The sequence below is a fragment of the Clinocottus analis genome, unplaced genomic scaffold, assembly GCF_023055335.1.
Source record: "Clinocottus analis isolate CAN_PGR_092001 unplaced genomic scaffold, fCliAna1.0.p SCAF_4, whole genome shotgun sequence".
Classification (NCBI taxonomy): domain Eukaryota; kingdom Metazoa; phylum Chordata; class Actinopteri; order Perciformes; family Cottidae; genus Clinocottus; species Clinocottus analis.
The window spans coordinates 19,184,333-19,239,775 of NW_027176153.1; the positions used below are offsets into that span (position 1 = coordinate 19,184,333).

At 42.7% G+C, this 55,443-nt stretch overlaps 3 protein-coding genes across 5 annotated transcripts; 2 read left to right on the forward strand and 1 right to left on the reverse strand.

The window, feature by feature from the left end:
- Positions 1-193: 193 nt before the first annotated feature.
- Positions 194-9,707, forward strand: rnd1a (Rho family GTPase 1a). Its single transcript, XM_068597690.1, has 5 exons — positions 194-466; positions 1,381-1,468; positions 6,225-6,334; positions 6,726-6,860; positions 6,957-9,707. Exons 1-5 carry the CDS (start codon positions 347-349, stop codon positions 7,200-7,202), a joined length of 699 nt encoding a protein of 232 aa, XP_068453791.1. The 5' UTR covers positions 194-346; the 3' UTR covers positions 7,203-9,707.
- An 8,571-nt stretch (positions 9,708-18,278) lies between these two features.
- ddx23 (DEAD (Asp-Glu-Ala-Asp) box polypeptide 23) lies at positions 18,279-26,129 on the forward strand. Of its 2 annotated transcripts, none has more exons than XM_068597840.1 (17): positions 18,279-18,362; positions 19,195-19,337; positions 19,446-19,571; positions 19,795-19,885; positions 19,979-20,044; positions 20,134-20,272; positions 20,365-20,498; positions 21,128-21,240; positions 21,357-21,500; positions 21,697-21,922; positions 22,422-22,567; positions 22,687-22,864; positions 23,666-23,908; positions 24,016-24,167; positions 24,268-24,376; positions 24,787-24,961; positions 25,076-26,129. In XM_068597840.1, the coding sequence occupies exons 2-17, from the start codon at positions 19,195-19,197 to the stop codon at positions 25,297-25,299; spliced, it is 2,409 nt and encodes an 802-aa protein (XP_068453941.1). In that variant the 5' UTR covers positions 18,279-18,362; the 3' UTR covers positions 25,300-26,129. The 2 variants fall into 2 exon arrangements, with proteins under 2 accessions (XP_068453941.1, XP_068453942.1); XM_068597841.1 differs by having other exon boundaries at positions 19,798-19,885.
- A 1,828-nt stretch (positions 26,130-27,957) lies between these two features.
- cacnb3a (calcium channel, voltage-dependent, beta 3a) lies at positions 27,958-52,935 on the reverse strand. 2 transcript variants are annotated; one of them, XM_068597101.1, is made up of 15 exons: positions 52,533-52,935; positions 51,534-51,626; positions 43,015-43,134; positions 42,187-42,309; positions 41,978-42,093; positions 41,812-41,891; positions 41,679-41,698; positions 41,326-41,403; positions 40,570-40,628; positions 40,366-40,466; positions 40,132-40,283; positions 39,953-40,048; positions 32,637-32,807; positions 32,385-32,431; positions 29,823-29,883 (listed from the first exon to the last, which is right to left on the reverse strand). In XM_068597101.1, the coding sequence occupies exons 1-14, from the start codon at positions 52,611-52,613 to the stop codon at positions 32,402-32,404; spliced, it is 1,320 nt and encodes a 439-aa protein (XP_068453202.1). In that variant the 5' UTR covers positions 52,614-52,935; the 3' UTR covers positions 29,823-29,883; positions 32,385-32,401. The 2 variants fall into 2 exon arrangements, with proteins under 2 accessions (XP_068453201.1, XP_068453202.1); XM_068597100.1 differs by lacking the exon at positions 32,385-32,431 and having other exon boundaries at positions 27,958-29,883.
- Positions 52,936-55,443: the final 2,508 nt, after the last annotated feature.

Genomic DNA, 55,443 nt, shown 5'->3' on the forward strand with positions numbered 1-55,443 from the left:
ATTAAGGATACTTCTACAACTACTCCCCTGCCAGTATTATGTTTAGGTGGTGCGTTCAGGGACCGTCCACCATTACCTCTCGATGACGAGCCGAGACCTCGTGCGCTGCCCCCCTCCGCCTCCTCCGGCTCGCGCGCAGCGCAGCGCTCATTGGTTGGCGCGACAATATAAAGTTCCGCAGTGATTCCCTCACTGACTGCTGCTCTGCCTCACTCCACTGCCCGAAGGGAAGAAGCAGAGGAGCGACCGAGAGGATTTACAATAAAACAACTTTATTATTTCATTATTCCCACTCTCGCTTCTTCTTCTCCTCGTGACAGCCTGCCGGGTTGAATCCATCCGCAGCATGAAGGAAAGAAGACTCGCGCAGCCGTGCGTCGCGCGCTGTAAACTCGTGCTGGTCGGGGACGTCCAATGCGGTAAAACAGCGATGTTACAGGTTCTGGCCAAGGACTGCTATCCAGAGGTACGACACATCATTTAAAACCGGGGATCTGTTGCATGCGGGCTGTGCTCATTGGGGACTGAACGTGTGGGGATGACATTGTGCCATTCATCCCCCCGCGAAGAAGAAGACGTGTTACTTTATCACTTCCACAAGGGCCAGGAGACTAGACAGGAGTTTTCCTTCTCTTTGTGTTTCTAATTGTGTTAGAGAGCACGCCACTTAGTTTGATTACATAGTGATCTTATTCTTTGAAGGCCTATCATTCTTAATTTTAATCTTATTATGGTTTTTATTCACATGCACACCACTGTCACTTTACCTCGTGTTGTTGTATTTGCCTATATACATTTTTAATTGCTTTTCTAATTTTAGTCTTACAGTTTTCTCTTAAAGTTTTTTATTTATTTACATTCTCTATTTCTATAGTACTTATGTCTGTCCCTGTGCTTCTGCAATCGCCCAATCCCCTCTGGATCAATAAAGCCTTATCTTATCTATCTTCTGTTATCTCATTTCTCAAACTCCCATGGTGGGGCCATGGAGCTATAGTATTTTAGATTGACTTGTAGTAAAGGATACTCGGCTATATGTTCCATAGGTTCACTAACTCAGACTGGGTTACATCAAATCCTCTCAGATTGGGATTATAGGCTTCTGCTGTAAAAGCTTTGAGATACTGTACGTTAATATGTTTGAGCACTGCTGGCTTTATGAATTTATTAAAAACAGGAGCAGCGCATGTTTGTAGTTGATTGCTTTAGTCATTTCAGAAAATAATTAACATATGTTTGTCTTAACATTTTAAATGCCTTTAACTGAGATGGACATCTGCTCTTGTTTTTCCCATTTCAAACGCTGAATGATGAATTAGTTTCAGATATTACCATGTGAATATGTGATTAAAAACCTCTTTCTTCATCGTCCATTTCTAGACTTACGTCCCCACTGTGTTTGAGAACTACACTGCCTGCCTGGAGCTTGAAGACCAGCGTGTGGAGCTCAGCCTTTGGGACACATCAGGTGAGGATTATGCTTTTTTATTTTTATTATTACCACAGTTTAAAACCACTTGGCAGAAAGCAAGACTGTGATCACTTGCCTCCCCTCTTTCTTTGACTCACACGCCAAGTTAAAACTCTCCTCGAGCTTCCACGTTTGTTGAGCGGCGGGTGCAGAAGTCCGGTTTCAGGGTCCGCGGGCGGGTCGGTGGAACTTGTTTACCCTCCCGGCAGCGACAACAACGCAGTCGTCCTGGAGTCGGGTAACGACCGTAAACAAGTCTCTCTGTCTCGCTCATTGTCTCACAGACACCGGCGGTCGACCCAGACGTCACTATCTGCCCGTCCTGTTTTGATAGCGGTTAAGCAGCTTCTCACTCGCGTGGAATCTGTGGAGAGATCTTCCTCGTGTGGATCGGCACCGGCAATAAACAACAGGGCTGAGTAACAAGACGGTCCGGCCAAGCGGGCCACAGAATCCACTGCTTTAGCATGAAAACAAACAACCAAAAAAAACCGCAATCAAAGACAAACCGTCTTTTTTGACACCCCCGAAAGGGGTGTTAAACTCATTTCAGTGAAGGGGCCACATGCTGCCCATTTTGATCTCAAGTGGGCCGGACCAGTAAAATCACAGCATGACAACGCATAAACAACGACAATGTTTCTCTATGTTTAAATCATTGGTGAAGGTTTTTAGATGATAACCTCTATTTTAAGGTCTTTCAGCAATTACCTAGAAACATAAAGACCAAAAATTCAGACATCAGCCCTCTGTTTATCTACCTGGGCTCTCCTCTGCAGATTCCCTCGCTTTGTGACACGTTTGTGACGCCACTTTCATGAAGTGATCCATGTTGAACGACTTCTAACACAATAATATCAGTGCTCACATTAATTGTGACTGTGGATCAATGGTTTGAAAGTCCGTCTTATAAGCAGAGGACCAGAGGTTTGAATCCCAGCTCTGCTAATTTTGGTCTAAAATGTATTTTTTTTTTTAAAATGAATTTATTATTATTATTTTTTCTTCTGTTGGATTGGACCCCCTGGCGGGCCGGATGCGGCCCGCGGGCCGGATGTTCGACACCCCTGGTATAAGAAAAACCACTAAGCTAAAGGCCACATAGTCTGACTGAACGCGCTTCACTTCAGTCTCATTTAAGTGGGTGGAGCTTCTCTTATTGATCGTATTTGCATATTTTCTCTGTATGTTGAAGGTCACTACGCCACCGCTGTTAACCCACTGACCCACAAAACGTTTTTACAACCGCAGTTTAAAACGGTCACACAAACATTTGTGATTCAGAGGCGAGGGGAGCGACGCTAATGTCTGCAACCGCGTTGTTTTAGGGCTGCAGGTGAAAATTATGGTCTTTGTTGTTTAATCTGCAGATTGTTTTTGAGATTAATCAATCTATATCATGTTAATAATCTCTAACTGTAAAAATTATGAAAAATATGTGTCTTTTCCCGTAGTCTTGTTTTGTTTGAACAACAGTTTAAAAGCCAAATATATCAGTTTATAAAGAATAATCTAACAGAAAAAGCCTAAAATCCTTGCAATTTCTGCTTTTAAACTATACTTTAAATAATTTGGTTGTGTCGTCAATTAGTTTTCTGTCTATCAGTTAGTTAATTAATCAGCCATATGCTGCAGCTCCAGTTTGTATTTATGATAAAGGTGATAACCTAATACTTTAGTTTTAACCTCTGTTATAAAACATGTATGTAGAGTTTTATCAAACCACCTTCTTTGGGATATAATATGTTTGAAAACTTGAGTCTTCCTCAGAGGGGTCAAATGTCAAAAGGCATTACGTGAACATTGTCCATTGACAAAAAATGCAGCAGCAACTATCATTTATATCAAGTCATTTTTCAAGTAAAAATGCTAAATATTTCTTGGTTTTGCTTCCTCTGATTTGCTGCTTTCCTCTGTCTTTGTTAACAGAATATCTTTGAGTTTCGGCTACTTGTTAGACATTAAATGAATTTGACATAATAATCTGCATTTAAAACAATTTTCTCACATTTTATGGACAAAAAGATGGAAACAATCTTCTATCTGCTACATCTCGGCTGCAGCCCTAATGCATGCAGTTCATATAGTAACCTAAACATATAGAAACATTATGGAAATGGTATCAATAATAAATGCTCTCCAGAATAGATTTATTTCATAACAGTATTGGCATTGTGCTCAGGGGAAGTTGAGCAGTGCCAGTTGGCCTGCAGAGGGGTTGTTTCACAGGGGAGAGGGGAATGCCTCGTCCATGCAGGGGGTGGAAGCCTGCGTGTGTGTGTTTGTGTGCGTGTGTGTCCTGTCTTACTATCTGTGTGTGTGTATGTGGCTTACAGCCACTGTGAACAGAAGGCACAAGTGAGAGAGAGAGAGCTAGAGCTATGCATGACCTCCTCACTGCCTTATGGTGTGTGCCGCCTAAAAAAAGGTCTTATGTAAGTGAAACCAGCACTGAACTAATGTAGGTTTGTGTGTTCGTCTCCCACGGAGCAACAACTTTCTGGACAGTCGCCCTTTTCAGGAGAAAACATTGCATAAGACTCTTTATGTATGTTTCTTTCCATCCTCCGTCTGTATTGTCTTTTTTTTTTAATAACATTCAGGGCTGCAAAATATGTTTTTTGTCAGGGATTCATTTACATTATGCAGTTCACAGAAAACAAAGTTGACATTTTCCCATCTCTTGTAGCAGTCTAAAACCACAACATATGTTCAGTTTACCATCTCTGAAGATGAAGAAAAGCAGCAAATCCTAATTTAGAAGCTGAAACCAAACATTATCAATTAGTTTCCTCTTCCTGTCTGCTCTTATAACATTGCTTCAGGTGATGTGTTATTATGAAATATGACCTTTCACATACAATATGTGAGGAGTTCAGCTCTTAGTTCACCAGCTTCATGTTGCTTTCACCAGGAGACGCACAGCCTCATCTCGTCTCGTGGTGTTTTGGTGTAAAATCCCTTCGCTTTCTTTCGTTGAAAGCAGACAGGGCTGTTTCTTTGCATCAGCTAATGTTTGCTTAAACTGAAAGGGTTGTGTTTGTTTGGTTGTGTGCGTGTGTGTGTGTGTGTGTGTGTGTGTGTGTGTGTGTGTGTGTGTGTGTCCAGGCAGGGGGCTGCTAATGTGTGGGAGGTGGTAGGTGCTCGAAGTTGTGTCCTCTTCAGATCTCTCTGCCTCCTCTTTCTCAAACCTTACATCATCCTGAATAGTTATGTGATGGCTGCTTTGATTCCTTCTCAAAAAAAAAGAAGTAAAAAAAAAAAAAGATGTTATTGATAGATTGTAGTTGTATAAGATGTCCTAGATAACAGATTGAAGTCAAATATTCTGACAGACTGAGTGAACCAGAGGGCCTTTTGGTTGTTAAAATATTGTCGTAAAAACATTTTCATTACCGCCTCAGGAGAGAATTCCTCAAGACAGCGTGAGCGTTGGATGGTTTCAGAGGAAGCTTATTAGAAGTATCAGTTCCTGATATAATTATATCCTCTTTTTATTTGCAAGGGAAGCTACTGGTGCACATTTGGCCCCTGAGGACCAAAGAAGGAAATTAAATCTTAGTGTTGGTGTGCGGGGAGTGATTAGGTGGCACAGGGAAGACAATAGAGAGCGGACGTCCTGTCAGTCTGTTTTTAGCACGAGGGCCTTCCTGAGAATTAAAGGAAAAGGTAAGTCTACTTATAGCCGAGCTGTTTATGGAAGTACAAGGAAAACACGTTTCCTACACACCAAAATTCACATTCTCACAGGTAAAGTGACATATTTACGAGACAATAATCAGGATAGACTATCTGAGTGAGGCGACCATTAGTGTATGATATCATTTAGTGGTTTATTAGTGTCAGTGTTATTAAAGTCATGTCTGATAAATGAAGGAATTGGCCAATCATATCTGTGCATGAAGTCATTTTCTTAGTTTTTTTGGCGTACAACTATTACAACAATAGAGAATATAATAATAAAATACAAGTTTATAGTAAAACATGTGTAAAATAGGTCTGATGTATATTACAATGTTGCAACAAATGTCTAAATGTATCCTGTAACAACATTAGTTGCCTTTGTGCTAAGCTAATCAGCTGCTTTGCCATAGAGTCGTATTCAAGCTCTCCACTTAAAAGCAAATAAATGTGTTTACAAGACTTCTGCTTTAGGAGGACTACTTTTCAATGACCTAATTATTGTTTGTACATCAATGTTTTTTATTTAACAGACATGGATTACAACGGCCTTAGACACGGTGTCTGTATTTTGGCACTTTATCTGATACTGAAGCCAAACAAAAAACATTGAATAGTGTCTCTGACAGTGTGATGATGATGATTTAGTTTCACAGGACATCTGTTAGGTTGTTTTTTTGTTTATTTTCTTACTCAAACAAAAGTTATTTTGCAAATAAAGTTACCAATTGACCAATAATGGAAAGATGTGACTGTGGCAGAGTTGCAATGACTATGACTCAGCGACTGAGTTTACTTTATTGGAAAGGTTCCTGCCAGTGGGAAGGCGTCCGGCTTCGAGAAATGATTTGCTCTCTTATCAGTTTGGCAGCGGCCTACGTGACTGTTTGTGTTTGTACTGTGTGAAAGTGTGGAGGATGATTGTGATGGAACATTATAATAGTGTCAACTGGATTCAGACCACAGAATAAGAGCTTAAGTTCCTGTGTGCTTCGCTGACAAACTTTTACAACAATGTTGTTTTGTCGTCGCGGGAGACATTCCTAAGTGTGTCCTGACTTTGTCTCTGCAGGTTCTCCGTACTACGACAACGTGCGACCCCTCTGCTACAGCGACTCGGACGCAGTGCTTTTGTGCTTTGACATCAGCCGACCAGACACAGTAGACAGTGCGCTGAAGAAGGTATTCATAAGCTGACATCAGGACAGCAGGAAGTGTCTACATCTTCCACCACAAACTAAAGACGCATCTTTTTCGACTATACCTTGAATAAAGAAAGTAACACCGCAGTAGCACATTATTAACACTTAAATGTCTCTAACTGATAGCACTTTGTAGTTTGGCTTTCTTGAAGAAATGTTACTTGTTTTCTTGTTCTGAGTTTGTACTCACAGTTATTCCACTTATTGTAAGTTGCTTTGAATAAAAGCGTCAGCTAAATGTAATATAATATATCAACCGCAACAGTGTAAACAGGACGCACAGATAACACAATCTTCCAACTTCATCTTACTTGTGTTCAATCGTTATCTGTACGAGCTACCGTTCTTGACGCTCTCTCTTCTCCTCGCAGTGGAAAGCAGAGATCCAGGACTTCTGTCCCAGCACACGGATCCTGCTAATAGGCTGCAAGACAGACCTGCGCACGGACGTATGCACTCGCATGGAGCTGTCCAACCAGAAACAGACTCCCATCTCCCACGAACAGGTTGGTTCCACGACTCGTTGTTTCCTCGAAGGTTTTCTGCCTGGCGGTCGTTTCAATCTGCCGTGGCTCAACTTGTGCGTTTCCTCCGCGCTGTAGGGTTCGTCCTTGGCCAAGCAGCTCGGAGCAGAGGCATTCCTGGAGTGCTCGGCCTTCACGTCCGAGAAGAGCATCCACAGTGTTTTCCGCACCGCGGCTCTGGCCTGCATGAACAAACTCCAGCCTGCCAATAAACCCAGCCCCGTGCGCCGGCTCTCCAAGAGACTGCTGCACCTGCCCAGCAAGACGGATCTGCTCTCCTCCACCTTCAGCAAGGACAAGTCCAAGAGCTGCTCCGTCATGTGAATACTGCTGAGATCATGCTGCTGGGGGAAGGGAGGGAGCGGAGGGAGGGCGAGCAAGGACAAGCAGGTGGTTCAGCAAGGGGCCCAAGGATATGCAAGGGAAAGAGAGCAACGGTTTCTACAGAGCATCTCTCTCTCTCTCTCTCCTTTGCAGCATCCTCCCCTACAGCCACTTAAAAAAAAAAGGTTTACTACATTTGCTATATTCAACTCTGACACTGAACTTTTCAATCATGACGTATCACCAGCACACAGTGCAGAGACAAGAGTGGGAACAAATGTTTGTTGAAAGTATTTCTGATCTATGAAATACATCTGTGCAAAGAGAGCATAGCAGGGCCTTTAGGACCTGTTAGATTCCTCACATGACGGTTGCTGCGAGAGCTTAAATAAGATCAGCGCCTCCTCTTATCCAAGTGGTTGTAAACACTGCTTTTGACTGCATTACCCTGATGGGAGTCATTTGAAATTCTGCTAGCGGTGCCCTTTCCCATCCATCTCTTTTTCCGAATGTCTCTTTAAGGTCACCGCGGGCTGAATGACGAGATGAAAAGTACAATCTGACAGTTATAGGAAGTGGTTTCTACAGAAATGCAGCACGGGGAATTTAAAACAGCAGTCCTTGAAGAAATTACCCCTTCCTTCCAAACAGCCCACACCCCTCGACCCCTCACCGTATTTCGTTTGGAAATTAAAGCTGACAGTGGAGAAAAAAAGGGCGGAGAGAAGGGAGGGATTTGGCAAAGCAAGAGTGTTCATTTGCAAAAGGCAGTCGGGGGACAAAGTGAGAGCCCATCTGAAGGAGCGCACTGTGACTCAGCACTCACACGAGCTGCAACACAGTCCAGGGGTGGACATGCTGTGACACAGCAAACACAAGCTCCTGGGCCATTTAATGACCACCTCAGCATGTTTTTACTCAGATTCCCTATTCATTTTCCCATCGCCTCAGCAGTCTTATTTGTTCAATGGTATTAATTATAAGGTTTTATTTTAGGGATGGTACATTAATGATGCATCTTCTCACTGTTCCCTGGTACTATTAAGAGCTGCCGGCTTTTCTTTTTCTTAGTTTAAATCATTTTTTAAAAAAAATAATTTTTAGCCCCACAAAACTGTTTTGTACCAAAAGGAGTCTTGCAAATCTTTTTTTATTGATGCTGTGACTCATGGATATTTTAAAAAAGTCCTAAAATGTGAACTTTGGGTTGTAATAGGTGCGTTTTTGTAGGGCCAACATAGAAGTTAGTGTCAGAAATTAGTTTTCTGTGGCAAACACAAGCTTATGATACTCATAAGTTTTGTTCAGAAAGCTGATCTTCACAAAGGATCACCACTCCACTGAGCTTCCTAAAAAAACATGGTTTCAAGATGATTCGTTGTTTAAGGACTCATTCCTGCAGCACTATGGGGCCCAGAAAAGCTCCAGTTGCTGGGTCAAGCTGAATATGATCAGAGATGCACCTGCTGACATTTCCAGCCTGGATATCTGCATTAACCCTAAATGTCCCTGAGACGATAGATAGGTTGGTAGGTTGATGGAGTCAAACAGGCTGGTCCTGTCTGGAGAAAGACATTTATTCCCCACCCCCCTCTCCCCGTTCCCATTCATTACTTGAAATTATAATTTGTTCCTGAAAAACATCTCGACTTTCTCCTTTTTATGAAATAACTTTTGTTTTGTTTCTGGGTATTTTTGAACTTGCTCGTAGCTGTCTTGGGTGTTTGTTTGTTGACGTTGTGTTCTCTTCTCTTCTCTTCTGGCATTAGCGGCTGTTGACAGCTCGGCTAATGGAGGACTTCTTGATGATTTCTGGGTCTGTGGCGAGAAGAGTTGAGAACACTGGGATTTCACGTGTTGCCTAGCAACCGAGTCAGCAAGAGGGCGGGAAGGGGGGGGGGGGGCATAAGCGGGTTTCCTCAGAGAGAGAGAGAGAGAGAGAGAGAGAGAGAGAGAGAGAGAGAGAGAGAGAGAGAGAGAGAGAGAGAGAGAGAGAGAGAGAGAGAGAGAGAGAGAGAGAGAGAGAGGTGTGGCTCTCCCAGAGGATGCCTCACCTTTTTATTTGTAGCATCAGAAAGAAGCCACAGCGAAGGTGACGGCCATGTTCAGGGCCGGCTCGTGGTGTCCGCAGGGTCCTAAAGCCCCCCTCTTGGTAGCAGCCATGAGGGGGTCGTTGGAAGCAGCATGCCGTCTGAAACATGTCTCTGCAGCTCTGCTTCAGTCCCGATTTTCAAACAAGCTCCGTTTTGGTTCAGATGTACAGCCGTCCTTTCACTTTTTCTTGCTCGTCTTTTTGGCCGACTTGGGGCTTGTTCAGTTGTACATTTCCTTCCTACTGAAAACCGTTTATTTAGAAGTCCCGAAAAAGAATGTTACTGAAGTGAAACAAAATGTTTGCGTCAAGTGGCCCATTCTGGCGTTAAATTATTGACTGAATTCTGTATTTGTTATTGTTATACGCTACTTTCTTTAAGTCTTTATTTAAATAAATATGTCTGAAGTGCATTTACAAGTGTTTATTTCTGTGTTAAAGCCCTTATTCATATTTATTTTATGGCTGGACTGATCACTGTTCATGAAGAAACTTACTTTGTGTTTCATCTTTATAACTTATAGCTATAGCTAAATACTTTAGCTATAGCTATAACCTCCAAAATAAAACACTTTTGGAGAGTAAATTACATAAAACTATATTAATTACAAGTCAGTGTAATTATTACTATTAATAGGCCGTAGATATTTAATGTATATCAAACATTTGTGATGCTACATTTGTTTATTTTAGGCCATTTCTGTATCTTTATTCACGTCGAACAAACAGTTCTTTGTATGCATATGAGTTCAATGAGCCGTATCAAAATAGAGCAAGAGATTATTTGGGTATTTGTATCAAATTCTCTGCAGCAGATTGTCTCTCTTGTCTTAAGAAAGAATGATAACAAATACTTATTGTTCAGGTCAGGGCCACACTAATCTTTATCCATGGTAAAGAGAACACATTATTCAGCTGATGCTGTCGAGTGTTGTTCCTGGAGGTTAGTAACTGTAACGCTTCAAAAATAATACAAATGGCATCAGTTTTAGTTAAGTTTTAAAATGAAGTACAGTCAGGTACTTTTATTCTTACAGATTTCTGAACATTAAACCAAACTTTTTTTGTTCGTCCCTGACTGCGGCCTACAATTAGATGATGACGGCAGCTACACAGTATGGTGTCAAGACAAGCCTGTGGATGTTATACCACTCAAGCATGAAAGTAGCCTTAAGGGATCCTCCTCCCCCAACACACACACACACACACACACACACACACACACACACACACACACGTGTCTAATGCCACAGCATTTATCATTTTCATTTTTCATACATGATGAATTTTGAAAACATGCTACTTTGTATTGTTTTGCTGAAAGAAAAGGGAATTGGTTGTTGGAGCACCATGGTGTCCTACGTGAGCAGCTTGGTTTGCACCAGGTATTTGTACATCTTTCACAAAATCGGTCTGTAAAGTCATTCCTATGGTTATAACTATGTGATGATATAGTAAATGTATGTTGTAGCTTTAGAAATTTAGACTGACTTAAACAATGCATGACGAGCATCACAAGCTATAACCTCAAAAAAAACAACATTTTTGTAAGGCAAAAAATGCAAAACTATATTAACTATATTGAATAAATATAACTGCCAATCTGTAGGTATCAAATATGGAGAAATATGTTTGCTTGAGCGTTAATCTTCAGTACACAGTGAGCGGGGGAAGTCAGATAAAGATAACGTTTTTCTGGCATAATGTTTAGTCATTTAAAGATGTTTTTGTGAAATATAATTTAAAGCATTCACAGTTCATTATCATCATTAAAAACACATTTTGTTCAAGTGTCATGAAATTGTCGACCATTTTACTTCTTTTATTTGTCAATTCAAACCAGTTAAAGTACCGTTAGCTGAGAAGCTAACGTTTGCAGGGTGATTTACCAAATTTGGTTCCACTTTTTAGCATTCAAGAGATGTCTTGGATAAAGACATTGTGTGTACTAGTAAACACGTCATATGCTATAACCAACAATCTAAAAAAAATACATATTATTTTACAAGGACCAGTTATATATATAACAATATCAAAATCTGTCAATCTAATCGGATAACATGAGCCTGGCAGCAAGCTTACACTTAGCTAGCTAAATAATATCTTATTGGTTAGCTTGTTAAACTGCTCGTATTAAAGACTTGTATCGAGGGATAATTTGAACAAAATATAACAAGAATTTTCAAACTTGAGCATTTTCTTTTCTGTCTTCTCCTAATGTCCTTCTGTTTCTTTTTTATTTATCTCATATGTAGCCAGCCATCCACCCTGACCTCCATTACTGTATTTTCTTAGTCTTTCCCTTGACTGATATTGGCTCTTATCAGGATCACCGTGACTGCGTCCTGCGGTCACACTCTGCCCGCTGATGATACGACGCGGCCGAAGCCGCTGAATGTTTGCCATTCCTGAACTATCGCACAGGATACAGCAGTGACTCGTGGCCTCCTTATCCTTTACCGGAGACGTTGTGAGAATACACTCTGCATCACCAGACTCAGATAAATTGTGTCTCTTGTTTGCTCCAACATTGATTTCCCGCAGCTGTAAGTGGACCAGGGGTTTGATCGTCTTTTGGATAAACCAACAGACAGTCTGTCTACGATGCTCCTCTCTTATCTTTGTCTGCAGTTTCTCCAAGTCCCCCACACAGATACTACATGCATACATTTATCAAAAAATTGGCTTGTACATTTCATGTCACTGTAAATCAGATTTGTTTCTGACAAAGGCGTATTGAGTCATCCATGGCATGTTGCTCCAAGGCATGATTATAATGCACAGCCATGTATGTGGAACTCGTGCATGGTCCTTAGACAAAGGCTGCACCTTTTTGGATGAGTCTAGCTGTATTCTTTTGTTGCTGTTTTTGAAATATCTGTGCTGGCTATTTCCCCCGTTTTCAGTCTTCATGCTGAGTTAAACGACCGCTGTAGCCTTTAATAACCTTAAAGAGTTGTATTGATCTTTGTATCTTACTCTCGGAAGAAAGCGAAAATATAGACCTTATTTTGGAAATAATAATAGTAATTGTTATCATGTTTGAATTATGCGCTGGATTACACAAATAGTGTTGATTCAAAAGATAATTTGGCAAATCATGAAAGTTGCAGTTTTTTATAGATTTGTTGTAATATAATTTATTTAGTGTGAAACGGATCAGTGAACTAAATCTCTCAGCTTGCACAATGCACTTTACCAACAGAAATGTCACTTTGGCTAACCAGCTAGCTGGGAAACTGAGCTATATCCATGCAAAAAAATGTAATGTTACCTCATGTGTTTTATACAGCTGCTTTTTTTTTTATCAGCCGGGAAGCAAAAGAAGACAATTCAAAAAGGGACCAAATCATTATTTGTCTCTCACTGTTGACCACCAGACATATTCTTTTTCTTAAAAAAAAGGTCCCATGGGCCATGGTGGTCCACTAGAGGGGCGTAACTTGGCCTCTATTGTTGTAGTTAACAAAAATGTCAAACTGTTCCCTTTAACTTCCTCTATCGCATATGACCCACACTACCATGGCTCACTAGATAAGAAAGTAGGTCAGCAATTTGGGAAAAACACGTACAATGTTTGTTTTCATGTTGAGCGAGACTAGAAAAAAAAAGATCTTGGCACAGACTCATTTTGTATTTCACTAAAATCTCAAACTATTCCCTAAATCACGTTCACTAACTGTCCTCTTTACCTCACATTTTCTAGGGAGGATATATATTTGTTTTACACATGTATGCCATTGATTTTTCCTCTTTTTTTTAACTTTAGTGTGAATGAAAGAAATACAAATTTGAGTCCTCTCAAAAAAACGGCAGGCTGCCCTGCAGATTTATTTATAAAATAACCACCATGTCCAGGTGAATTACTGAAAAGCAGTCCGTGCTTGAAGGTAGATCGCACAGGCCAACAAAGACATGTATAACAATGACGTAAACTAATAAACAGGTCAGCAGCAAGTGATCTGTGCCGCCTTGACATTTGTCCCTTCCTCCTCTTGACGTAGAGCTGCCTGCAGCTGAGACGGTGAGGATCAGGAACCCGAGGGAGGATGATTTAGGGAAGAGCGCTGCCATCTGAAACCCTCTCGGGGAGTCGGAGAAAATGGTTGCAGTGCAGCGTGGCTCATTACCACATAAGCACGTCATCTATCAGACATGGCAGCGCAGACACACATAAAAACACGCATGTGACGCAAGCTCACACACATTCGGCACAACCGACCTATCAGACATCTCCAGCACCGCCGAGGCAGAGAAGGAAGCAGAGGGCTGATGAGAGGATGGGGGGTGGTGGGTAGGGGGGGGGGGGGGGGGGGGTTGCAAAGCTATGCTGCTTGGTTACTGATGAGCTGTCTGCAGACTGACATATAGGTTACATTCCCTTATATGCCAGAGAGTGCCGAACACACACACACATGCACATCCTCTAACAGCGAGCTTTGCCACAGCTGCTCTGACAGTGTCATAACTCCTGTCTCTGGATGTAAAATGGGGTTGTATGTCAAAGGCTCAGCTGGGTGAGGAGTGACATTCTCCAGTGTCCCATGGGCATCTGCCTCTCTGTGGCTCAGTCCAGCAGACGAGGCCGCTGTGATGTCTGTCCACATATTCTTATCATTTCCCAACGTATGTCTTCATAGGTTTAAAAGCGATCACTTTAAATCTGACATTTTGGGAGGGATGTGTTTTTTGCTTTCTTGCAGAGAGTTTCGATGTACCGATCGACACCAATCTCATGTTTGTCCGGATTATGTGAGGCTACGGCCGCTTAGCTTAGCATGAAGAGTGGAAACAGCTATCAAATGGCGCTGTCCTAATGTAACAAAATCCCAACTGCCAGGACCTCTAATGCTCCCGAATTACCACCTTATGTTTTCTTTGTTTAATCCCGTTCGAAAGACAAAACTGTCAACATGTCGTGTTGTGGTTTTACGGAGGATCATGTAGACTTTTTCTCGGGCCATGAGCATGATGTGTTAATGGATGAGCTTTAAAAGATGCTGGTATTTTGTTTTCCTTTGGCCACAGCAGGCCGAGAGCCTCCAAAATGTCAAACTATTCCTTTTTAATGAGCAATTTACCTTTTTTAATCCAAGCATATTGCAATAACCGGTATATTTGTTTCTCAAAAATTTTTTGGGTGTGTCCGAGTTGCTCTGACGTCTTTCGCCAATGTTAAAGGCCAAACTATTACAGCCAGAAGCAACACAAAAATAGCAAAAATCAAAGCAGAATTCCTCTGATGGCACCCGACTTATTAATGGGAAGTTTCTTTCGATCAATCCGTCCCTCCCTGTCTGATAGCTCGGTCCAGAGCTGTCCTGATGGGACAGGCTCAGGCAGCAGCTTGTGTATGTCTGTGTGCTTTGGGGCGACTCAATGAGGCACACAGACATCACCAGACAGCAGACAACATAGCCTTTCTATTGCCCTGAACCCCGAGGACTCGCTTGCATTAATATTAACCACGTTAATCTGTATTAACATTTGCATACACTGCATAATGTCCTGAGAATACAATCAAATATTCAACAAATACGAGGCTTCATGTGTGTTCTTTCAAATTAAATCTATTCATCACTGCTGTGAATACATTCAAGCGGGTTTCTTTGTCTGTTTTTTGTGATGTTTCCAGCGCTGTCCCCTTATTGCTCGTGTGTGTCTGTGGTGCGCTGTATTTGTAGCAGAGTGTATCCATGCGTGACGATGTACATGTGAATTGGTGTATGAATGTGTGTCAGCGTGTGCTGTGTATACTAAGCAGTTTATCTCGTCTGCGCCACGTAGTTTTTCGCTCCCCCAAGTGCGGCGAAGTGAGCCAGGTTCAACACACACACACACACACGCAAACGTACACACACACACGCAAACGCACACACTCACACGAGCGCGCGCACACACACACACGGCTGTTCAGCTCAGGTGTGCTGTAATGATAAGACCCCTTGTGTCCCTACTAGAGGTAAGTAGATACCCCTGGTACACCCATCCTGTCCTCAACCACCATATTACAACCCCTTATTTTACCCATAATGCTCACCTTCACCACATATCTTCATGCCCGCATGCCCCGTGTGGCATACCCTGAGGGCATGTCAGGAGTCAGTGCTCTTCTAGCAGTTTAATTAGCCAACCACGCTTGGCATCGAGGAACGTGGGGGGAAGGGAGCAAAGAGCAAAAGGCTGGGGCAAATGAGTTGCTTATAGGATGGTTAGACAGGGGTGTAGTTTTGAGATGTGATGTGCACATCTGGATAAAAGCTAAACACATCTGCCACCCAGCCGGCAAAAGTCTGTTTTTTAGTGCTTCAAAACTGGTAGATGTATGCAGATCAGCACGCTTGTTTTCATGTTACATGTTGAAATCAAGTGTTCATTTCAATTTAGTTCATTTTGTATGTATATATTTTATTTCTCGGAGCGCTTTACAATCTGTACACACACGACGTCCCTGTCCCAGGACAGCACATCGGATCAGGTCAATTCTTGTACCCAGTGTTCTGGGTACAAGAATTGACCCTAGACACCGTGATTAGTCCTCCAACGTTGATCTATTTGCTCGCACAAAGACATACTTGAACTCTTATCAATAGTCAGCTCTTACAGATCAGAATTATGTATTCAAACACAGCTCAGCTTCCTGACCTGAAAAATCATTAACTGGCCGTGACACAAACCAAACAAATATTTGACATTAACAATTTAGTGGTGAAAAAGGTATATATTAAATGTTATTTCTTACCTTATATGATATTTCACCCAGCTTTTTATGAAGAAAAAAAACCTCTTCAAGTACATTAACAAACCTAATTAATTCAAAGATGAATAAGAAAGTAGTTAAATGGACTTGCATGCTCAGAAATATGAAAGTAAATGTGCCTGCGTGTGTTTCTTTCACTCATCTTCCTGCCTTTCTGTACTTCTGCTTCAATCTGACTGTAGAAACTCCAAAAATAAGGCAAAAGGAAAATGATGACAGAATAATGCTAATCAGCATATTTTGGGGGATTCAACTGGTGTAATAAATACTCACTCTATGCATTGACAGGTCAACTGTGGACATAATGTATAAGACAAGCTCCTATTGGCAACGTCGCTGATGGGTCTTGATAATGGGGAAGCATGAAGGTATCGAGACAGATGCCTGATTTCAGACTCAACTGTCAACTCAGTGGACTCAAACTCTGTGGATCCAAAGGTCTAGACGTGATCAAGAGATGTAATATGATTGTATTTTTCCAGTATAACTGCTTTCTGTACCTGTTTTAACAGTATGATACAGTAATGTTCTGTAGTACAATACCTAGTAGGTGTGTTCTACTATGATACTGTAATTTTGTTTTAAACTACGATACTGTAACTGTGTTTTATTCAGGATAATATTGTAAATATGTCTTGGAGTATGACACCGTAGCTGTGTTTTTAAATATGACACTGTAAATATGTTCCTGAGTGTAATATGGTAATTCTGTTTCATGGTACAATACTGTAAATAAGTTATGTTGTAGAAAACTGCAATTTTGTAAAATTGTATACGTGTAGTTATATAAAATATATGGCCTACCACTATACATATTTCACTAATATTAATAATGCAAACTTGAACACGGTTTAATGTATTTGATATAAGAACATTTTACTGTAAACAATTACATTCCATAAAAGAGTCTGACATATAATTATCACATAAAGTAGGCTGTATGTTTCCCTCACTGCAGGCGCCTCTGTGAAAAAAGTAAATCACCTTCATGTTCACCAGAAATTGAGCCTTTTGCTCACGCGTTGATCCCCAGTGATATGACGCGTGACATCTCCTCATTTTACCCTCCTTGACTTAAATCTGTAAGACTCTACAAAGCAGCATCTGGGGTTGACAATAGCAACTTATGCTGCAGCATTGCATGTACTGTCATGCCAGTCTATTCTTCCCTATATCTTTCTGTGTGAGTGTGAGTGTGTGTGTGTGTGTGTGTGTGTGCGTGTGTGTGTGTGTGTGTGTGTGTGTGTGTGTGTGTGTGTGTGAGAGAGAGTGAGAGTGAGAGTGTGAGAGATTCTCTACCATCAACTTTGATCTGGTTCTACTGAAACTGTTTCACCTTCAGAAGGGCTCCATAAATCTCCCTTGATCTCTGCATGGATGAAAAGGCAGGTCTGGAATATGAATCAGCAACGGGCCAATCCAAACTGTACTAAGGCCGCATCTAAAATTTATTTTATCTGTCTGCGGGAGCATGTACACACACATACACACCAGAGGATGGTTTAGATTAGAGGAAAAACATACTCCCTGCACTAACAACCCTTCTTGAATGTAAATCTTCTGCAGAGGGTAGTGATTTTAAATGGTACTGAAGAGACAGACCTTTTACATCATGGCTGCACTCTATTGTATTTGTTCAACAACAAACTGTAAGGTCATTTATTCCTTTTCTTATGATTGCATTTCACAATTTTCTTCATCTGTAGAGTTATTCATTCTTCTCTTATTATTGTTGTTTTATGACAGACAGACAGTCAGCCAGCCAGCCAGCCAGACAGACAGATAGACAGACAGATACAAAAAAAGAGGGCTATCAAGACCATGAATTTGTGCACCTCCTTTAATGTATTTGTATCAATGACTAATTTCCTCTGAAATGTTCTACAAACAAACACATTTAAAAAGAAAAGAAAACAAGTTAATTAACGGTTAATCTTTTTCATTGGTGAAATACAAATAATGTACTATACAAATTCTGCTTGATTCATTCTGTATCGTGCTTACATGCAACACGGTCGCCACCTTGCGTCCATAGAATGTGCCATAGATGTCCGACCTACACAGACAGTCTGAAGGTATTTCTGGTCAGGCATTTAGTTTTTCATGTACCCAAACAATTGGGGCCTTGAGAAAACACTTCCTTTTTGCTGGGTAATGTAGTGTACACAGCCGCAGTCTGCAGTTTGCGCGGAATTCTCAGTACTACAACTCCCACAAACCCTTGCGGCCATTCGCTCGTGTCGGGCGACATGGCGTCTTCTTGAAAGCGTACATCAATCGCAAGTGTTTTCGTGACAAAGTAATTAAGGTAAGCTGTAAATGTCGTAAAGAATCAAACGCCTACTGTTGTGTTTTATAAAGACGAGTCGTTTGACTCGAACGGGGCTTTACTTATGCACGTTTGGATTGTTTATAGAATATAATTAGCCGTTTGGCTAAGTTGTTAGCTAACGTAAGGACCTATGCTAGCTCGCTAACGTGAGCATTTATCTGCATTCATTCCGCAGAGTAACTTGTCTGGTTGCTTACGCCCGGAATCTGACCTTAAGTCCAAATAGTGTCGTTACACTTTGTTTGAAAATATAATAAAGCTCAAACTTTTACTGTAAGCAAATAATGAACGTTACTTCAGATTCTTGCAGGACAATTAACGTGATATTCATGTAAAACTCAAGCAGAGCTGACTTAACTCACATGTGTCCTCAACCTTCATTACCGCTTGTGATTTTGATTGTTGTTTATATTTCAAAGGCTCTAGTGTTTTTGGTCTGCTAGAAAATATGCACTTGACAATAAAAATGACTTAAAGTAACTTAAAATGTATCTTTAGTTGTATAGTCCACAAGTATGTATTTCTTTTTCTTATCACACAATTACGTAAATAATATGCAAACCTCAAGCAATGTATATGAAATAATTATGTAATTATGGGACCATTGCTTGTAATACTTTGTCTTGCAAAATTAGATTTTTATGATTGGCTCTAAATTATTCACCTTACACTCAGATGGATAATAACCACCTAGTCGTTTCCTCTTAACATCCTGCTGTTTTTGGCTAAAAGAGGAAATAAGAATCCTGCGAGTGAATGTCCAGTAACTACAATTTGACCTGTGAAAACATTCTTGTTGTGTTTGCAGATGGCAGCTGACTCGGCAGACAAGAAAGATGCTGAACCCTCAGGAAGCAAAGACCGGGAGAGAAAACGCTCACGAGAGCGTAAAGTATCACCGATACGCAAACGTCGTTCTCGTGAACGGAATCGCTCAAAGTCATTAGAAAGGTAACTTAATATTTGATTGTCATAATTTCTAGTTACACACAGAACATTTGTCTTATTTTTGTTTGTGTTTTTTTGTAACATTGTACGTGATTTGTATTCGGATAACAGAGACCGACGCACGAAAGACAAGGACAGAGAGAAGGAGCGTGACAGAGATAAGGACAGAGAAAGAGGCCGCGGTAAGGAACGCGACGGCCATCGGCGTGACAATAAAGATCGCGGCAAGAGGTCCAGGTATGTGAATGACAGAATGGAGAAAGCTCACATGACATCAGACAAAAGGCAAACTGTGTTTACGCAACAGTGTCAGTTAAATTTGCTATAAGGAACAACGTTTCTCACAGTGACTTTATTATATGAGTATTTAAGGGAAGATGTTTTGGAATTGTACATTGTAATTAGTCAAATACACAATCAAAGAATGATAACATCTGTTTTAATTCAATTCCCTTTGAAGAAGTCTCTCTCCCAAGTCGAGGGAAAAATTAAAGAGAGACAAGGATATCAAAACGGAAGAGGAAGAAGATGAAAAGAAGAAGAAAAATAAGGTAAAAAAAAAATCTGGTTCGGCTGAATCTTTCATGGTGTTACACTACATCGTTTCCTAGATTGTTATTTTAATGTTTGATGCTTCTGTTCAGGTCCAACCTTTATCTTTGGAAGAGCTTCTAGCCAAGAAGAAGGCAGAAGAGGAAGCGGAGGCAAAGGTGAATTTCCTCAGTTTCACATTTGTCCTTTCCATTTTAAACCCAATATTATTTATCCCTCACTTTTTTAAATTTTTTGCCTGTGTCAGCCCAAATTCCTCTCTAAAGCGGAGCGAGAAGCCGAGGCTCTGAAACGTCGGGAGCAACAGACTGAGGAAAAGAGGAAGGTGACAGAAGATGAGAGGAAGAAGAGAAGGATGTTCCAGGACATGGGCAGAAAAATGATGGGTGCGTATCAGGCACTTGTTCAATCGATTTTAAACTATCTGCACTCAGTTTACAGAAGCAAAATGACGGGAACTGAGATTGTATGTTCACAGAGGACCCCCAGGAAAGGGAGAGGCGCGAGAGAAGAGAGCGAATGGAGCGAGACAGCAACGGGAATCAAGACGACGATGGAAGACAAAAGCTCAGAGAGGAGAAAGACAAAAGCAAAGAACTCCACGCCATCAAGGTATGTCTCAGGAGAACATAAGGAGAGCAGAGGAAATGGTGGTGGTGACCGGCCAATTTTGAATGTTAGATTTGCATTAAGATGAGCATGAAGTCTGATTCGAACATCCACACTCCTCTGTCCACTTGTAATTTAAATCCCTTCCGAAAAAATTTCTTCATATTTTAAATTAGATCCCTGAGTTTTTCCAAAAAGATGCTTTTCCTAGTTCATGATTCCTTTGGGTGACAAAATAAAGGGAGGTTAAAATATTTTTTCATATTGTCAGATTAACGTAAAAGGCTGCAACAGTACACGGTTAAATAAACAGAGGCATTTAACGCATAATCTCACACCCACGATGATCATACATTTTGATATCAAATGATTGTTGTGGTAAATGTCCTGTCATCTCTTACAAACAACGTAATAAGTGTATTTGAGTGCGTCACCTCGGCCTGAACGATAAAAGCCATTATTTATTTAAACGTATGAAGCCAACGATGTAATGTATTTTGTCTGAATAGTGGTTTATCGTTTGGTATTTAAGCATTGCAGACATCACAATGTCAACCTTTAAACGCTGTAAACCTGTGCATTAAAATCCAACATTTGAATCGTGTCATTTACCAAATCAAATGTCTTTACAGGAGCGTTACCTCGGCGGGGTCAAGAAACGCCGGAGAACTCGCCACCTGAATGACAGGAAGTTTGTGTTTGAGTGGGACGCTTCTGAAGACACCTCGGTCGACTACAACCCGATGTGAGTAAGAACGCCAACGGATTGCATCCTTTGAATTGAACGAGGTGTTGTAAAATAGTTTTTTTTATGTATGTGCACCAGTCTCAACAACGCGACGTTCCCAATCTGTCTCCCAGCTACAAAGAAAAGCACCACGTGCAGCTGTACGGCCGAGGCTTCATCGCTGGCATCGACTTAAAGCAGCAGAAAAGAGATCAGTCAAATTTCTACTGTGACATGATGGAAAACAGGCGGACGCTGGAAGAGAAGGAGCAGGAAGAGTGAGTTCAACACGCAGACGATCATAGCCGTTTGTTTCCTTTGAGAGATGCGAGTGGTTTTCAAAAGTATCTTTAGGTTGTTTTTTTTAACCCGAAAAAGTAACACTGCTCGTATATAAATTAAAGTGACCGGAAGGTAGTGAAATAACAAAATGGTCGTGAGAAGTATACACATTTCTTATAATTCTCCTCTCAGGGTGAGACTGAAGAAGATGCGCAAGAAGGAAGCGAAGCAGCGCTGGGACGACAGACATTGGTCTCAGAAGAAGCTGGAAGAGATGACGGACAGAGACTGGCGTATCTTCAGAGAGGACTACAGCATCACCACCAAGGGAGGGAAGATCCCCAACCCCATCAGGAACTGGAAGGAGTATTCGTTGCCCGACCACATCCTGGAGGTCATCGACAGCTGCGGCTACAAGGTCGGCAAACTGAGTCTCCGTTTCATTAGAGGAATGTGAGCTTTTATAGCTTTAACAAGCAAATTTAAGATTTTATTTTAGTTTCAGCTGTGCACAAAACAAAAGGCATAATTTGTATGCCCAAAAAAACTGTGGGGTGGTGTGTCTGTATCTTCAGAGACTCTGCTCTCAAACATAAGATGCTTCTGTGCATCGACCTCAATTCAAAATGCAGCGACCAGGTGCAAGATTCTAAACGCACATCCAAGAAGGAGCTACGAAAATATAGCCGACGAAAACACAGATATAGCGAGACGTAACACTCCAGCCAAGGCGGGAGAAACCCTGTTTACAGACCGCAACCGACACATCCACTCATTCTGCTCATGTTCGTCATAGTTCAAATCAATTTATTTTAACTTTAGTATTTTCTTCTAACTGACCTACAAACTGATGTGTCCTCACTGCTTTTTGGTCGGTTCAAATGACTCCATAATGACTTTTCTCTCTTCAAATCCAGGACCCAACTCCGATTCAGAGGCAGGCCATTCCTATTGGCTTACAGAACCGTGACATCATCGGTGTGGCCGAGACGGGTAGCGGTAAAACGGCTGCGTTCCTGATTCCACTGCTCGTCTGGATCACCACCCTGCCAAAGATCGACAGGTAACGCAGTCCACTCCAATAACGTTACATGAACACACCGACGGGTGTGTCTACATTTTTACTTTGACGTTTTTTAAGTTTTTTTGTAACCCTCTTATTGCTTTCGTCTGTTCGTGCAGGATTGAAGACTCGGACCAGGGTCCTTACGCCGTGATCCTGGCGCCGACTCGTGAGCTGGCGCAGCAGATCGAGGAAGAGACCTTAAAGTTCGGCAAACCTCTCGGCATCCGCACGGTGGCCGTGATTGGAGGAATCTCCCGAGAGGACCAGGGCTTCCGTCTCAGGATGGGCTGCGAGGTGAGACGTTCAGAAATAACTTTTTACATGTTGCGTTATCAGGGAATATTTTCATATGCAACTTAATGTCATTTTGAAGTATCCTTATCTATTCTAAGTGTAGCCTCGCCGGGTGAAACTCACCGTAAGAACTAAAAAGAAAAACTGGAAGTAGCAGTTGGTTAGCTTAACCACTCACACAAACAAAAACCGTAACAATTTAAAACAGCATTTTCTAAAAAATAAACTTGAAACTAAAAATACTAACCTTGTGCCCACGTCGGCCAGGTGCTAAAACAAACACCTAGCAGCCTTTTAATAAGTATTTCCGAACTTTTCATTTCGTCCCGTTTCTTACTTTCAACTTCCAGTTTTGTACCATCAAAATAAAAGCGCAACCGGAAATGCACCGACTGCCGTAACACAACTTCAAAATAAAAGACATTAAAAAAAAGGAACAAACTATTAAAAAATACTTTAAAATTTCAGTGGTCCTTTACGCTAAGTATTAACACCTGATGTGAATGCAGAGGCCCTTGTAGCTGTCATTATCCAGCTACAGATGTTATCACAGCTGTGAACGGAGTCTGGCCACACTGACTCTGCTAACAGCCTGTAACTGGACGAAGTAGCCCGGTGTTCAGGTTAGGTGTTAGATAATGGTGTTAAAAATGATTTTGGTTGGTAAAAGTGATTGTTAGCAGCTATTTTGGCTCACCAGCCTGTTTTCTCTTGGCAGGAAGTCCACCCTGCCGTTACATTTCTTAAACAACTCACAAATTCACCAACTTGCATGTTTTATTTCCTTCTCTAACTCTCTAGATTGTGATTGCCACCCCCGGTCGTCTGATCGACGTGCTGGAGAACCGCTACCTGGTTCTGGGCCGCTGCACGTACGTCGTCCTCGACGAGGCCGATCGTATGATCGACATGGGCTTCGAGCCCGACGTCCAGAAGATTCTGGAGTACATCCCGGTGACCAATCAGAAACCGGACACGGACGAAGCGGAGGACCCCGAAAAGATGATGATGAACTTTGAATCTGGAAAACATAAATACAGACAAGTATGCTCCTCCGGCAAAACACCGTTCACAGTCACGAGCCCTCGCCGCCAGGCGATCTCGCCGTTTGCTTGTGTTTTTCACGCTTTTGTTTTTCCTGCTCCTTTCAGACGGTCATGTTCACGGCCACAATGCCCGCGGCCGTGGAGAGGCTGGCCCGGAGCTACCTGAGACGTCCCGCTGTGGTGTACATCGGCTCTGCCGGCAAACCTCACGAGAGAGTCGAGCAGAAAGTGATGCTCATGTCCGAGGGAGAGAAGAGGTGAGACGGGACGCAAAAAAACGTGAAACTCTAAACGTATATTTCTCTCTGTTAAAAGTGTCAAAAACTGAGTGCGTTTTGGATTGTGTGTGTGATGCAGGAAGAAGCTGTTGGAGGTGTTGTCGCGTGGCTTTGAGCCTCCCATCATCATCTTCGTCAACCAGAAGAAGGGTTGCGACGTGCTGGCGAAGTCTCTAGAGAAGATGGGGGTAAGTGGCTGCAGACTGGAGTCGACAAATAAACATTGAACGTGTCTATTAAATGAGCAAAAGTTTATGCTCTGAGCAAAACATTCGTAGCCATTTAATTTTCCCTGACAGTTGGCGCAAACGTGGTCCAATTGTCTGATTTCTTCTTTTTGAATATTAATTCGTAGTTAATTTATAACTTGAGTAGTGACTGTCCCATGAGCCTGAGCTGTACTTTGTGTTAAGTGCTAATTAATGTTGCTAAACATCCGGTTAACATACATTTTCATAGTGAGCATGTTGGCGTCATACTGCTGTTATGATGTAGTGGAAGAAACGGACAATACATCTGTATTACACTCGCTCCCATAGCTCTCAGTGAGCTTCATTTCCTCCTCAACTTAACCCGAGTTGTGTTCTTCTTCACGCAGTACAACGCTTGCACGCTGCACGGCGGCAAAGGCCAGGAGCAGCGAGAGTTTGCGCTCTCCAACCTCAAGGCGGGAGCCAAAGACATCCTGGTGGCCACGGACGTCGCTGGTCGAGGTATCGACATCCACGACGTCTCCATGGTCCTCAACTACGACATGGCTAAGAACATTGAAGGTAAGAAGCCCTCGTTCTCCGCGTTTCTGTTTATTCTTTATTGTCTGTGTGGGTTTTATTCACAAACATGCAAAAAAAACCTTAATGTCGCCTCTCGCCCTCCTCCCCCCGCAGATTACATCCATCGTATCGGTCGTACGGGTCGAGCCGGTAAGAGCGGCACGGCCATGACGTTCCTCACCAAAGAGGACTCGGTGGTGTTCTACGACCTGAAGCAGGCCATCCTGGAGAGCCCGGTGTCCACCTGTCCGCCGGAGCTGACCAACCACCCGGACGCTCAGCACAAGCCCGGAACCATCCTGACCAAGAAGAGACGCGAGGAGACCATCTTCGCCTGATTCAGCCAGACTGCCTCCACACGAACTGGACTTGATACGCTGAACACACACTCTCACCCATGCACACACACACACACACAGCAGAGTCTCAAACTGTTTCTTTACCTTGTAGCTGTACACAATGTCTATTTTGCAGTCTGGATTTGGTCTCTGTATTTTACTCTCATTTCTTTGGCTCTTTCTCCACCTCCATCTCTCCCTCGCTGTCGTCAACTGGTGCAGGAATCATTACCGTACTGGTTTTGGGGCTCAAACGTAGGCGGTTTCCTCATCTGTGTGTGTGTGTGTGATTTTGAATATTTGTACTCATTCAAGTGTGTGTCATTGTGGACTCGGTGACGTATGTTCTGCTTTGCTTCTCTACACATGAAGTAAGGATGTAACTGATCTGTATAGATGATGCTCAGATCTCTTGGGTCATCAAATGAGATAAACACCAGCCGGGACGCCAGTGAGTTTGTAAGTGCTGTGTTTTATTGATTATCCGGCGACCATAATTTCAGTTTCCTGTTTGTTTAAGAGACCAATGCCAGAAGTGACGGTGATTTTCTTTAGTTTCAGATGCATCCTTTGACTCAACTGTGATTCATGCTTTTAAATATAAACGTTTGTAAGAAGTGACATTTGGCTCGTTTCTGCCTGGAAAGACTCCAGAAGGTTTTCTTTTCTTCCGATAGCCGATGTGCTCAATGGGTTAATATCGGGATTCAAGGAAGGGTCGAGATCTTTTATTAACTTACGCACTAAAGAGCAAACTCCATGCGCCCGAACATGTGGAGCTTTGATCAAACCGACTTTGTCGGATTCACAACTTTTTTTTTTTTTTTTTTTTTAACAAACCAAAGCATTTACATCAGAAACCCTCCAAAAATAGATTAGATCAATAAATTAGAAACACACACATAAAGATGAACATTGTATTCATGTAAAGTATGTTCTTGAGTTATCTTGATTAATTATGATCCAGGCATGTAACCAATAAAGGTTTTTATTCATAATTCCACCAACGTTGCTTAAAGTTTTGCTCTTATGTTTAAAGATGAGTTTTACCTTCTTTTTTTTTTATCTCTGTGATGAAGCAGTTAGATTATCTCTCGTAGACAACAGCTGCCAACCACCATGTTTGTGTTTTTAAGGCCTTAAAATCATGTTTCAGCTTGTTACTGTGGGGCGATGAGGCTCGACGTTAAACGTGTGGATTTTCTGCCAATGTTGGAATGTTTTTTAAAAAGAGGGGTTTTAGCTTTTTTTCCCCCTTTGTCACTGATTTTAAAATCCAGATGTTAAATAGTCTTTTAGGGGCTTTAAATGTCCACTATGTGTTCCCTGTTGGTACCCGGTGTGTGTCCATATAACAAGTCAGAAAAGCACCAAAGTGATTCTGATTAACTCTAAAGAGGAGAATCTAGATCTGCATCATATTTTACAACAATCCATCCACTAGTTGGCCACTAAAACAGGAATGTCCACCTCATGGTGGCGCTAGAGGAAACATAATGAATCCCAGGACTAGGAACGTCTGTACAAAAGTTTAAGGCTAAAGACGATTCACAGTTTAATATGTTGAACGGAGACAAAAGAAAAACGACCCAACCAATTAAAAGTACGTAAAATGTCATGTTTATTTTGTTTGAAGTCATATTTTACTTAGCATTGTAAATCTATTTTCAAATAGAAAGCATTCTATACAGCATCAGGCAGGAAATGTCTCACTTTTTACACATTTGCTGTCTCTTTTGATAAATAGAGGGAAGAGGCGTGTTGGGCCACGCTAGCACGCTGTGGTAGTCTGGTGGATACACGGTTATATTTAGTGCAGTTATTGCATCACAAAGCAACCATCCCCAAAAAAATGTAGTGCAATTTTTTTTTCTTTTTCTTTTGTTATCTACTCACACAAAAAAGAGGAAAGTCCAGATGGTCTAAGGCGTTTTAAAGTTTTTCAATGTTCGGCTTCGTATTGCATACAGAATAACGACAGAGGAAATTCAAATTATAACCCTTTGTAAAAATTGTGCTTCATGAATTAAAAAAACCTCAACTGCTTTTTTTTTTTCTTAATCAGTTGCTAAATTGGTCCGCTTTGAAAAACATACTCTGCCAAAATATATAGCTAATTGGTTGAACTAAAGCATGCAGGGATTTATTAATAATAATCATTAAATTCTTTACCACAAATTGAAGAAGGCAAAAATAAAATCAGGCCCGATCTGGGACAGTTTTTAAGTGAGTGCGTCACCGAGGGTCCAATACTGTGGAGAGGAAAGAAAGAAAAGTCCCCGGTATAAATGTCTGTGGATAAATAAAGTGATGCTTTCTGATTTATTATTTTTAAGTCGTAGTGTTGTTAGTGGTGTGAGGAGTGAGTAGCCCCAAAGACAAGACTATCACTACAAGACAACGAGGAGAATCAGAGTCAATGCGTTACTGAAATACTTAACTGTAAAAAGAAACAATCCCATTTCATGCAACACTTGCATAGATTATTTTTTTTTCTTCTCAATCATGCTGATTTTTTTTTTCTTCTTTTTTTTTGTCTTCAAAATATACAGAACACTAGATAGAGATACCTGTGAGACATGGAAGCAGTAAACCAGTGATTCCTAAAGTATCGACGACCCCCCCCCCCCCCCCTCACCGCCCCCCCGCCTCCTCCCTCTCTTTTTTTAGTTTTGTGAAGCGGGTCGCTGCTCGTCAGCATCACGAGAGAAAAAAAACTCCCCATCATCGGGCTCGCGGGCCGATTTATGACGGCTGCAGGAACAGAATGACGTCACGGCACGGCTGCTACGAGTCCTCCAGGAGCGCGATGAGTGTGCAGGACTCACACCTGAGGATCTGCTTTGTTGAAGCAAAGAATACGTAATAAAAACTAATCAAACTGCAGGGGGACATAATGCGATGTTTTGGCAAAAAAAAGGACGCAGGAGAGGGAGTGAGATAGAAACGGTGGATGCTACAATCAATAACGTGCTACAATCGAATTACAGGGCGATCGGTTGGGGTTTCTCTTTTTTTTATCTTCGTTTTTTTTTGTTTTTTTTTTGGAGACACCCACGGGTGGTGCTGGAGGTGCAAAAAGGCATGCAAGCGTACATTCTCTGAAGATCTGAAGAGGAGCTGCGGCGTGTGTGCAGCGTGTGCTTCAATAATATGTGAACGGTTCGATGTAAACGAGCAAGTTTGGCGAATAATTCGCCCTTTAAAAAGATAAACGTTCCCTTTTTCTTAGTTGTGTTTACATTCTCTGTGCCCGTTTCCTCTCTCTTCTTCTTCTTCTTCTTCTGAGAGTGATTGTGCAACAGCGAAGACGAGTGATGCCCAGGACGCACGACGTGAGCTGTGCTGCAGCTTCATACCGCTTACTGACGTTGTGATAAGCTCTGTGTGTGCATGTGTGTGTGTGTGTGTGTGTGTGTCAAGTCACCGTCAGAGTAAAAACTGACATGGGTGGCAACATTTCTCTGAAACAGCAAAGAAGTCCATACGAACAAAACCAAACAAATATAGTAGCCATGAAACAAAGAGCCCAGACGCCCTTTCAGTATTTACATAGTAACCCGATGCGTTACTATTCCCCTGGTAAACGGACTCAAACAGGAGACATTCCCACGTTGACTTGATCCGCTAAAAAGGTCATTCGGTTCCTGTTCTGACGTTAATGTGCAAATAGCCTTAAAATAATTATACCCACACATGCAATAGTAAAGATAGTTTAAAAAGTCTTAGGAAGTTTAAGGCCAGTATATGAGACATCCTACAGTGGAGGAACCTTCGGGCCGAGCAGCTGGAGTTTGAGTTTACAGCCTGAAACCTTTGTGGAGGAGAGCAGCCCTGTTGACTTTAATGTGAACAGGAGGGCGGCTCCCCCGATAAATGAACCAAAACTGGGAGTGTAAATCCTGTAATACGCCTGAAGTGGTGAACTCAATAAACTGGACGTCTGTTTCTGATTTTGGAGCAGATTTTTAAGGAGGGTGGGGGCTTTTCATCTCTAAATCCTTTGTTTTGGAACGTGCGACAGTCGGTGTGTGTGTGTGTGTGTGTGTGCGCGTGTGTGTGTTGGGGGAGTGGGGATCTCGGTGTAGATCTGGAGGCCGGAGGAGGGCCCTCTGGGCTCGCTCGCTCCTCAGCGGGCGCCCCCGCCCCTCAGTAGGTGTCTCGGGGCCAGGGCCGGCTGCGCTGGCGGTTGTTCCTCTGGTTGTGACCTTGCTGGGCTTCGCGCTGCAGCAGCCTGTCCTGTGACTCGTGCCCGTTGGCGCTGTGGGCGCTGCCGGCGCGCCCGCGCTGAGGAGGGTACATGTCCCTGTATGTGCGAGCGTGGCACGGGGAGGCATACTCGTCGTCCTCCTCTTCCTCCTCCTCCTCCTCCTCTTCTTCCTCCTCCTCCTCCTCCCCTTCCTCCTCGACCCCCCGGCGACACGGGCTCCCCCTCCGGCCGCGGGACAGGGAGTCGCTGGCCTCGTCGGACGGCATGAGGCTGTCCTGCTCCAGGGGGGAGTGGGCCTCCTCGCCCGCCTCCTCTTCCTCACCCTGCACGGCCACCGCCGCCTCGCGAGGCTGCGGCTGGTTCTGGTTCTGGTTCTGGAGGGTTCGAGTCGACAGAGAGGGAGGAAAATAAATAAAGAGGGTAAAAAAGTAATATGTAGATTTTAAAAAAAAAAGAGCAGCTTCACATTTTTTGATAACAGACAGCTTTTTAGAGACAGCAAACACACAAAGGGTGGACAAAATAATGCAAACACTACATCAAGAAGGACTTTGAAGGAAATCCATCTGAAAACAACACTGATGTGCCTGAACGCACATTGAACAAGTTATTGGTTGCTACAATTGTTCCTCTCGTCGGCGCTGGATGAGAACACATCCAACTTAATGCCAATGAAAGGCTTCTGCACATTTGACAAAGTAAAATCACAAACTGTGCTTCTTTGCTGAGCTGCAGCGGAGGAATATTCACACAAATATTTAATCGTCCAGTTCAGGATTCCATTGGAGTCGCTTTTGGAAGAAATCTCTTCCCAACACGACCGGGAGGAACCATCACAGCGACCAGTAACTGTTTTGACCTAGATATGGACATGTCACTATTTTCAGATGAAAAGATATATATATATATATATATATATATATATATATATATATATATATATACACACACACACACACACACACACACACACACACACACACACACACGCACACACACTGTACATAGCTGTGAGAATAGAAACACTGCAACAAAATAGCACTTTTGATGCCAATTAGCAGAATTTTTCAGCTATGAATTAGATCTGATAATCAGCACTCAGCTATAAGTTTTTTTTAAAAAAAGGACACAGCTGATTTGAATAATTCATGAAATGAAAGGGAACTATGATTCCAATGTGCTGGTCGCCTTGTATTTAGGTTTTATAGATTTTTTGATAATAATACAGCACCTATGTGCACATGAATTAATGCAACACATAAAAACAAATAAATGAGAGGAAGTGGAAAATGCTGCTCTAATTTTTCTCTCTAAATGCCGTACTACTCCTCCGTACGTGTCATATATTTATATACGACGTACAGCTGAAAAGCATTTGATCCATGTCAGCAGAGGTAGTTAATATTAAGCTAATTATGAGTGCGGTCGCGATTTCTAGTGGTCGAAGTTACAAGAGACAACTAATTAACTTTTCTCTTAAAAAGTTTTTTTTAAGAATGTTTCGAAAACGTCGACCTGGGAAATCATGACTTCCCAGAGCAGCAGTAATAATCTGAAATTTATACATACAATATATAGGGTGTGGTGGTGATAGTCGCTACGCAGCAGTGTTTGCAGTGTTGGTAAAGTCTCTTCAAAGTCCTTTTTAGTTTACAGTGTTTGGTCTGCGTGGACACATTAAAACAAAAGAAATGCAGTGAAACGGTTGAATGGATGCTCATGAGATAATTACAGGACACAAAATGTGACAGCGCTGATGTCATGGTCTCAGTTTATTGTTGTGCAGTTTAGTTTATTTAAGTATTGATCATGTGCCTTTTAATTTTATCGTTCAAGATGGCTCTATGCTGTGGGCGGAGTCAGCATTCACAAAGCACGCTGGGAAAAACAATCCAGCCGATTGAAAATAGAGAACAAACTTTTGATATATTACACAACGTTCTCAGTCATGGTGGTAAATTGAAGCTGCTTTGTGAATTTCCTCCCAGAAAGCCTGAGGAGCAGTGATTCAGCTGAGACCATCAACTAAAGCAGCGGTCCCCAACCACCGGCCCACGGCCCGATGCCGGTCTGAGGCTCTCCTGGTACTGGACCGCACAGAAAGAATTAATGGAGAAAAAAAAAGCCCCCCCGAAAAAAAAAAATGGTCGGAAAGTTTTATTTTGAAAAATGACAGAATACATTCATCTGTGCGTAACCCCAGACGTAACCTCTTGACTAATGTCAAGAGGTTACCATGTTAAACCACAAATGAAACTTAAAAGTCTGTTTCAACTCTGCCGGTGTTCTAGATTAAAACCAAGGCAGAATATCCTGAGATTAATAAAAAAGCTCTGAAACCTGCTTCTATTTCAGCATCCTGTCTTTGAGAAGCGGGTTTAAGTTACAGAGTAGACTGGACTAAAGGTTTAAGTTACGCAGTAACTAATTCGGCGTAATGGTGAGTTATTTAATTGTCTTCATGCCGGTCATATCATTTTATTAGGTCATATTTATCACGTCATATTTATCGCCCACATCGTGAAGGCCGGTCCGTGACATAAAAAAGGTTGAGGGCCGCTGCTCTAAAGGGAAGGAGGCAGGATGCTCTGAAGGGAAGGAGGCAGGACGCTCTGAAGGGAAGGAGGCAGGATGCAATGAAGAAAAGAAACAGGTCATCTCTTCTGTGTGGAGATCTGAATGAATACGATGCTGTTCATTCACTGTCTCTGTGTTCAGGTGTGTAGGAGGGAATTGTTGGGGTTGAGAGTGCAAATATAAATATATAGAGTATTATATATATATATATATATATATATATATATATATATATATATATATATATATATATATATATATATATGTATATATATGGATCGTAAACCCTACTACTCACCCCATTTTTGTAAGCGGTCATTCAATTAATTCCTGTGTTTCAGAAAACTGCAAAAATGTTAAGCATGGATGAGTGAGAGGACAGACAAGACAACTGGAGACAATAAAAACAAAAAGGAGTGAGAATCTGAGATGGGAAGAGCCGGTAAAGACAGTGACAACACACAACATGTTCAACAACAGGATTCCTGCTTACAGAGTCATGAAATCAGTACTGAACCCGTGTTCTCTGAACAGGTAGAGACGGACTCACCTGCAGGCTGGAGATGGCGGACAAAGGGGTCATCACGCTCGGCTCCAGCAAGGGGTTCAGAGGGGTGTTGCCCGGGAGGTGAGTGGCACGCCAGTAGATCTCAAGGTATTCAGCCAAATGCTCGCAAGCATCTTCCAGCTGGTTCTCATCCAGAATGACATCAAACATATCCTGCAAATGACAGAAAAAAAAGAAAACGAGGCATGGAAAGCAGCTTGACAAAAGTCCAAATCATTAACTATCACCGAAAAGTGAACGGCTGGCAAATAGTGCACTTTATTAAGAGCCGTGAAAGTAGTATAAAGTAGTATGTGAGATTATATATAAATATAATCTCACGTACCCCGTGGAGTACCTTCACGTTCCCCCATTTGTGAACCACCGAGCTAGGTCAAATCAATCAGGAAAAATCCACCAAATGTAATTTATGTCTGTCGAGCAGATGTACAACAAATATTTAAGTGTGGCTTCAGCCGCATGGGGTCATAGACCCCATGCTGCAAGCACACTTCATGTTCTCCTGCGGGCTTATTAAGTGTGGCTTCAGCCGCATGGGGTCATAGACCCCATGCTGGAAGCACACTTCATGTTCTCCTGCGGGCTTATTATTATTATTATTAGTTGGAATGCTGCAAGCATTCCAACTATTGTTCTTCAAATCTTTATTAAACTTATTATTATTATTATTATTATTCTATTTCTTCCATCCGTATTTTGGACCTCTTCAACTCTTTCATATTTTCAGCTACAGAAAAAAGTTCAATTATTAAAATATTCAGTTACCTAAGGACACGATGGCTGAGACCTTTCATATTTCTGACTTTTCAAATCTTTGAATTATTAAGCTTTTTATGATTTTTTTTATAATGGGACCCAATGAGGAAATCTTCAAATCATCTTCAACTTCAAACGTTTACAGTTTCTTCATACGTTGAGCTTTAGACAATATTTAAAATTCCACATGTTGACAAAACCTTCAGCTATTAATCTACGCTTTTACATTTTTCATATTTTCTCAAATTTTAAAATTATTCAGCTTTTTATTTAAAAAAAATGAATGGTTTCCAATGAAGAACATCTTCAAATCCGCTTTCAACTCTTCAACTTCAAAAGGTAAAGGCTCTGTCATACTTTCAACTAGAGACACCATTCCACCTTTAAAATGTTGACAAAACGTTTAGCTGTTATTGTATTACTCATCTTTTTTGATATATCCTATATTGTTTTAACTGTCGGCGTTTTCGTTTTATAGTTTTTCCGCACCTTTTCTGCCTTTCTCATTATTGTGTGTTGGGCAGCTCACAGCGGTGACGTCAGACTCCAGAGCGAGGGCACTTGGCGATACACATATTTTAAACTTGCTCTCTACTCCAAACCGTATACTCTTTGGACATAATTTATAGCTCAAAACGTTGGAAATCTTGTCTTCTGCCGTAAACTGCGGTCGATAGGAATCCAACAGATAAGACGTGTTGAGGTCCGACTGAATGGGAGAGCCGGTCCGTCCCCAGCAGCAGCCCTTTGGTCTGTGCATCTACAGGCAGCAGGCACGTAAGCGGCCGCACACGCGAACGGGTCGCGCACATGAACGGCCGTGCTCGCGCGTGAACGTGTTATTATGGTCGCGTGCACGTTCGTGTGTGTGTGCGCGCGCGTGTGTGCAGGTCACTTTGGTTATAAACGTCAGGATTAACAGCGTCACTGACGTTCACGTTGAGGTTTGACGGATGGTTTTGTAGACACTCAGTGATATCAGGTCTCTCACCAACTGCACCTGTAGATCAGTGGTTAGCAACTCCGCCTTAGGAGCAAAGGGTCAGTGGTTCAAACCCCACCTATGACAGATTTTAATTTTTCAAAAAAACTTTTTTTTTTCTTCTGTTGGACTGGACACTGTGGCGGGCCGGGTCGTATGTTTGACACCCCTGATTTAGATGATGCAGTTTTCCTTTCAACTTTTCCAATTATACATTTAAACGACAAGAATTTTCAACAGTTCAATTAAATGACTTTGAACTGTAAAATTTTAGCAGGTATTTTGCCTTTTCTATATTTTCAATAATGATTTGCTATTTATTTATATATTCATCTATTCCGCTATTTTCAGCTATATTAATATATTCAGCTATTTTTACATATATTCAGCTATTCTTTCATTTTCAAATATATTTAGCTATATTTAGCTAATTTAAGCTATATTCCACTATGTTCAGCTATATTCAGCTATTTCTTTCAAATATTTCAGCTATAAGCTTCAGCTTTTTGCATTCCAACGCATTTTCAGCAGGAAATGCTCTTTCTAGTTTTCAAATATATTTAGCTATATTTAGCTAATTTAAGCTATATTCCACTATGTTCAGCTATATTCAGCTATTTCTTTCAAATATTTCAGCTATAAGCTTCAGCTTTTTGCATTCCAACGCATTTTCAGCAGGAAATGCTCTTTCTAGTTATTATTCTTCTTATAGTCAAACCACTACTCCTCCCAGAGCGTTGCCAGCACATGCGTAAAAAATACGTCGAAACGTGCGGTTTGCGCGGGAATCGTGAGGTATGACTTTTCTAAGAGATTCGCCCGGCCGTTTTCCCGAAAAATGCAAAAAACATTAAAAAAAATTCACGAAATGTTCGTAGAGGGTGGCGCACCAATTAACAGAGTGAGAAGAAGCGACAGAAACTGTTAAAAAAATAAAACGTATTTTGTCATTACTCCCACAATGTTCACTCTTCATACACCATTGTTGGATAGAAACGTTGGAAATCTTGTCTTCTGTCATAAACTGCGGTCGATAGGAATCCAACGGACTCAGACGTCTTGAAATCGGACTGAATGTGAGAGAAAGTCCACCTCGCTCTGCCATCCGCCGCCATGTTAAATCTCCCTCCAAAACCACGTCTCCCCTGAAGCTCGTACCTGATTTGTAAATCGCCCGTACAGACACATGTTTTATCGTACAGACTCACCAGTCACAGTATCTGTTCATCAAGTCTTCCTAACGCTTCATATGCGATATCTAAGCAATCGGGGCTTTTTAAGTATGTTTTTTGGGTGATTTTTGGATAGGTGTTTCCCAGCATTGACTCCATGTAATCATCGGCAGTTAGTAATTGTAACTGCCGATATTTGAATTCATCACCATGGCAACCTCTGACATGAGGGCAGTTTAACAGACACACAGACACTTACACACGCACACACACACAGGACTTCTCTCTCTGTCTCCCTCCCTCCCTTTCTCTATCTGTTCATATATATATTCCACTATTTCCATATATATTCAGCTGTTTTGTTGTTTTCAAATATATTCAGCTTTTTTAAGCTTTATTCAACAATATTTCACTATGTTCGAAGCAATAGTGGCTTTTAAAGTACCATTTTTTAAAATAGTTTGAAAGGAGTTCCACAGTATTTAGGTCTGTTAAGCTCAGCGTAAGGAAGTCCCTTTGAAGTCATCACCATGGCAACCTTTGATCTAACGACCCACAGGTGTTCTCGTTAGGGCAGTTTAACAGACAGGCAGACACTTACACACGCACACACAACACAGATGACTTCTGTCTCTCTGTCTGTTTGTCTCACAGACACACACACAGACACACACACAAACAAACAAACACACACACACACACACACAGACACACAAACACACACACACAAACAGACACATACACACACACACACACAGACACACACAAAGACGTTTACGTGTGTTTTATATTGTGTAGTTGTCTACACTGTGATCATTAATAAGGTCATATGATATTTCATATACGTTTGTGTGTGTTCAGGACGTTCAGTAGTTTATTTCCTTAAGTCCACAGTCCAGTCTGCCTCTAATCAGTCTGCTGGCGCTCACTTGGTCACCATGACGACGGCAGCACACAGGTGCTTCATATCAGCCAATCAGTTTAACACACAAACCAACTCAAGTGCTTTGGAGGAGAGACGGGCGTCAGAAACAAAAGCTATATATTGCGACGTCTTACGGCAGTAGTAGCCACACTTTCAAAATTTCTTGCGAAATTTTCTAGTTATTATTATTCTTCTTATAGTCAAACCACTACTCCTCCCAGAGCGTTGCCAGCACATGCGTAAAAAATACATTGAAACGTGCGGTTTGCGCGGGAATCGTGAGGTATGACTTTTCTAAGAGATTCGCCCGGCCGTTTTCCCGAAAAATGCAAAAAACGTCAAAAACTGTCAAAAAAATTTCACGAAATGTTCGTAGAGGGTGGCGCACCAATTAACAGAGTGAGAAGAAGCGACAGAAACTGCTAAAAAAATAAAACGTATTTTGTCTTTACTCGCACAATGTTCACTCTTCATACACCATTGTTGGATAGAAACGTTGGAAATCTTGTCTTCTGTCATAAACTGCGGTCGATAGGAATCCAACAGACTCAGACGTCTTGAAATCGGACTGAATGTGAGAGCAAGTCCACCTCGCTCTGCCATCCGCCGCCATGTTAAATTTCCCTCCAAAGCCACGTCTCCCCTGAAGCTCGTACCTGATTTGTAAATCGCCCGTACAGACACATGTTTTATCGTACAGACTCGCCAGTCACAGTATCTGTTCATCAGGTCTTCCTAACGCTCAATATGCGATATCGAAGCAATAGTGGCTTTTAAAGTACCATTTTTTTTAAATAGTTTGAAAGGAGTTCCACAGTATTTAGGTCTATTAAGCTCAGCGTAAGGAAGTCCCTTTGAAGTCATCACCATGGCAACCTTTGCTCTAGCGACCCACAGGTGTTCTCGTTAGGGCAGTTTAACAGACACACAGACACTTACACACGCACACACAACACAGATGACTTCTGTCTCTCTGTCTGTTTGTCTCACACACACAGACACACATACACAGACACACATACATACACACACAAAGACGTTTACGTGTGTTTTATATTGTGTAGTTGTCAACACTGTGATCATTAATAAGGTCATATGATATTTCATATACGTTTGCGTGTGTTCAGGACGTTCAGTAGTTTATTTCCTTAAGTCCACAGTCCAGTCTGCCTCTAATCAGTCTGCTGGCGCTCACTTGGTCACCATGACGACGGCAGCACACAGGTGCTTCATATCAGCCAATCAGTTTAACACACAAACCAACTCAAGTGCTTTGGAGGAGAGACGGGCGTCAGAAACAAAAGCTATATATTGCGACGTCTTACGGCAGTAGTAGCCACACTTTCAAAATTTCTTGCGAAATTTTCTAGTTAGTCATTATTATTGTGTTCATGATAACAACGAAGAGAGCTCAAAGTGCGAACACCTCGCTTACGTTAGCGCTTACGTTAGAAAGCTTACGTTGGTGCGCTTACGTGAGCAAGTTTACGCTGGCATGCTTACGTTAGCAAGCTTACGTTAGCAAGCTTACGTTAGCAAGCTTACGTTAGCGCTTACGTTAGCGCTTACGTTAGCGCTTACGTTGGAAACCTTACGTTAGCAAGCTTACGTTAGAAAGCTTACGTTAGAAACCTTACGTTGGCAAGCTTACGTTAGCAAGCTTACGTTAGCAAGCTTACATTAGAAAGCTTACATTACATTAGATCAAGACTCTGAGCGTACTGTGAGCTAAAAGCTAACATCGCCGCGCTCACACCCTCACGGTGATGCTGCTAACATGTTAATGTTCACCAGGTGTAATATAATCAGCACTGCACACACAGCTGAGGCTGATGGGAGTGTCTGCAGCTTTTCCAGTTGTTTTTTTTGGTCATAAACTAAAGTAAAGTCAAGTAGAGGACAAGTTACAATGTTGGACCTGATATGGACGAGCGATAACACGTCGGCAATCAGAGTTATTACAGTGAATTCATGAATGTGACTCACTTTCTGCCTCTGCAGCCACATTCCCACTTTCCTCATTGTCATTCTGTCCACGACATGACTTTCCCTTCCTCCCTCATCAGCCCTGCGGGGAAACCCCTTCCCTCCAAGATGTTTAAATGAACTGACTGGAGGAACTGGAGCTGCGGTGTCGGCGCTTTCTTGGGAGAGGGATCCCTCATCTGTTGCTAAGAGAGTTCCTGCTTTTTTTCCTGTTTGTTTCTTTTGAGGGAGCAGGCCAAGAAAAGAGGATGTTGCGCGCTGTATCTTAAAGCCCTCAGAGGCAAATTTGTGACTTGTTAAATGTGGATATCCAAATACATTGAATTGAATTTGAGGGTTACAGCAGACGACAAAAGCATAAGAAGGAATGGTGATCACTAAGGTGCTCTTTCACTTTTTTTTCCGTCACGCTCAAATGGACGGCTTGCAACATACAATAGGACATTTTTTAAATAGAACCCATTTGTTGGAGGTCTTTTATTAAAAATCGTTTCCATAATTGCCTCAGTGACACCAATCAATCGTCCTTGTGTTCTGTGATTTTGCGCCATGCAGCCAGAAGTACTTTGTCCCAATGTATGCTCAATGCAGTAAGCCAAAAAAAGAACAGGATGTATGAAAACATCCGATCGCACACAAAAAGCTGGAATGCTTTTCCGGCCATTCTTTGCACAGTGGATGTATGTAAGCAAGAGGGTCAAAGTTCAAAGTGCCATGTTAAGAGGAGGAAACATGTCCCAATTGAATGTGTGCTCGCATGCAACACCACACGCTTTGATGATATGATATGATCCAAAGTGGAGTTTCCCTCCAGACACAGTCAGCTGACCCTCCACACCCGCTTACTCACCTGTTTCCTCTTTCCCTCGTCAGCCCTGAAGCATTTAAACCCGTCCCGTTTGCACTCTTTCCCTGTCAGATCAGCAGTGTTGCTTTTTGGCTTCACATCATTTATTTCGAGCCTGTTCGCTGTTCCTTGGACCTGCGTCTGTAGTTTCCTTCCCGCTCATTTTCCTTAGCCCCCTTCCTGCTCAATACTGCTTCTGTCTGGACTTTCCTCCCCATGCCAGTGAGCTCATGTGCTTTCCTTTTAGCTATCAAACCCTGAACTGTTGCTACCGGTCCGCAGTGTCGCATTTGGCAGACACTGACAATGTATGTGCCGAAACTCGTGGTAATCCATCAAATAGTTGTTGAGTTACCGCAAAATCTGTCGCTACACACAACGCCAGAGGATCAGAAAGCTGCATCCTCTGGGCACCATGAACAGCTCTGTAAAACTTAACCTTCAGGGCATTTAAAACCTTTTCAGATGTTTCAGTCTGGACCAAAGTGGCGACGCAAGCGACCAACATCCATAAAAAATAGACCCCAAATGTTTGTGGTAGGCGCTGCACACTCCTGGAGAATGTGACTAATCCCGGTTTATTTGGAACAACCGAATATAATAGAGCTAGAAAGTAAACCAGCGACTCACAGGCGGGCACTGAGAGAGTTTATCGGCAGCCATCATCTGCACATTCAGGTGCTTGCTCTGAGACTTCCCCCTGGACTTGACCAGCCTCTGGAGCACCTGAGAGGAGAGACACAGAGTCAGGTTTCAAGGGGGACGATGACGAGACGGCCTCAATCTACGAGCGAGGCGACCGACCGCACCTTCGGTGAGGACACTTTCACGTAGACGATGATGGGCGCGAGGGAGGTTTTGGCGAGCTGTGCGGGATGGTTGATGGTGTCCGCGTCCAGAATCACCAGCTGCAGGGTTTTGGCGAGTTCAAATATCCTCTCGATCTCACTCTGAACCTCCGCTGGACAGACAGACACATTAGATTTTTAGTTTGAACGCATCGCTTCCTCACGCCATAAAGCTTTCACGCTGCCATTAGTCACCTAGGCTGGAGCGAGTGTTGGATCTCTCCATTATGGGTCTTTTGTTGAGGACCGATCTCTTGGCTAAAGACAGGTCAGCAGTTACACGCGTGATTGAGATTCTGCCGCAGAAAATATACATAGAGAGAGAGAAAAAATGTTGTGAGTCTTTTTAAATCAGATTCATTAAACAGCCGGACTTCGTCATGTCTCCGCTTTACGAACCTTCCCTCGAATCTGTGTTTCAGGAAGTCAAAAAGAGCTTTCTGCATCATATCCGTTACCTTGGGGGGAAAGATGAGAAACAGACTTTTTGTCAGAACACAAACATCCAGAAAACATGATCGTTTGCTTTGACTTAATGTCAGAATACCAAAACACAAGATCTAGAAAGAGACATAAACAGTTCATGTACACAGAGGTGGGCAGTAAAAGTGTTGTTTTTGTTAATAAAAAAGTACTAAAGTAGTTATTGAAAAAAAGTGGATAGTGAGTAAATTCACGAGTAAAACAATAGTTAAACAAGTGAGCATACATGTGTCATCATTTCCTTTATCATTTTGTTATATTTTTTTAATTAGTTACATTTTTTTCCTGGACATACTTTTTTAGTTTTAATCTCTTGAGGTTCAATATAACTTTTAGGCAACATCAGTGTAAAATAAGAAATACATGTAATGAAACAGATGTATGTGAATATGAAGTATTGCATTTTCTCCCAAAATGTTCTGTACATGCAACATCTAAAACTCAACATCAAGAACAACTGTTTTGGTTTTGCTTCTTGGCCCTAAGAGGACAATAAATCAAATAATAACTTAATGTGCTGATTCATAGAAAATGTATTGAGCCGGTTTCATGAGTGAAATGTCTTATTTCAAGTTCGTTGATTCTGATTTTAAAAAACAAACAGTTTTAACGGTGAAGAGTGCGAGGCATTGATTCTGTGTGTGTTGGAGGATGAGCGGAGGAGAGGCTGACCTCATAGCCCTTCAGCGACGGTCCCACGAGGACCACCGGCCTCATGGAGGGCACCACATCGTAGGGAGGGACGTGTTCCTGCCAGAAATAGTGGACGACGAGGGGGACGAAGAGCAGAGAGAGCGGGGGTAAGACAGGATGGAGGTTGTTGGAAAAAGCTCAATTTAATTATATAACCTGGGTTATATCTATATCTATATATCTCTATATATATTTATATATATCACATAAAATAGATTCAATTCAACACATTTTCACGGCCAGTAAATAAAAAAATACTGATAACCAGTGTGGACAATACGGATTATGCATTATGAGCACATGCTGTGTCATCATAAAGTGGCACAACCTACCTGTTTCTGCTTCTGTTTGGCTTGTGAAAACAAGAAAATAACAATCAATGAAAGAAAAGAGGCGGACGGCACACAACAGAGGGAAAACTAGTGTTTTTGCTCCAGCACAAACGAACGGGGCTGCAGTACTTACATTCACCTGCAGATGGCGGCGTGGTCCTCCAGCTCCCGGTCACCATGTCCCCTAAACTGGAGGAGTTGCCCCCAGTTTTCCTGCAACAGCAACACACTACGTTACCAAACTTTTACCGCGGTGAACGAGTCCTGCGAGACGTTTTCCGGCGCTATTATTAACGGACCTCTGCTTCTGCTCCTGCTTGAGCCTCATGGCCTCCAGGCGCAGAGGGCTGGGGATGAAGGTGATGTCCGCTCCCTCTTTCACGAGCCGGCCGATCCACCAGTCATTGTTGTACTTCTGTGGAGTTCAGGTGCGACAACAGAGCCGTGCAACACGTGTGAATGTTGTTTTAATGTCACACAGGGGGTTTCATCTCAATCAATCACTCACTTCTTTGATGTGCAGGAAGTCTTTGGCATCAAAATTGACGGCAGCTCCTTGGACAGGACAGTCCTCGTCCAGAGCGCCGCAGTAGCTCACATTCGTCTTCACGGCAAACGCTACAGGTTTGGACTGGAGAAACGATGAGAAGAACACGTGTCAGCGATGGAAACTGCACTACAAATGTTTAAGTAGTTTGAACTCATTCATCTGGTGACTTTTGCCTCGACCCAAAGACGCAAACGGGTGAGCCATCTTATTTCGGTTGAGGTGAGCGTGTGAAGAAGGTTTTCTAATGGGTGAGCGTGTGAAGAAGGTTTTCTAATGAGTGAGCGTGCTAACGGGACCATTAAGTTGAGGTGAGCGTGCTAAGGTAACGGTGGCCAACAGTAAAGTGAACCTGTTGTTGCTGCTGTTCCTAAAATCCATGATGACTTGTTTAGGACTCAAAGTAAAACGTTTAGGACTTGAACTTGGGCAAATCTACCACACAAATGTAATTGGATCCTCCTTTATATTGTTTTCGGGATATCAAATGTCATTTATCATGATACAAATATCATATTTGTGATATGTAATAACCTATATATATTGGTATTGTGATGTATGTATTATTCTTGAGTAAAGAATGACCTTTATCATGATAAATATATCGTTATAGAGATACGAAAGGCCGATATCAAGATAGTAGATTTTGTCCATAACTCCCAGTCCTATGTCCTATATGTCCTATATGAAGGTTCCTCTGGAGCAGTAAGGGCCCACAGGGGCCCACATGTGGCCCCGGACGTTAACTTAACGACAGTATGCCGTGGTGTGAATCTCCATCTGAAGCACCTTAGCTCGGTCCAGCTGCAGCTGCGCCTGGCGCTCGGCTTCACGCCGATACGCCTCGCGGTCCTCCTCCGCTGACAGGTCTGAATCCGACGGTCTACTGGTGTACGAATCAGCCGACCCCTGTCAGGACAGAGACGCAGGTTTACGTTTTATTTGTCAGTAATAATGTGCTTCCATAAAGACCATCTGATCGCGCCAACACTGCCGAGGCACATTGCTACGAGGCGACATAGACCTTCTGTTTCTGACGCTTTCATCTGTGTTCCTGCTCTGCGGTCTTTGAGTGCAGGTGTGCATGCAAATACGCGTCTGTATTCATGAACACATTCATGCCTCTCCAACACAATGTGTTGTGCTCCCACACCAGCCGTCCTCTGGAAGACCAAATATAGCACAGAGAAGGCAACGGCTTCCTCTCCTCTCCCGCCTGGCCCCGATCCATTCCCTCATCCTCCTCAGTGCAGCAGCACATGTGCATCCTCTGTGGCCTATGTTCACTCTCCAAGGACATTTCCTCATTAGCAAAATACACGCCGGCTATCATTTCTCATTGTAAGAGGTGGGAGGACGCGTCCCGGGGACGGCTCGCAAACTGCGCTGAAAACGACACAAAGAGACGTTCACACAAAGTCAAAAATGTGTGAAAATGTGCGGCAGCTTTTATTTATAAACCTGTGATGTGTCCTGTGATTATTTACTTAAATATCTGCGTCATAACCTGTAGTTATTTAATAATATATATAATGTCACAATAATAATAATGCATCTTTTCTAAAATCATGTTTTGATTGCATTTGCCTGAATATCTCTGTGTTTTGCACCGACAGGAGAAAAAAAAGTACATTTCAAAACAACAATTTCGCGATTTTCCGATGTTACATCCAAAACAAATAATCAATTAATTAAGAAAACAAGAAACAGTAACCATGAATGCCTGCTTTCCAAAGAGGAAAAACATCTAAAGAGAAGAATATGAATTGCTGTCGTTGCAGTTTGGGTACTTTGTGTGTGAGCGCTCAGATATCTGGTATTTATTTGGCTTCTTTGAAGGAACTGAGTCCTGAATATGTCAGTAAAGAGAACTGCTGGCAGCCAAAGAAATCCAACACAGAAGGCAAACAAAACATATAAAAGAATACAAGAAAGGATAAATCTCTCAAGATCCATAACTATATGAATAAACATTGATACGATCAAGCGTCCTCTTACAAATGAAGCAAGATAAAGAAGCAGAAGAACACATGACACAGATTTCACTCTGCTTTCCCTCCTCCGTGCAGAGACTTGGTTCTGGTCATCCGTCTTGCCGACATCCACAAACAAATCCTCTGGAGGACCAATTAACCGCAGCAACAGAAGGAAATTCAGGCTCCAAAATAAAAAAAATAAAAAAAGTGTCCAGACATGAAGAACAACCACCACCTTTAGCCCCAAATAGATTTCACCACTATCAAGCCGCGGAGAAACCCGCAAGCGAACACCTCTCCTCGTTTATTGTGTGCGTGTGTGTGTGTGTGTGTGTGTGTGTGTGTGTGTGTGTGTCTCCATGTCTATGTTAGATAACTGGATCTGATTTCCAGCACTCACAAGCTCTGCAAGGCAACACTGCACCACACCAGAGCAGCACCGAGAGAGAGGAGAGAGGAGGGTGAGGAGGAAGAGCAAGATAGATATAAAGACAGACAGACAGACAGAGAAAGAGAGAGAAAGGGGGGGGGGGGTTGACAAGACATACTGAAAAGAGAAGGATGTTTACGAGGACGAAGAGTGACTGAAGGATGGCTGGAGAGACGAACGAGAGTGTATAAACGATTTATATGACAAGATAAAGCCGGGCTATCTCGAGGGGGAGATGAGATTAGAACGTAATAAAATGCTATGAAGGAGTGGAGCGAGACCTCGGTATCTGTCCTCATCGCAGACAGGAGAAAAGAGGAGAGGAAACACAGCGGGAGAGGGGGAGGAAGAGGAGCAGGGAGACAAACGGAGTCAGAGGCAGAGAGAGCTGCATACCTGGCTGATCAGGCGGACGGCGCCGGCGGCCGCTAAAGACATGAATCGAGATGTCTTTTCTCACCGTGACGGCTGCCCCGTCTCCACGCCGGGCACGGGCTCAAACACGCGGACATGAAAGGGGGATGAACACGGTGGTGGGCGCGAGGGAATAGGCGTTATGTCAGAGATGGCTTTAATGATGTTAGAGCGGCCCGGGCTGTGATTGCTGTGCAGTTTTTAATGTTTGGACCTCTGGCTGCCGGTCAAAATCCTACAAAAAAAACCCCCCACTGATGTTTCGATGCATCTGAAGAGGAAACCGAGTGTTTGGAGCAGGAGACGCCGAGCTGCAATGCAGAGCGTAACGACGCGAGCGCTTCTTTTACTCGTCTTGGTCTGAGGACGTCTTGTTTTTCTTCGCTGCCGTCGTCGAACCCGTCTGGGGGCTAAATTTAACCGTTCCCTCCTCTTCTGTTTCTGTGATTATTCCTCACTCACACACTGCAACACTGATGGCCTCGACGCCAGCGGGGAGGAAGTGTGTGTCACGCCGCTCGGCGAGTCCTCGGGAGGGCCAATTAATCCTTCAGTCCAGGGACACAGCAGCGGGAGATTAAGACAGTAATTTCATCACGATCTTACTGATACCTTCCTCCGCCGGCTCGGCGGTTTACGCTCTCATTTTCTTTCTTTTGTGGGGGGAAAGACACGCAGGGAGATGTGTTTTTAAAATGTAGGTTAATTAACGTGTTCGCCGCGATGACAAGATGACTTTAATGAAGTAACAATTATCGATCGCAAAGTAAAGCCACGATTGAAAATGCAAATTTAAGATTAGAATAGACCATTCGCAAGTTGATTGATGGGTCTTTTGGCTCCTGGAAGATCACTAGCCAAAACATAAATCTGTTATTGATGTTGTTAAAGCTGCGTTAATTGATTTTGGGGTCACTCGGGGGCAGCACAACGCGCGTAAACACAACGGGGCCTTTCAATTCATTTATAAAGCGTCAAATCATGTCAAGTCATCTCCATCTGAAACTTTTCGTATCGAGCAGGTTAAGACACACTCATTCCCCCGTGAGCGAGCACCTTGAGCAGGTAACCTCGGGCAGATCCTGTGACCCTGCAAGGTGGATTAAGGTGTCAAAAACTCACTCTAATATGCTCTCTTCATCAGCTCTTGAAGGGAAACATCTGGCTCTTCAGCTGCTGAATGCTCCACGCTGTTCACCAGTCAGTTGCCAACTCCACGTGAGCAGGAAGTACTCGTCCAGAACAACTGGCTGTTGTGGTGAAAAGCGTACCAAAACAGTGAAGTTTGGAGGCAGAAAGCCTCTCGCCTCGGTGGTTCATGGGGAGCGTCGCCATCCCTCGCCCCCCAGAGGTGGAGTTTGCAGAGATTACACTAATGAATCCTTAATCGTTTGAGTTAGAAAAGATTGACTTTAATCCTGGATTTCAATCATACCGTTGCGGCGGTGGAGAGACACATGCCAGAGGGGGAGGATTGAAGCTCGCAGCCGGGTTGAGCTGGACACAACCCTCGGGAAGCTCGCGCAGGCCGTGCACGAGGTCCTGCGGGGCCGGCGCGAGCTGGCAGAGGAAGCCCTCCTCTTGCATCCAGGTGGTCTGTGCCGGCTGCCTTCAGCCTGCCGGGCTGTATCCCAGTCTGCTGGATTCACAGAGGCCTGTCGCGGTGAAAAGCCAAACTCAAAACGCCGACACCAGACAAGCAGGCGAGGGGGAAAACAAGTCGTCTACTGACAGATGCAGGCGGGGATGGGGAGCTGTCGGCTGCCTGAAGATTTGGGTTTGGTGGAAAGAAACCCGAAGCAGGGAGCTGGCTGGAGGGTTTGGCAGGTGATCCATGTATGAAACAACGATCCAGAGGGGACTGGCTGTTGTTGTTGCAGAAGCGGGGAGAGGATGGGGGGGGGGGGCGGTCATTATTTGATGACTTGCTGATCTCAGACTGCCAAGTGTGCAGAGAGAAATAGAGAAAGGGAACGACCAGAAAGACAAAACACAAACGTATTCTGAAAAACGCAAAATCTGAACAAACACACACTCTCACCAGACAGACAGCAAGTGTCAGAGAGGAGGGGCCATGACAAAACAAAAAGCTTTTTCAACAAATCCTTCACTCACATCGAGACAAGACGTTCGATTTGTTTCACTGGTAATTATACGTAGTTAATGGAGCCTTGCGATCATACTGGTGAGCCATCGACCCGCCTCACAGATGAATCACACACACACACACACACACACACACACACACACACACACACACACACACACACACACACAAGCTGCCACACTGACTGAAGGTGTTCGACCGTCTGACAAGCAACTCTGTTGGAGCGTCGCGACAAAGCTAAGCATGCTAAACATCTGGAAGACAATGCTAACGTGCAGATGTCTAGCATGATATAATGTTTACAGTGATCAATATTCTAGTTTAGCACGAGCTGACGCGGATGAGAAAGACATTTAGTTATTGCAGATATTTGGTCATAAACCAAAGTAAACTTTCATTGCAACCCATCACTTGTTTGTTGAGATATTTCAGTCTGGATGGACAATAAACAACCTGAAAACAACCCAAAAATCTACTGCACGCCTTTAAAATGGTTGGTTGTGATGTGAAATGTATATGATTTGTAATAAAAGGATATACAATACCAAACAAAGTTTGTTATTTGAAATTATGTCAAAATAAATATTTAAGGTTTTCATGTTCACGCTAAAATCTAAATTGTTCTGGTTTTATTTGCAGGAAGGAGATTCTGCACACGAGCAGAATATGTTATTCAAAAGGATGAAACACAAAAAAAAAAAAAAACACGGAAAAAAAACAACAACAACAAAACTGCCAGCTCCAGTGATTTGGAAATCCAGTAGCCAAATATCCAATTTCAAAAAGTCTTCGATTTACTGTGCGGTCGTAATTCAAACGTCAGCAAGTTACACATGCACGGAGCTCTCTGACACACAACGCCATAAATCACTCTGCGGTTACATCAATATCACAGTCGAGTTCGGGCGCACCGCGTTTCAAATTGATCAATCACGAGGAGTCGGCGAGGAGCCGAGGGGAAGAGCGCGCGCGGGATGACGGCGATGAAGAAGTGAAGCGGGAGGTCGGAGGGGAGGGGGGCGGGGGGGGGGGGCGAGAAACAAAAGAAGAGGAAGACAAAGGAAAACAGAGAGAGAGACGAGCGGCGACGATACAATGGAGACGCTGCTGAAAGAGAGGGATGGAGGGAGACGGAGGCAGACGGAGAGATGGAGTTTCAGGCGGGGAGAAGAAAGAGCCGACTGTGTCGAGTCATTTGTACTCACTCAGTCAGTGTGGTGCTGATGCTGCCGGTCCCTCCCTCGCTCTGACACGCTACATGCTGGGAAACGCAGACACACTGCACTGAGTCCCGTCCCCAGACCAGGGACGGGCAACACCTTCTCTCCTATTCTTACCCCACCTCATCCCATCGAAACACACACACACACACACACACACACACACACACGCACACACAAACAAAAAGCGTCACTTCATCAAACCGCCTCTCTAAATTCACGCCCCGGCTCTCGGTTATCGAAGGTCCAATTTCGGCGTGAAACTCGAGACTGCACACGCGGCTGCAGCAGATTTCTCCCCCCCCCCCCGCCCTTCCCTCCACCACGGCCTCAAACCCCCCTCGTGTCCTACATGCAACACATATACATCCACACTTATGGCAGCGTGCTGCTTATTGTATCCTGCTGCAGGAATGAGTCATACTCCACTGCTCCTCCATAGACACCCCACCCCTCTCACAGGCGAGGAACTATCGGCTCCGTTTGGGGAAACTGCTCCTTCTGCATGGACCAATTTATCATAGCACCTTTTTTTTTTGAGGGGGAGGGCGCAGGTGGAGAGAGAGGGAACGAGAAGGTGTAATGATTGAAAAGAAACTAAAAGGTGCTGGTGTGAACAATGAACCCACACATCACGGCGCCTGAGGCCTTCAAAATGAGCGTCGTGAATAATTTAAGACGTGCAATATTCTCGTGGAATCTGGAGGTTGTCATTAAGCCCCCCGATCAGGATAACTAATGTTCCCGCGCCTGCAGAAGATGTCTGCTCAGCCCTTTTTACCCCCTCGTTCCTGTGCCCGCTAACGTCTCTCCGTTCCCCCGCCGCACATTCCCTCTCGCTGGTGCTGCTGTGCATGAAATGAAAGTGAGGCTTTTTTTTTGTTGTTTGTGGTCAAAATGTTTGCAGCGACTCGTTCTGTTGAGGGATATCTCGCCTCGAGCCCTCCGAACCGTGCGAGGGGATTTTAATGGGCGACTTTCATTTAATGAAGAACTTTTTAATGAAGCGTTTAAACTACTTTATTTTCAACTGTGTTTTAAATTTGAGCTGCAACTTAAAGAAAAGGAGAGTTTGGAGGGTTTTTTTGGATGAAATATGATGATTTTACTGCCTGTTTGTATCATATATGAGAAAACATTTCATAGTACGAGGAATTCAAGGATGTCACTTTGGGCTCTGGGCTGTTTTCCACTACACACCATTGTGTAGACTAAACAATGATTCAACTGAATAACCTGGAAATAACTGTTGAAATAGACAAAACATTAAACAAACTCTTTCATATTTTAATGTTGAAAGAAACAGGCTTGCTTAACCTTTTTTGAATGCATTTCGAGATCTTTATAGAAAAGTGTATCCATGAAATATAAGTATATAGCAGTTAAGTCACATAATTAAATCAGTCAATAACCGTTTGGTCTATAAAAAGAATAAAAAGCAAGCGAGAAGAAAATCTCACATTCGGCCGTGGGAACTCGTGAAAGACGTATTTCACTATTTCCTGTTGTTTTATAGACAATTAAAGGTCAATACTGGCACTACAGCAGCCTTCTCTGTGTCAGCGACTCTCCTGTAGTGTATCTATGACTGTATCAGCTAGCGTACGCTCAGACCAGACCAAGACGTTTTTACTGAGCTTACCTTTTTATAAAGACTTTATTACAACTGTCTGTACGTCTGCAGGTACTTTAATGACCCGTCCTCAGTATTCAGGAGCGGCGGGCTGCTGCGGGTTCAGTTCAACATGCCGACAGAAGGACTCTGGGATCAAAACCAACGACCTCGTGGTTAAAGGACGTTACGTTCTGTCCACCGAGCCACGCGGGAGGATCGGACTATTTTTGCTTCCCCACCTTACACCCTCACTCCAAAAGAGTAATAATAGATTATCAAAACTATACATTTTCTGACTTATTAATAACTTACCAATCAATAAGTTGATCGTCAGCTATATACCTTATTTTATTGAAGAAACAGCTCAACTTCTTTCCGATCAACAACGTGCTTTGATCTTTAGTGCAGGATTTAATTGATTAAATCCACACAAAAGATGAATTAGACACTTAAATGAACGATTCTTGTCATTATCTTTTAATCTGCCGATTACTTTTCCTCATAATCAAAACATTTCTTAGCCTCCAAAAAGAAATAAAACCCTTATTAAAAGTTGAAGTCAAACAACAGTCTGCAAATCCTCACATTCGAGGGAATTCGAGTTCCCACCGTCGTGAACGATTCTATCTTCTTGTTTCAGCTGTAAATGAATGAATCAGGACTAAACTGATGCTTGAGATAGTGTAAAAACCTGCAGGGACATGAAGAGTCTTGCAGCTTCTGCCTGTAACTCCACCAGGCTCCTTCTGAGGAGAGATATTTGAATCCATCCCAACTCCTGACTTCCCCTCTTTCATGTGCTCATATAGGGATCTATCTGGCGGTGCCGAGCTCACAGGATCCAGGCGTCCCCTCTGCTGGACTCTCCGGGAAACTACAACCAACAACACCCAAAACCAAACCAAACACCTCCTGAGGGACAAACACGTGGAGGGGAGGCCGAGTCGAAGAGTCTGGATCCAATCGGCTGATGGAGATGAGAGCGTGCGAGTCGCGGCGGCCGACAGCGGCACCGCCAGGCCCAGAAATCTGTTCGTGTCTTAAATAACCGCACATCTCCATCAGAGACTTGACCTGGAAACATTAATTAAGAAAACTGGGCTGTGGTGGGATTTCGTAACTCACTGCCATTTGTTTTTCTCTCACACATTGTGCTGCTCTCTGCTGGTCAAAACAACAACAACAACAGCTGGATATGGACATGGAGGAAGATGCAGAGCACATGTTCGGGATCTAAGGATCCGCCACCAACAGATCGAACCCGAGACGCACAGATGTGCCGCATGCCAACAGAACAACGCAGAGACACCTGTTGTGTCGATAAATCACAGGATTTATTCAGACTTAAGAACACAACATGGCCTACATTTCCCAGAGAAGCGCCAGTTCTTCCCTCCCACTGACAATCAGCGAGCTAATCGGGCTGTGACTGTGATGAAGCAGCTCACGGTGTAGCCGACATTGCATGCATAAATAGAGAGAGAGAGAGGAAAAAAAGGAAGCCAACAAATGCCTCTGGGAGCTTTTCTTCCTCTTTTTTTTTTACCTGCCGTTTGATGAAGCTGGATGTTGTGTCAGAAGATGTGCTGCCATCTGAGCGTTTGAAGCGGCTCTTGCGTTTAGGCAACTTCCTGGGCAGCTGTGATGAAAGACACACACACACACACACACACACACACACACACACACACACACACACACACACACACACACACACACACGTGAGGGAATAAATAAAGAGAGGTAGCAGGAAACAAACTTGCACCACACTGATTTTAAAGGCTTTTCTGTGTCGTTCTGACAACATGAAAGCGTACATTTAGTAAAGGGACTGGTGCAAAGGAGCTGCTGTGCACCAGTCTGTGATCAGCTGTGGCTTTGCCAACATCTCATATAGGACTTCATGAAGGCAGCTGCACATTCTGCTCCCTGTGTGGAAAAGCAAGAGACCGATTTCTTTTCCTCCGGGCCTGTTGTCACACAGTGCATCGATAACAGAGCGTGGACGTTGCAGCATGCTGGCGGCCCTGTGCTTTCAGGCTACAGGTGAGAGTCAGAGTCAGAGTCCACCTGCATCCTTTACGTCGATACAATTCTGCACATATTCAAGTTACTGATGTCTGCTGATTTCCCTACATACATTAGTGCAAGGAAATGCATTAAACATGAGCTAAAACAAATCCCAAAACCCCGAACAGAATCAAGCAACAAACGTATTGCATCCTGTGTGCGTGAGTGTGTATTTGTGTGTGTGTAGGAGAGCCATAATGACCATATGTGAGTCCGCTAAATGATCGCACCCACTGGCTTTTTCGCCATTAAGCATCAACCTGCAGCATCAGTGAAGGCGGAGGTGCCAAAAAAAAAAAAAAGAGAAAAGAAAGAAAAGTATCTCGCTGCCAAATCGCGGCGCCTCAATTTCAACAACAAGTAGCAAGACAGTGGCTAACCTCCCTCTTTTCTTTTCTCTTTGCTCCTCCATTGGCACTGATCTCAGTCAGATGTGAGAATAAAAAGGAATACAAAAGGTGCGGTGGTGGTTTACCTGAAAGTAGTGCGACTGAGAGCCAGTTTCCACAGCAGACAGTGGGTCTACGGGCGATTTGGACATTTTGACTTGCACCATCTATTGAGAGCGCAGGGAGGCGGGATGCACACAGACATGGGCTCACTGGAGGAAGCCAGGGACGCGAAATACATCTAGAAATGCAGTGAAGACAGCGGGGGAAGCGGCATGGAGGAGCGGAAAAAAACGGAGAGGAGGAGGGGAAAAGAAAGAAAAAAGAGCAGATTAATATCCGAGCTCAGATTATATGAAAAGAAATGGTTAAAAAATAATTTAAAAAAAAACAAAACACAAAACGTGTGTTATAATCGGGGGGGAAAGGAGGGGGATATGTAAAGCAGGCAGGAAAAATGCCGGAGCCAAAATAAACCGAGAGGACTGAAGCGTCATCTCGAGCAGCGAACAGGTCCGTACTAAGTGTGTGTTTCTGCCGGGGGTGTTGGCACACACACACATGCACAAGATCACACAGATATATCATTTTAATATGTATTTCTATTTCAGAGTTGTGTTGCTTTGTGTTTTGTGTGTTCCCTCTCGTGTTGTTGTTTAAAAAAAATAAAAGATTACATGTGTTGAATCTTCAAAGAGTGGATCTTTGAATTTATAATACAGGGGAGCTTTCTTTGGAGAATGGGGCGAGTGTGGGGGGGGGGGGGGGGGGTAACATATATATTACACATGATAAAAAAAAAATTAAAAATGTTTTACCACTTAATGTAGGATTTCAATTTTAAAATAAAGGATGGATGAAGTGTTCATGTCTCATAAGGTAAAGTGCCCCAGTGTAAAAATACTCTGCAACAGGTAGAAATCCTGCAAATACTCAGAAACAACGTACTTACAGTGTTAAAAGTAAAAGTACTTAATGCAGGAAGATCCTCCCCTGTGACTGTTACTCTGTTGTACATTATATAATTAGATGATTACTCATGCATGACTATAACAGGCTGCAACACATTTTCATCATTGTGTTCATCTGCTGATTTATTTCTAAATTCATTCATTTTTCATTGTTTGAGTTATAAAACAAAATAGTGAGAAATGTGAATCACAGGTTCTAATACAGGCCAAAGTGACAGTAATCTTGCTTTTAATGAGAAAAAAAAGAGCATTATGAATCGCGATCAAAATTTACTGAAAACTAGAATGGATCAATTCAGAAAGAACCTATGACAATGGATTTGTTATGTAAGCAGCACTAATATTGCAGCTGGTAAAGATGGGGCTAATCTCAGATACTATACTACTGCATATCCAATTAGTGGATTTATATTTTGTATTATCAGTTTGAATCTATACGTAAGTAACGCTGTCAAATAAATGTGCAGTAAAGATAACAATATTTGCCTCCAAAATTAAGTCGAGTGGAAGTACAACGTAACATAAAAGGGAAATGCAAGTGAAGCTCCCTCACAATTGTACTCAAGCACAGAACATTTGAATGTGTGAGTTGTATATGACCATAACAGGATAAAATATGAAAGACCAGCTCATATTCCATTAATAACAGCTCAGCATATTATTGTTTAGACATATTTAAAGGTAACAGATGTTATAAAAGTAGTCAGTCGGCTCAAACCACATCAGCTGGTAATATTCAGTAACAGGTGGAAAGAAACCACCAGGAGAGTGAGGGAGCTGTCAATCAAGCCCTGTCTGCTCCGCCCATTCACACACAGCCCAAGAGGAGGAGGTCTAATCAGGCAGCAGTGAAAACACCTGTGCACGCGCTGTAACGGCACCTGGACAGAGCGTCGGTGACTAACTATAGCGACTGAAGAACATGTTTCATCTCGCTGAAGACTCAGATATTTCCTCAGGGGCTTCTTGGAGACCAGAGAGATAGAAGTAGAGTTAACAGTGGACTTAACGGCATCCACCAGGTGACCGGAAACGACAGGAAACACTTTAGAGGCTATAATGTGTTAGGGACGTGTCTTGTTTTGGAGCTGCAGCGCCCCCTCGTGGCCAAATATGTATCAATTCAGCTTTAGCCTTTTGTTTTAGACTGTGTATAAAGTGGAAAATACTACTTCCATCAACTCTAAAATTGTCTTATTTACTTGTCTGTTTTCGAGCAAACACGACGGTTGTTGATCCGGACATAGCTCCACAGAGTCAGCTGTTTAATATATTTACTCAGTGATGGAGCAAATATTCATATTTTTTACTTCAGTAAATAATACCACAATGTAGAAATAAGGTTTTTGGTAAAAGTCATGCATTCAAAACGTCTTTAATTACTTTCTTGTAAGTAAAATTACAAGTCAACATCAATTTTCTCTGATTTCAAAATACTAATATGTTTATTATATTATTACTGTATTAATTTATATACCATTTAAATGATGCAGCTGCAAGGTCGGGCCGATTTTAATTAGTTTAGTAGCGAAATGTCTCACCAGTGAATCAGTAAAGTTGGATCTTAGCATAGAATTATATCATTTATTTTAATTGTATTTGTTGTATTATGATAAATAACTAGGAGCTAAATTCATCAAATAAATGTCGTCAAGTTATATTTTTCTCTGAAATGCAGTAGAGTAAAAGTATAAAGCTGGGGAAATTTCAAATACTCAAATTAGTACCTCAAACTTTTACTGAAGTTCAGTACACACTGTGTTATGGTTACGTGGTTATTAGGTAATCATTCAGCTCCTTTCCATAGTATGATCAGGAGAATGAGTCAGATGGGAGCTCACCGTGACCTTCGACCTTTAACAACCAAAATCTAATCTACTCATTCCTGATTCCAGGTGGATCATCTACCTATACGACGAAATGAAACCAGCAGATTCTGAGATTACGCTGTTTGAGGCGTCCTATTAGTTGTTTGCGCTGTGAGTTATCATGGCTGCATCTAGTGATCCGCACTGTGGAGGCGTCC

Coding starts and splice junctions, on each gene's coding strand:
- rnd1a (XM_068597690.1), top strand. CDS start 347: ATGAAGGAAAGAAGACTCGCGCAGCCGTGCGTCGCGCGCTGTAAACTC. Junction 1,469..6,224: donor CAGCCTTTGGGACACATCAG/GTGAGGATTATG, acceptor TTGTCTCTGCAG/GTTCTCCGTACTACGACAAC. Junction 6,861..6,956: donor CTCCCATCTCCCACGAACAG/GTTGGTTCCACG, acceptor TCCGCGCTGTAG/GGTTCGTCCTTGGCCAAGCA.
- ddx23 (XM_068597840.1), top strand. CDS start 19,195: ATGGCAGCTGACTCGGCAGACAAGAAAGATGCTGAACCCTCAGGAAGC. Junction 21,241..21,356: donor TCGGTCGACTACAACCCGAT/GTGAGTAAGAAC, acceptor TCTGTCTCCCAG/CTACAAAGAAAAGCACCACG. Junction 24,377..24,786: donor AGTCTCTAGAGAAGATGGGG/GTAAGTGGCTGC, acceptor TTCTTCACGCAG/TACAACGCTTGCACGCTGCA.
- cacnb3a (XM_068597100.1), bottom strand. CDS start 52,613: ATGGTGCAAGTCAAAATGTCCAAATCGCCCGTAGACCCACTGTCTGCT. Junction 51,627..52,532: donor CTCAGTCGCACTACTTTCAG/GTAAACCACCAC, acceptor CTTTCATCACAG/CTGCCCAGGAAGTTGCCTAA. Junction 41,699..41,811: donor GCCGCCATCTGCAGGTGAAT/GTAAGTACTGCA, acceptor TGTTTTCACAAG/CCAAACAGAAGCAGAAACAG.